Genomic DNA, 72,089 nt, shown 5'->3' with positions numbered 1-72,089 from the left:
ATTTTGTTTCTACCAAAGATTAGTTTTTGTCTATTTTAGAATTTCATATAATTGAATTATAAAATATATACTCTTTTGTATCAGGATTCTTTCACTCAGTATAATGGTTTTGAGATTTAACTATGTCCTTGCTTCTATCAGGAGTTTGTTACTTTTTCATTACTTAGTAGCATTTCATTATATGAATATATCCTCTAATACCTTTATAATGATATATATATGCCATTAAATACCATTAATTAAATACAGTTAACTACACTATTAAAATAATAGTACTATATATTATGTACTATGTATATGGGACTATATATATAATATAATATTATTATTTGAACGGTTACCCTGAACATTTAAAAAAGTTAATATATTTATCTTGAGATAATTATAGATTCACATGTAGTTCTAAGAAATAATATGGGGAAAAGATACATTTACCTTTTACCTAGTTTCCCCAACGGTAACATCTTGCAAACTTATATTACATTGCAGTGATGCAACAACCAGCATGTTTACACTAATAGAGTCAAGATACACAACCTCTCCATCATCACAAGGATCCCTCATATTACATCTTTACAGTCACATCCACTTCTCCTTTGCCCCTCTCTCTTCCTCAATCCCTGGCAACCGTTAATTTGTTCTCTAATTTCTATAATTTTGCCATTGAAGGATGTTCTATAACTGCAATCATGCAGCAAGTCACCTTTTGAAATTGGATGTTTTCACGAAGCATAATTATCTGAAGATTTCTACAGGTTGCTGTGTCAGTGACTCACTCATTTATTTTTATTGCTGATCAGTGGTCTACAGCATAAGTGTACCACCATTTGTTTAACCATTCACCTGTTAAAGGAGATTAGGAGATTAGGGTTGTTTCCAGTTTTTTCCAGAAATTACAAATAAAGCTGCTATAAACATTCCCGTACAGGTTTTTGTGTGAACATAGTTTTTTATTTCTGTTATTTATCCTAGAACCCTCAAACCCAAGACTCGAGATTAACTTATTGAACCAGCTTAGGTCACATGCCTTCCTTAGAACCAGTCGCTGGGGGAAGAGTACAGGGAGATAAATGTAGGTGTGAATTGGCTTAAACTAGGTTGGGAGCTTCACCTCGTGCCAGGAGACTGGAGTCACCTCCCCTGGAATCACAGGAAACCCCAAACAGAAACATGGATTGTCAGGCAGGCTGGAACCTGGAGAATTTACCAAGGTAATAGCCCTCAGTGAGAATGCTATGCAGGGAGAAGTTCTGGCTCCTGGTGAGGATCCACCTTCAACTTAAACCTTACCTCCAAGCTTCTGCACATGAATTTTGAGACCACATGGCCTCCATTCCGCCTTTGTTCCTCTCCTCCCGCTCTCCATGACTACATCCCTCAGCGCACACTAAATGGTCCCAGTCCTCAGTTCCTGGTCCATAATTTGTGTTCAGTGGTCCCTCAGGGTGAACCTGCTTCCCTGTCTCCTCCTGCTTCCCTCCCCATACACTTTATTCTTTTTCACTCTGCATGATTCCATCTTCTGCAGGGGCAGATTATTCTAGAGAGCCGGCAGTCTCTTCCTCGTGAACATCAAAGTAAACTTCCCTTTTTGTAATTTTAGAATTTTGGAGAAAGAAGTGAGAAGGAATGGGGAAGACCAGACCACCACCACTGGCAACTCTACCAAGTGCCTTGGTGCTATGGAGTAGGTCCAGTCTTCTTAGAGGTGACAGCTCAAACTTACCTTACTTCAACTTAGTCTCCATTCCTCCTGCCTCCCACCAACTGGGTCCCTTCATAGCAGCAGCTAATATTTACAATGGCTTACTGCCCATCATGCACTCTTCTGGATGTTTCCCTTATATTACTCATTTAATTCTCACAACACCTTATGAGTCCATTTTAAAGATCAAGAAACTGAGGCTCTGAGAAATTCAGTGACTGCTCAAGGCCACATAGCTAAGAAGCATCAGGGTCAGCATTCAAATTCAGGCAACGTGAATCCAGGTTCCGTGTTCTTAACCATTATGCTGACTTCTCCATCATTCAGAATCATCACAGCTCATCGCTTGCACTCAGTTTTGGGGGAGCTAACCAATACCTTCCCTCAGCAATATAATACATTATAAAAGAAGGCAACAAAGGACCACAGTCACAGGCCACTTACTGTGTGTTGGGCTCCATGCTAAGTGTGTTACATATAAAGTTGCTCATGTTCTACAGCAATCAGTAACAGTTCAAGGTCACACAGCTAGTTAGTAGGGAAGCCTGGGCTCGAACCCAGTTCTCTTGATGCCAGATCCCATAACCGTGGCCCCTGGCCTACAGAAGGGTTGTGGTTTGGTCCCTTGGTCAGGCTTAGGTCAAGGGGAACTCAGAGTTTCTCTCTCAGGAAGCCTTTCATTGCCTATGACCCCAGGAGTTCTTAGCACCAAGGCAGGGGTACTGGGGGCTCAGTATTTCCCAAAGCTGACACACCAAATGGCTGGTTTCTTTGAAGTCCAGTGTGTAAATGGCACCACTAAACTGCAAGACCAGCTCAATTCTGATCTGTGTAACAGAAGACCATGATAACCTGGCTTTACAGGAGAAAGAAAACATCCACATTGCAGGCAGTATGAAACCAGACGTCATATATCACCCGGGGGCACAAACCAATGGGGTACAAGCAAGATGCCAAATGAGGAACATTTTGGGTTTAGATATAAAATTGCCACCACAGAGCTGTAGGAATCAAAAACACCAAAATTAAGGAAGTGCTGTGTCAAACAAGATGATTAGGTGGGAATCATTCGTGAACCGTGAAGCTCCCTGGATGTTTCAGTGGTGGGGGTCGCTGGGTGTCGCACAGCCTAACCCTTCTGATTGTGACCTCTTGACTCTTCTCACCCCAACACCTCCTCACTGTTCCTCCCCAGTCTTCCCCATCTCAGAAGTGGCCCCACCATCTACCCAGGTCCATTCAAAAACAATGTATTCTTTAGATTTTCCTCTTTCCCCTCACTGCTTTCTGTATCCAATACATGAGCAAAAAGGTCAATTCTGCCTGCAAAATCTATCTTGGATCTACCTACCTCATCTCCCCTCCATCCAGACAGCTCTCCTCTCTCCCTGGATGGCAGGAATATGCATCGCACTTTTTTCCTCACTTCCCATCTGGTCCCCTCCAAGCTCTTCTCCACGCTGCAGCTGGGATTGTAATTTTAACACTTAAATTTGATCTATCACCCTCATCCCATGCTTAACATGCTTTGTAATGTATTTCAAATAAAATGTACCCTCCCTACCAGGACAGAGAGAGCCCCATATGATCTGGCCTCTGTCCATGCCTCCAACCCAATCGGGGACCCCCTCCCCACCCCCCCACCCCTCAGTCATGCCCAGCTCTCGCCCTTGGGGCTCTCAACTCCACTCTCTTTCGTCCTTCAGTCTCAGTTCAAATACCACCCCTTCAGAGACGCCCTCCCCAACCACCATCTTGCTAGATAAAACACAGGGCACCCAGTCAAATCTGAATATCAGATAAATAACAAAGATAACATATTTCCTAGTATAAGTCAATCCCAAACATTGCATAGGACTTAATTATGCCAAAAGTGTATTTATTTATCATTTATTTGAAATTTCGATTTAACCGGGAATCCTGTATTTTTATTTGCTAATCTGGCAACTCTCCCAACAATCCAAGGAGTTCCCTCAAGTTCTTCTCAACTGTAGCTCCGCATTCGTTTCCTCCATTTGCTCGCCACAATTTTACATTGTGTGTTGTATGTTTGCCTCTTAATGTCTGTGTCTCCCCTCACAGTTAAGCTCCTTAAGGGCAGGACCGATGTTGCTTTTATTCATCAGTTTATACTCAATAATTAGCACAGTGCCTAGCATATAATAGAAGCTCAGTAAATATTCAATGAATGAATGAATAAACCGGTATTATTTTAGCTGAAGAGTTGGTAACCTCCTTTTCTTTAAACTTCTTCCCAGGTAAAGAGGCACGTTTTCACCCCATTGAAAATACACGTCACAGACCAAAGCAGTGGAGTATGTAATCATAATCCATTTAGCACAGTGATTACACTTTAATGTGACTAAATTCAGCTGATGGCGCATTGCAGAGACTGCTAGGTGTTGAGTAAAGTTAATGCGACTTTGACACCTTTCCAATGGTGAAACCACTGGGAAGAATAAAATAGGAGGGAGAGAGGATACAGAGGTGCACAAGGGGAAGCCCACAAGAGCTAGAAGTTCAGGCCAGAAGTTCAGAAGGAAAGAAAAGTAAAGACTGATGCCAGTAAGACAGAAAACACAGAGAAATCACAGGCAAGGGCTCGGATCCGGAAGCAGCTTAAAACACTGGAGCCAAAGCAAAGATTACAGAGAAACTTTGGAAAAGCAAAAGGTCGTAAGAAAAGCAAAAGTCAAATAAATATTAAAACCTGCACTGAAGTCCTTCCTGATAAACGTCATCTGTCACATCCAGAGGAAGGGTCAGCAAACAAGGATTGGCAAGACCATCTAGAAGATCATCTAGGAGAAGAGGTTTGTTTTCAGAATTTGATTTGCTTGCTTATTTTTTTTAAGATTTTATTTATTTATTTGACAGAGAGAGACACAGCAAGAGAGGGAACACAAGCAGGGGGAGTGGGAGAGGGAGAAGCAGGCTTCCCACGGAGCAGGGAGCCCGATGTGGGGCTCGATCCCAGGACCCGGGGACCATGACCTTAGCTGAAGGCAGACGCTTAACGACGGAGCCACCCAGGCGCCCCTGCTTGCTTATTTTTAAAAGGGACGTGAGTGCAGATGCGCAGTTTGCCAGGAATGGTTAGTGGGTGCCTGTTTGCATACACACAAATAAAAATAAAGAAAACTCGCTAAATCCCTGACCTATTTTACTATAGCTTTGAGGACTGGGCAAAAGCTATGCTGTCGTTGAATAAGGATGGCGTAGAATGTATGCATCAGATGCTTGGAGATTAGTTGTTGAAATGTTCTTCTTCTCTGATGGATGTGGGCTTGTTTCTGTGCTCCAGAGATGGAGTCCCGGGACCCCCCCCGAAAGGGGTCTAGCTCATAGGCATTTACAACACACATTACAGGGGTGCCTGGATGGCTCAGTCCGTTAAGCTTCTGCCTTTGGCTCAGGTTATGATCTTGGGTCCTGGGATCGAGCCCCGAATTAGGCTCCCAGCTCAGCGAGGAGTGCGCTTCTCCCTCTCCCTCTGCTTCTCCCCCTGCTCAGGCCTTCTCTCTCTGTCTCAAATGAATAAATAAAACCTTAAAAAAAAAAAAAAGAATAACCTTGAGTAACAAATGCAGTTACCAGGGCAACCTAGGGCTCAAAGGTGGGGTGTGATCTCCTTTTCTCTGAATGGCTACCTTTTTGAGTCTCCACCAATCATTATGAATCTCCCTTAAGCATACCCAAAGCATTGAATGAAAAGATCTGTCAAGCTGTCATCTGCCCTGAGACCTTTGCACATGCTGTTCCCTCTGCCCCTCCCCCATCACAGACTGAGTCTTCCTGTCTTTAGGACTCCACGTAGAGGTCACCACCTCAGGGAAGCCCTTCTAGACCCCTGGCGTGAAGTAGATTCCCTGACTTTCCTGACTCACAGAGGTCCATTCTTCTTCTCAAGCTTAAAACTTGTAATCATGTACCACGTTGTCTGTGTGCTCAAAGTCAACCCCCAAATCCCCTGACCTGGAAACCCCATGAGATCAATGACTGCGTCCTGATCCTCACCAGCAGAGTCTCAGAGTCCAGCAGTATGCCTGGTGCACACGGTGGGCCTAGTGCACATTATCATATTTATTGATTTTTTTTTTAATCTTAAGAAATAAAAATAGAACATCAGAGATTGCTATAGTCCTGTTGCCCCCCACATTTTCCCCAGCCCTGCTCTCCTTTGTCCGTCTCAAAAGGCTGTGCCTTATACATTCATAAAAAATACACTGGATTGTTTTGCATATTCTTTTCAGTAATCATAAATATTCCTTTCAATGGTCATAAATGCCACCATACTATACATGCCATTCTGCAACATGTTTTAGCACTGAGTGTTACAGTTTTGAGATGTATTCAATTGACCATTGCCCGAGAAAAAAAAAAGTGAAACAATGCAGCCTGGAAATTGTCCTAAACTTTCATTTTTTTAATTCACATGCCCCATCTCAACAGAGATTATTTCTAATTTCCGGTTTCCTTAATTCCCCTCTCCCACTTCTGCACTTGGCTCGAGTGATCTCATTCAGTCCCACAACTTCACATGCCGCACCCCCAGTGATGACACCCAGCTGGTTATCCTCCAACCTTGACCTCTCCCTGGAAGTCCACATTGGCATCACGCTGGTGCTTTGATTCCCTCACCTGACTGTCCAACAGTCATCTGAAGCTTCTCATGCTGGAAAGGGAGATTAGTGAATTTCCCCCCAAGCCTGATTCTGCCCTGGGCTCCCCAATTTCAGCAAAAGACCCAAACCTGCTCAGTCACTTTAACCAACATTTTAGGAGTTACCCCTGTCCCTCCCTTTCCTTCACTTGGTCTGGGGTAATAAACCCCCGAGAGGATGTGGTAGGAGAGCGAGGGAGGGCAGCTGACATCTGTCGGGCAGCCCCCCGTCACAGCCCAGGTGGGAGGTAGAACAGAAGTGGTCCGGTTTAGCATATAACGCAAAGGCAAGTGACCCTCACCCTCTGTCAGGGATGGGGTGGGTGAGGACAGGGGTTGATGGGGACGTGGCATGCTTGTTCGGATGGGGCACCTTCCAGGCTCATCTGGGGATTGATACCATCAACCCAAACTTGCTGGATCTTCTAAGAGGAGCTGAAGACCTGCATTTTAAATGTTGGCAACTAATCAAAACCATTTTTATAGACTGCAAGAGTCAAATGAGACAAAACATCTCTATGTACTGATCTGGCCCAAGTGTCACCACCTTGCAATCCTGTGTGTGTGTATATGTATGTGTGTGCGTGTGTGTGTGCATGTGCGTGCGTGCACATGCGTGTGCATGTGTGCGCATGTGCATGTTTGTGTGTGTTCTATATTTGGGAGAGGGACAGTACTTGAAATGCAGGGATATGGGTTCATCATATTCAGTTCATAGTACGCTATTATTCCATATACTACCTTTCCATCCATAGACCCCTTTTCTGTATTTTTAATTATAATATTTATTCTTCACGCCCTACTCCCATCACCCACCTCCACCACATGCAACTGACTAGTGTCTTTTGTTTTTGTGTGTGTTCTTGTGAAATGCACACTGTTTTCTGTATGCCAAGTATTGTCGATTTACATAAACAGTGCTGTCATATAGATCTCATTCTGTATCTTGCTTTTTTTTGGTCAGGACTATGTTTTATCCAGTCAATCGTCTTGCTGTGTAGATATCTATTCTGTTACTTGGAATTACTGCACAGCATCTATGATATGCGCCACCATGTTTTACCTGACCACACTCCCCAGTCACTTCCAGGATCCCCTGTGGAAAATAAAACTGCAATGAAACCATCCTCTACCTGTCCTGTAGGAACCTGGATGAGCATCTGCTTAAGATCTGCCTTAAAAGGCAGAATTGCTGAATGATAAGGTATGCAGGCTTACCTGCCCAGCACTGCCAGCAGTGTGGGAATATGCTTGCACCCCTGTGTCCCCACCAACTTCTTTCTTCCCAGCCTAAATGGAAAGTGATACCAAGTGATACCTCATTTGCTCTATGGTTCCGAAGAGTCCTTCTAGAATTAACACAGCTCTTTTTTTTGGAAAGCTCGAAAGACTTTAAAAACTCTTTGTGTTCATCCTCAGACTGGAAGGTAGGTGATTCTCCCCACTTGACGTTGATTCAATTATGCACCAAAAAACTTATACCTCATAAATTCTAACTCCCACCTACTAGCGAGGGAGAGATGAGGACTGCTTTTCTTATCATCGTCTCTCTCCATTGATTCGGGTCCGTATGCTAATCACTAGCAAATACTTCTTGGGTAGGAACCATAACACCTACTTCTGACTAGAATGTTTTGTCAATTAAAAAAAAAAAAGAATGTTACTTAAATAGAAATCCAAAGCCTAGGCTATAAAGTGAACTTTTTCAAATAACTTCTAGAAGAAGTCACAGTCCCCATGTGAGATGAAATATACTCTGGACACAGAGAAGCTGCTCTACTTTAAGAACAGAATAATATGACGATCTGGTCCAGAGTCTTGACTGATGTTGCCTTGTCATTACAGAAATTATTTTCTTCCTTTTCTTATGGCATAATGTAATCCAATACTTAGGTGCTTAAAAAATGTTTCCCCTAAAGCGGCAGGAGTGATTATCATGAATGATAAGTACATTTGTCAGCATTAACACACCAAAGTAGCTTCCATCGGTCTACTCCGAGACATACCCCAAGGCTGGCAAGGTGCTGTGGGCACCCGGCTCTCAAGAGGGGCTGTTGGGTGTGCGCCGTCTTTTGTTTTCCATTCTGACATCGCAAGAATATTATAAGTAATTTAATGTTTGCTAAAATATTGAAAATCCTTTTAATTGAATAAATTTACTGAAAAGCTTCATAGATTTAAATGGTCTTACGAGTCATTTACTAGAAAAGATTGATTCCCTTAAGAGGATCCAGCTGTAACTTGCCTTGAGCATTGTACAAATTCTTTAGGGGGAACGGATGGCTTTTTTTCTTGTCAGTCCAGTTGAAAATGATACTCAATAGTTCTATTTACCAGTGGGGAAAACTTGTTTAAACACATTCAGAATGCTGCTCCTGTTTTTCTTGACTCTAATCCTTCTGTTTCCCTTGTTAAGAAGGTTTAAATATAAACACAATCAAATTTGTTCTGTGTGAGCTGTTAAAACCCAACAGTAATACAAAGAGGACCAAAATAGCTCTGCCCTAATTCATAATTGGCAACATAATGCTATTTATTTATAGGACAGAATGATAACACCTGAAGAGATCAAAAGAAGAGTGAGGGAGAGCACTGTCCACAATTAAAAGTAATAAAATTGAATTTCGTAATTCTAGACTGCAGGTTGCTCAGGACAGGGACCAAGTCTTAGCCTTCTTTATACACTCAGTTCCTGGGAATGAGCCTGGCTCCTTGTAGATAAGCGTCGATTGACTTATTGGAGTTGCAGGGGCCACAGTAAATCACACCCCTTTCTTCCTAACCTGAGACAGAGGAGGAATGGGATAACCGGAGACAAAAATATACATATTGTTAAAGATAAAATTAAAGGCATCATGCATCCAGAACGGGTTTCTTAATCCTCCATTCTGAAGTTGATAAAATTGGCCACTTAATCACAGTCAGCTCTGGCCAACTGAAGGTTCCCCTGCAGATGGGGGTGGGGGGCACCCATGAGCTCCCAATTTGACTGAGGTGCCCCAGAATGCACGCTTCCTGGGGACAGCCTGCCACAGAGTCAAAGATGCTCCGCCCCCTCCCCACGCCCACCCATCAGGTAAGCCACGCCCCCTCCTGGCACCGAGAACCTGGAAGTGATTCAAATGCTTTTTCTTTCTGGAAGCAGAGCGGGGACTGCTGCCCCTCTATGGAGTCATACAGCCTTGGCAGTGAATGTGTAGTAAAATGGGAGGGGGAGCGGGGGTCAAATGGTAGGTTTTATTATTCTATATAGGCTCCGCTATGGCTAGAATTCTCGACTTGACTCACGCTGGTAACCGGGGTATAACTATTGGCAAATACAGGTATCTCCCCCTTTTCCAAACTTCACATTTTGCCCCTTTGCTTTTCTGAAAGACTTACATGAGTACCTGTTTTCGCTCACCGAAGTGGGATTTTTCACTTTTGCGGAAAGAAAGGGTGGCGGGGGAGTAAAATAGCATCGAGCGCCGTTTGCTGGAGCCCGGCGGAGGCTGCGCGCCCCGAGGAGAGGCTCGGCAGTGGCGCCGCCCAGCTCCTTCCCCCGGAGCGACCCTGGGCATCTCAGCGCCCAGCCGCCCCGCTCGGAACTGTCTGTGAGCACCTGTGCTTTGTCTCGATTTGTTTTGTGCCTCCGTTAGCAAGATGTGTCCTAAGGTATCAGAAAAGCCTAGGCTGGGTCATTTTGGGGTCTGGAAATGCTCACATTTTTTTTTTCTTCATATAAATTAATGGTAATTGTTTCTTCACTTTACGCCTTTTCAGCTTATGAAAGGTTTCGAGGAACACTCTACTTTTGGATACCGGGGGAAACCTGCGTTCCTCCAAGTAACTTTAAAATTCATGCCATTGCTTAGATCCACATTTTATATCTGCCTTCCATTGAGATTAAATTATGTTGTTGTCAAAGGAATTGCTTGATCATACTTTTATTTCTACGTTTGTATTTTCCCTCTGTTCTCTGACATGATTTGGTGTACTCTTTTTGTAACTTGTTGCTGGGGAAACTCACTAATTCTAAGCTTGGGCAACTATTTGAATCAGGGCACTGTTCTTTAATGACCCTAATTGGCTGGAAAGAAAAATCCTTGTTATAGTGCTTTCTATTCTGTTTTGGGTTTTAGAATTTCCGGATGTGTGACAAATATTAAACAAACGATCACTTTGATTTGGGGTTTCAGGCTCAGATCAAAGTTACCATCATCAAACACTTGGGGTGAGGTGATGAAACCAGGCACGGCTGGGTGGTGTAGAATGCAGACGCGCAGGCGCGGGCATCCAGTCATGTTTGCCGAGAGGCTCCTCTGGGACTCAGATCAATGAGGAAGATACCCCGGTGTTGATCCACTGCCCTGCCTGCCCCATGCTCCGGTCTTCACTTGTCTCCCGCTTCGTTTTATATCGCCCTCACCCTGGGGTCTGATCAGGTTTGGCTGCTCAAAACGGAGCTATCAGAATTATGAAATACACAAAGGCATTTTCTAGACACTATCGGGGAAGAAGGTAAAACCCCAGACCACCCTATTTCACGGTCATGGGGCTTTAGGGCTGGAGGAGGCCGTACAGGTCATCAAATCTACTAGCCCTTTGCCCCACTTTCTCGATTTACAAAAAGGGGGAACAGACGCAAACAAGTTTGGTAACTTGAACAAAATTACAAAGCTCATCGCTGACTCGGTCAGGGTCACTACTCACTTTTTCAGATCCTCCAACTATCTTTTATTAGTCTCTGTTTCTCAAATGTTGGAAACTTGGAGGAAGAATAACCCAAGAGTCAAGAGAAGGCAGTGTCAATGCCACCTGGCCACCTGTACTTTGTGTCTAGTGCTGATTTGTTGAAGTATTTAAGGATAAATCTACGTTGTAGATAGCATGTTCTAGCCCGAAGCCTGACTGTCCCTTGGTTCCCACAATTTTCCAGTTTTCATTTCTCTTCTTGGTAGATTTTTATACTATAGTCACTATACTAATAGTCCAACCCATTGGACAGATCACAGCTCAGATCTGGGAAATCCAGGTAAGAATTTATCCATGACTTGCTTCCTTGCTTGGGTGGACCCAGTACGAAAATCATTAAATTGGCCTCAACTGTTTGGATTTATTTGCTTTTGGTGTTATTTGGGAGGTCTTGGGGATTCCAGGAGAATGATAGGAAAGGTTTCAAAGTGTGAAAGTTAAAAGGTCAAACAAGGGTGAGAAGGGGCGGGAGGGCCCCCAGGAAGGAAGAAGCAATGGCACCTTTCTTGCCACACAGGCTACTGACAAGTGGGAACACAAACCCAGACAGGCCCTCTCTAGAGAAAACAGATGCTGATGACTGAGAACATCTCTCGGGGCACCCATGTTGGGAACCAGAGCCTGGAGAGGCATGGGGCACTCTCACCTGGGCCTTCCTGGTTTTGGAAAAGGCCAACAGCAATTTACATCACAGCTATGTACAGGACAGCTGGGGATGCCACTGCCCCAGCGAAAGGGAAGGGAGGGCAGGAAAGGCCAATGATGCTGACAAGAAATTCATGACAGCCCCAGAGGGGAGAAAAGAAAAAAAAATCACCCACCCAAGGAGGCCCAGGAAGGAAGACGTTGCCAGGTGGCATCACTTCAGTTTAATTAGACAAAGGCTTAAGGGGTGGGGTGAGGTCTGAAAGCAGAGACACCTGGGAGCAAGACAGAAGGGGGTGGTCAGGGCAAAGGTTGAGAAAAACAAGCCACCTGGGACCCTGACGGAAACATTCCCCCCGGGAGAAGGTGTAAGGAAGCGGGTCAAGGAGGCTGGTGGGAATGGAGGCCGTGCAGGGGGGCAGGTGGTGCCCGTGAGCTGGCCTGCTGTTAGTCAAAAGAGGGCAAATAGACCGGGAAGAAAGGACAACGTTCATAGGGACCTTACCAAGAGAATGTCCTCCCCTCGGAGGAATCGGGGTAACTGTCAAAGCAGGAGGGGTGGCAGAAAGTGAAGGAGTCTAACCTAAAAAGTCTTTCTTCTTTTTTATTTTATTTTTATTACGATTTGCTACTACTAAAATTAAATACTATGATCACTGTTTAATACCACTTAATACTACTAAAATTTTCATTTTATTCCTATATAACTACCATAATTTTATTTTTGCTGTATTTGTTTATTAACAGTATGATTTTATGAGTCAAATCAGATCTTTTTTTCTTTCCATGTTTTCATTTGAAAATTGCAAACTTTCTCAAAAGAGTTGAAAGAAGTATACGCTCTCCACCCATCTACCCTTCATCTCCATTTACAAATTGTTGCCGTTTGCTACATTTGCTTTAGCTTTCCGGCTGTGTACTTTTTCTGAGCCATTTTAAAATAAGTTGCAAACACCAAAATGCTTCCGTCCTAAACACTTTAGTAGGCCCCTCACATAATAAGAAGGCCATTCTATTACAACCACATACCTGAGAAAATTAACAGTAACTTTACTTAATAAGAGTTCATATTCAGTTTTCTCAATTGTCTCCCAAATATCTTTTTTTTTTGCCTTTTTTGTTTCTAATCCAGATCCAATATTTGAGCAATACATTTGGTCGTGTCTCACTAAACGATTTTAATTTGGAGCAACGCTTTTTCATTTATTGTTTTTCATGACATTGAAGATTTCGCAGACAACTGATTAGTATGTACTACTTCTGGATTTATCTGATTTATTTCTCATAATTAGATTAAAATTAAATATCTTTGGCAAGAATACTGCATAGGAGGTAACTTTTTTCTAGAAGGAAAGCATCCCCTCACCTAGAGGACAGAAAAGATTCTCATCAGAGTGACATTAAGCCTGATCATTTCTTTACAGTTTACTTTGCTGTCATGGTTTCTCCCATAAAAGATTTACAATAAATGTCTTGGTCCCAGACCAGATCCTTAAATAGTTATTAAGCACCCAGTCATGTACTGAGCTCTGAATTTGGTTCTAAGATTCCGTGGGGGGGGAAAAAAAGCAGCACTCTGGTAAAGAAACTGAGTTCAAGAATTTCATTGTACAACTCATGTTGTAAAAAGAAATTCCTGGACTAATTGCTGCCGGAAATTTATCCTGAGAAACACATAATGGGCAGCACCCTCCCTGTGGTTCTCCAGCCGAGGCAGCATCAATCCTCATGAAGAGCCTGGGTCACAGGGATTCTGTGCTCTAAGGAGAAGGGCCCCCTGTATTCTGGATGCCAGATGTGACAGTGGGGAAGCTGACAGTTTTGAAAATGAAGGAGCCTGACTCCTATTCTTGGCCAGATGGTGAACCCCTCACCTCAGCAAGGCAGTGGCTTACCTGAGGTTCTCTGTGTATTATTTTCCAAATACAGACCCCCCCCAAATTAAATAAAGAGTGGCTCAAGTCTTTTGTCAGATAATAGTCAAATATTCCTGAAAAGGATAAAAAGATGTATCTTATTCAATTCTGAAAATGGCACATGGGTATGATGAAAAATTAAAACAGACCAAAAGGGTTTATGAAACATTAATCTGTCTCCTATGCACATACCCCAGTCCTATGTTTCATAAATAACCACCATCTCATATATTCTTCCAGGAATATTCCTGCAAATACACATACCCATACCATACATAGTTTCATAAGAAAATTATTGGAGCTCTTTATACTTTTCTATTGGCTTTTCCTTCTCTCTCTACAATGTACCTTGGATATTTTGCTATATCAGCTTATATACAGATTTCCTGCTTTTTAATTGCTGCATAGTACTCCATTAGATACCAAAAGTGTTTGGCTAGTGGCCCATTTCCAGTTTTTTGTTTTCATCAACAATGCTGCAGTCAGCATCCTGGCAAGCACGTGTTTGTATATGTTTGAGAATATTTGTAAGATAAATTCCTAGAAAAAAATCACTGGCTTAGTAAAGGGATGCACTGAAGATATTAACGGATCTTGTCAAATTGCCCTCCGAGGAGCCTGTCTCCAGTTACACTGTGAATGACCTGAGTACCCACATCCCCTTCTCCTGGCCAGCCGGTGTGTTAATATGGCCAAGCATCTGCTAGGTGAAACCCAGCATCTCCTTTGTTTGTTTTTTCTATTTTGTAGATGTTTATTAGGATATTTGGGTTTTTTCCTGCCTGTCTGTTTTCTGAATATTTTCCTAATGGTTTACCTTTCTCTTACAGGTGTGTGTGTGGCGGTACTTGGTATAATAGAGAAGTTAGACCTTATCACGTGTGGGGCAGTCTTTCGCCATTTTACCATTTGCCTTTTGACTTTGTTTATGGTACTTTGTTGTTCAAATGTTTTAAAAGGTTTATGTAGTCAAATATATCTATGTTTTCCTTTATAGAATTTAGGTTTTGTGACGAACAGAAAGGCCTTTTCAGCTCTGACATTATTAAGAAACAAAACAAAAACAAAGTTTCCCATGTTTTTTTGGTGCTTCTTGTATTGTATGTTTAAGTTTTTAAACCATATATAATTTATTTTGGTATAAAGAGTGAGGTTTGGATTTGAATTTGTATTTTTTCCAGATGGCATTCAGTTGCCATAAGTCTATTTATTGATTGGCCCATCTTTTTCCCATTGCTTTGATGTTTGGTTTTCATCTTTTGAAGGTAATTATTCTCAATAAAAAGGCTAAATCAGACATCATTATATGCTGGATATGAAAATTTTTCAGTTAGTTTATTCAGTTTAGAAGCTACTGAAAACAATTCCTTTTATATATAACTCTTAATCCATTTGGCAGTTTGATACTTATTTTCCCCCAAACCAAAGAAGTCATGTGTCATAAATGTTGATGAAGTTTTCTTTTTTTTCTTTTTTTTTTTAGAGAGCGAGCGAGCAAGCATGGGGGTGCGGGGAGGGACAGAGAGAGAAGGAGAGAGAATCTTAAGCAGGCTCCTCGCCCAGTGTGGAGCCTCATGCGGGACTCAATCTCACGACCCTGAGATCATGACCTGAGCCAAATCAAGATCTGGACGCTTAACCAACTGAGCCACCTAGGCTCCCATTAATGAAGTTTTCTTAAATAAAATATCCTTTCTTCATCTTTCATTTCTAAATGATATGGCTGCAATTCTAAGTGGAGAATGAGGAGTTTTCTGCAATGCAGAAAAGGATAACAATTGAGACGCCTGGGTGGCTCAGTCAGTTAAGGATCTGACTCTTGGTTTTGGCTCGGGTCGTGATCTCAGGGTGATGGGATCGAGCCCCACATGGTGCTCTGTGCTCAGTGGGGAGTCTACTTGTGGATTGTCTCTCTCCCTCTGCCCCTCCCACGCCCTTCTCTGCTCTCCCTCTCTCTTGCTCTCAAACAAATAAATCTTAAAAAAAAAAAAGGAAAAGGCTAACAATAGTCCATTTACATCATTACCTCTAACCATTCAAGAATTGTCTCTATACTGGAGACAATTCAGTGTTTTCTTTTTTCTTCAATCTTGTTTGGAAACACCTCCCAGGTTTCAACTATATTTTGTCAAAATTAAACTCGTGAATTAACTAAGAGAGTCACGGGGGAATTGCATGTAAGGTCATCATTACTACTTTGTGATACTGGATACATCTATCATTAGCTATTGTCCAGTCTCAGTATCACAAGATGACATAAATGTCTACCCTCATAAGAAAAGAACACTTAACTGTTCCTCCAACTTGAGTAGACCTTAAAAGACTCAAAAATGCCTCTTAAAAAATGGGGTGGGGAAGAGGGAGCATGAACTTCCTGAGCCCTTGGTAGACATCACTGATTGATTATGGCACGCTTTCTGTTTGTCCATCTTGTTCAACTGTGTATCATTTGTGTTTAGGATAGCACTTTGCACATAGCAGGTATTTAATTTGTTGAGTGGAAGGAAGGATGGGTGATTGTGGGGTCCAATCGATGGATGGGTGGGAGACTTTGCCAACGTCTACAACATAGTGCTAACTGTTTATTTATCAGTTAACACTGGAGGTGAAATCTATTTACCTTGCTGCACTGAGGTTTTATTCTTGACTCATTTTTCCTGACTATTCAATGAAAGATAGGTGCATTAAATAAAGCACTTCAGTCAGAAAAGCCCACCTTGCTTAGTGTGCTCATCAAGATGATATATTTTTGCATCATAATGTAACTAAATAAACTGTTTTTATATCTAGAATTTCCACAAGACGCCTAAGCAAAAGTGGATCAATGTACTCCCCATTTCAAATAGGGACCACTCAAGTTTTCTTTCTTATTAATTACAAATATAAGCCATATTAGAATGGGAGCTCCTCCCTTCATCAAGGACAATGAAAAGTGTTTTCATAATAACCATGGTTGTAATATTTTAAAGTGCAGATAAAATCTCAGCATGCTGCCATCCAAACCACATACAACAAAAAAGTAAAACCTTACATCATATTTCAAAGAACCAGCTACGAAACTCCTCCCTCCCCTCCTTTCTCTAACGTGCATCTAGTGAGGACCTGGAACGTGACGTGTGATCTGTAAGTGGTAGGGAAGAAAAGGTGAGCAGCTATTTTGTTCTGTTCAGTTTGCGTACAGATGAGCAGGGCACGCAGACAAGTAAACAAATATCTACAGTGGGACATGGCGAGCCCTCACTAAAATATTGAATGAAGAAGCTGATTAAGCATGCTTATTAAATTTTGATAGGCTGCCTATAATTTGAGATGAATTTATTTCTGCACACTCCCAGTTTCCCCTAAGCAATGTTTTGGTAGCAATCATTTCTCCTCCAGACCCAACTCCTACTACCTATCAAAAACCCTTATTTTCATTCATTTCAAAGGGGGCTCCCTTATAAGATAAAATTACTCTTTATAATAGCTATTCGTAATAACTATGTGGATCTTGGTAAAAATAATTTGATCACCCATTCAACGAATATTTATTTGATATATACCGGGCACTGTGCTAGCTGTCAATACTGGGGTTCCAATGACTAGAGGCTCAACTCTTCGCCGGGAATTCTTTATTAAAAAAAATAACTATTAGACTCAAAGACAAGGACAAATAAAAGTGTAGGTTGGGGGTTTGCTGGAGGTCAGCAGAGATCAGATGCGGCAATTTGTGTGGAGTGAAACCAGCAGGACCAGAAGAAATGTATTCATATGATATAAATGTATTCATGACAGCTCATTCCACAAAAGATCTGAGGGGACTGGCCAAGATACGTACAATTCAAAAATGATGAAACAAGCGAGTCAGGACAAAGAAATAAGGATATAAAAATAATAAAGATAGGAGTAAGTTTACCATTTAAAAATGCATACTGAAATTCATGTAGTTACTAGGAAATGCCGAACACTAATGATTGCCAAACTGAAGGGTAACTTTGGGGAAGTCTGTTCAACTCGACGATTCACTACAGAAATAGGAGGAACTCAGTGCAGAGAAAACAGAGAGGCATTTATAAAGTGCTTGGCCCATTTGTGGGAATCAGCAGACAAGAGAATCCCAAACTATTTTAGGTGGATAATAATAAATACCTAGGGAATCTATAATAATGTTGAAAGAGTAAGGGTCAGACAAAAGTTGAAGTAATATACTCATATACTAAAATAGTGAGATATTTGCAATAGCAAATCAGAAATTAAGGTGTGGTCCATGGCTGTGGTCTTAGTCTAGCTTACGAAAGAGATGTGCTTTGGGAGTTTGAGGAACACCCATGAGGGAGGTCACTCCTGTCGTTGTGAGGCCAATAAGTAACAGGCACTAAAAATAGGTTGGAGTCTGGTTTAGACCACAAAACACAAGAGTTGAAAGCAGTCAGAGAAGGTACCGCTGGAGGGTGAATCCCAGGATGAAGACTTATGATCAGCTAGACATTCCCTAGGTCTGGTGGGAGCTAAGTTTTGTCTCATGTGTATACCATTCTGGCACATTCTTAGAGGAGGCATCATGATAGGTGTCTTGGCCCTAGCTCCTCAAGTGGTGTGACCCCGAAGTCACAATAAGCCTCCCAGGAATGGGCAAGTCTCCTCGGAATCACTCCTGGCTCAAATGAAAGGTGGTTGGTATAAGATTCAGGTGTCTCCACGCAGCTGAGTGACTTAGGACACCTCTGTTTCCAATCTTTCACAGAAGGTCCCTTGCTCTGGAGGACCCGTGCTGGGTGCCAACCTGCCCTCTGCCCCCAACCTTCACCATCCAGAGAAAAGAAATAAACAAATAGCCTCAACCTGCAACAGGATTAAAGGATCCTGCATGACCTAGGATGTCACCTTGCCAGCTCAGGGTTCCCAAGACCATCCAATTAAAACCGATGCTCCCTGCAAACCCTTCGTCCAGGCCTGACCCCCAGACCCCCAAGCTGTCCAGTCCCAGCCTCTCTCCTGGCCTGCTGCACAAAGCAGTGCACTTACCCTGGGTCCCGTGCGGTCTTTCTGCAAGTACTCCTCACACCTAATGAAGAGCTCATATAAGCACAATTCCAATTAGTATGATTTCCAATGTTTTCATTTACAATCTATTCACTTAAAGTCAAAATGACATCTTAATGCCAGTCAGCAGAGCAATTTGCCCAGAATAAGAAGTGAGCTGCATTTTTGGAAAGACTTACTGCTAGATTTCAGTCCACATTTTTTTTTTAATTAAAATACATGGATTGTCTTCACAAACTCTTCCTGAATATTTCATGTGTTTTGCGCTTTACTTGCTGTACATATCTTCACAGCATGCGTATTATTCAAATATTCCCAACAGATGGTCTCAAGTGCTACATATTATATAGCATTAAGTGAATAGCTTGGTAAACAAATGAGTCAAGGATTAAAATATTTTACAGCTTATAAATCATGAAAGATGTTCAATAACAGTACATTAATAAAAAAAATCTTTAAATGTAAACATAAAAACATTAAATGCCGCTATTGGATCAGTCAACTATGACAAATGAATTTTTTCGTAAAACAGGTGGTCGTCCTGTACGGTCTCAGATTAGAACCTAAATTAATCCGCGGCTGGCAACTAGCTTACCTGCAGGCCTGGCCTCGACCTTGGTCTCCTTCACCCACCTTCCATGGCTTTCCCTGCCATCTTCCCCTCATTAACACCTCCTCCATAACCAGGAAAGGAAAGGAAATACGTAAGCCAATTCTGGTAGTCTTTGGACTAACTTGAGCAGAATTTTGCTGAAAGAAGTTCAAATTACAAGTTCAAGTTGAGGATTCTGACCTGGCTGTGACTTTAATGCCCCGAGCTCTCCACAATCGGCTAAGCAGGTGTTTGGCACAGGCATCTCCACAGAGAAAACAAACCAAAACAAAACAAAACAAAAAAACCCAACCCAACAACTTTTGCCAGTGTTCAGATGGCTTGGAATCCATTTTATGCAGTTAATGTTCTAGCCGTTATTCCACTGAGGAATAAAAAGCAATAAAATGCTCTCCTGCTAGATGCTCTCTCTCCCACCACCCTTATTTTTGATGATGTTACTTAAACCTAATGCATAATGGCCTTTCCTAACTAGTTGACATTTCTAGTAATGATGCGGGATCTTGCAAGACTTTTAAATTTCATTCTAGATTTCCCTGGAAATGAGAACTCAACCCAGTTTTGATTGTGAAAATAATTTAAGCTTTCGGGACTATTTTTTTAAAACATTTTATTTATTTGAGAGAGTGAGAAACATGAGAAGGTAGAGGGTCAGAGGGAGAAGCAGGCTCCCCACTGAGCCGAGCGCCCGAGGTGGGACTTGATCCCAGGACCCTGGGATCATGACCTGAGCCAAAGGCAGTCACTTAACCAACTGAGCCACCCAGGCGCCCAAGCTTTTGGAACTATTTGACAAAATTATTATAACCAGCAAAGTTACAAGGTGCCTGTTAAATAGAGTCTCTCACCTACAGTCATAAACTGGCTGCATTTGTCCTATTAAGGTTCGTTACCCGATTGCACACACAGAGTCAGGCTTTATTCTACTACATTCCATATGCGGCTGTGTTCTGTTTCTTCTCTATACTAGTATCTTTGACTTCAGATAAAGGCCTCTGTGAGGCGGAGAAGGATGCTGCCCTCCTTAACCAAACGTGGAATAGCCACATCACAACAAAAGGAAGACACTCTAGCATGTCTGCATGGAGGCCCATAGTCTCAATCAGAATCCCAAATCTTACTGCACAAACCAAAACATCCGTATCAATAAATCCATAGTATTTATTAAGTACCTACTTTGCATAATGCATTGTGATTATCTTACGAACATTCTATGACGTTTCATCATACTTGAAGACTAAGTTTCTTTAAAATACAAAATGCTTATTTCACCAAAAAAACAAAAACAAACCCAAAAAACAAACAAAAAAACCCCTCCCAGATTCATAAATTCAGGACTGGCAAGGAAAGTTATATTAACTTAAAAAAATAAAAAAGGATTCTCTATTAATAAGCTACCCAAAGAAAGGGCAGGGGCTCTATCTCAATAGTTCTCAAATTTGAAAGTGCATTTGGAATACCTGGAGGGCTTATTGAAAGGGCATTCTGGGTCTACTCCCACAGGTTCTGATTTAGTCGGTCTGGATAAGGGCCTGAGAATGTGCATTTTAACAAATTCCCAGGTGATAGTGACATTGCTGCTTTAGGGACAATACTGTAAGAACCAGTGACCTACACTATTCACCTTTCCTCACCTGGCTGGAGTCAAATATGGTAGATTTTTTAATTTTATTTTTTTATTATGGTAGGATTTTAAATGGCTAATGTACAGAATCAGGCAAACTACGGAATTGACAGCCATTATATTTTCATTGAAATACGTATTCTATATCCTAAAAACACATGAAAACACATCAACTCAATACAAAGTACTGCTAGAAACTGTCATAGACCTTATGACCTTAACACAGCACATTAGGTGCCTAACTGATCTTTGGGACACTGAGCTTTGTTTGTTTTTCTGGGGGGTTTTGGTTGATTTTTTTTTTTTTTAATAATTTTTAATGCCATAAAGTTTTGTTGTTTTTTAAAGATTTTATTTATTTATTTGACAGAGAGAGAGAGAGAGACTGAGAACACAAGTAGGGGGAATGGCAGGCGGAGGGAGAGGGAGAAGCAGGCTCCCAGCCAAGCAGAAATCCTGACGTGGGGCTCAATTCCAGAACCCTGGGATCATGACCTGAGCTGAAGGCAGATGCCTAACCGACTGAGCCACACAGTGTGCCCCATGTTTTTGGGTTTTTAAAAGATTTTTAAAACTTATTTATTTGAGAGAGAGAGCACGAATTGGGAGAGGGGCAGAGGGAGAAGCAGACTCCCTGCTGAGCAGGGTGCCTGACATGGAGCCAGATCCCAGGACCCTTGAGACCAGGAGCTGAGCCGAAGGCAGACGCTTAACTGACTGAGCCACCCAGTTGCCCTGTATTTTGGGGGGGATGCTAAGAGTTTTAACACAATTTTTGCCAAAAGCAAGACCATCATAAACAAGATACTGAAAAATCGTAATTACCACAAGAAGGGTATGTAAGAGATCCCAAGCTAACATTCTAAAATTCTTTAAACACTAGTGTGGTGGCCCTCCGACCGTAACTTGGATTTATCTGTACAGTTTTCCTTGTTCAAAGCAACTGCACGTCAGGCTCAGGGACAGGCTAATCGGGGAAAGTCTTTGTTCCTTATTGTAATAAGAAAATTTAATGCGACCCACCCTCTTAACAACTTTTTAAGTGTACAAAACAGTGTTAGCGACAGACACAAGTTTGCACAGTAGAGCTCTAGTCGAGCAGAACTGGAATTGTGTACCCATTGAATGGTGACTCCTTCTCAACCCCTGCAAGAGTTTTGAGCTGGGGTTCTTACATCTCACACACACCCCACATGCCTCTCGGCCAACCCAGTTTTTGATTAAACACAAAATCACTTGTTGAGGGAAGTAAAACACCCAGAGTCTGAACTGCTCTGACAACCAGATGGTACATTAGAAATAGTGACTCAGGATGTCGCACACTGGTGGCCCTCAGCTTTGTTGAAAAAACGAATTCGTTGCAAACATTTGGAAATTGTATTTCATATAGAAATCTGTATTTTCATTTTCTCTAGGAAGATCAGGTTTAGCAACCCTGGCCTCAGCTTCACTTCCATGTGGCCACATGAGCCCGAGCTTAACAGCTGCTGTCCCCTTTTAGAGGAAGAATTGGGCTCTCCAGATGGCCCCGGCCTCCCCATAATTGCTACTCTGCTAAGCCTGGTCTGCCTGGTTACCCATCATACTTACCTGGCTCTGTTCACTCCGGAGTTTGCAATCCCTGCACAAAGGCTGTTGCACAAATAAGGAAGTTGGCTGGGACGTGCAAAGGACCTGCAAACTTGGTCTCCTACACTCCCCTCTCCCTTGCCAGAGCCTAACAGGATGCAAGAAACGTTCTACTGGTGAAATCTTTACTGTTCTAAATCATCAGGAAAAAATAAATCGTTTGCAAACTTTGGTGCTGTTAGTAACAAACTGGACCACAACGTCCATTTGACCACAACACACTATCATTGAAAACCTCTGATAGAGAAATTTGATTCTGTGCCTCCCAGCATCAATTCTGGCTTTTGGGTATGCCTACCAAATGATGAAACAGTTGAACATTTAACAAATTTTAGGGTGTGAGGAGTAAAATAATAGAATCAAGCATTTCTAGTTCATGTAATTATAGGTTTCTAAAAATGCTGCTTCTAAGTAAAAATGTGAAAGCGTGACATTTGTGTTATCATGTAAAATTATTTGGGGGAAAAATGTAGAATGCGAGGCATCCACGTCACAAGGCCATTACCTTGAAAACCTGAACAGAAACATTTCTGAGACAGGCATTGCATTACAACAAATCCTTTGGGGAAAATGGCCACTTTAATAATATGTCCCTATTCTCAAATTACCCCAAATATCTTTGTCTCAGTAGACTAAGGAAACTTAAACCTGGGGCTAGGCAGAAAGGGGAACAATCTAGAGATATAGTGGGGGAAGTGCAGGGATGCGTTAAACGGGCCCCTAAAACTGATGGCAATTCAAAACAGGAAGACGTTCTGGCCTGCAGAGAAATCCCTTGCTCCAAATGTGTGTGATTTATGCCCCCAAAACTACTACATATGGATCACATCTCCCAGTCTGGAGGAATACAGCTGCCTGAGAGACTGCCATCCATATACACAGCCACACTGCCATGCGACTAGGCCCTTGCATGCCTGCCTCCTGCAGCCAGCAGAGGATGGACAGGCGCGCCCTTGGGCTGCTGGGCGGAGACAGCGGGAGGGTCACTTCTGCATGAGCTGGACAATCAGAAGTGGTAAGCAATGCTATGGGTTTGCCAACTCTATTCTTGAGTTTCACAAATAGATTTTTCATTCGTCATCTTACATTTCCTCTGAACCCCTAAATGGTCCTTACCTTACAGGGTTGTTGCAAGGGATAAATGAAATAATGCATAAATGGAAAGCATTCGGGCTTGGCCTTAGCCTCCATCTAGATACTCAAATGTCATTTTCTACCCAAACCATAAGCTCCAGCCCTCTGAGGGAGGGCCTTCACACCTCTGTTGAAGAATGTCCAGTCTCGGGGGCTTGGAAACCACTCTCTGAACGACTGTTCAAAACTACTTTCCCCCAGTGAAGTGAGTTTGTAGGCCTTACAATACACTTGCCGTAATACACCAAATAAGAGGCATCCTGACTATTTTTCAAAGACAAGCAGGACTCATGTAGAAATGCATGCACTGTACAGTTTTACCTGCAATAAGAAATTACGACAACTGAATCAAGATTGAACACTTTAATCAACTATAATAAATCGATAATTATATATTATATAAAAATTCTGATTCATGCATCAGATTACATAAATTATACAACTGTCACATTCTGCAATGCTTACAGACTTTTGGGTTTGTACCTGCAAAAATGTATACAAGTTACCAGAGCATTTTACTTAACGGGATGTAATACTCTTCAGTTATAAATAATGCTTATATCTTTCAAGTACCTACTAAATATATACACTTCTAGATCTGCAGCATTTTTTTTGTACCTCAAAATACAAACCACCTGGAAGTTTCAAAGATTAATAGGTCCAATGTATCATTTTTTACAGACCTCAATTCCATTGTAAGAGTGGAAATTTTCGACACAAGAAAATAAATGAAATAAAACGTCTAGTTTAATGCTTGAAAGCTTCTACACTTATTAAATACATCAGAAAACCCTTCATATGCAGATTAATTAGTTAAGGTGCTACCTATTGCATATTAAATACTTCCAATGATTGCATCTGGATTATTAAAGTTATAAATCTGTGAAAATGGGGGCTTTCGATGTGTGCTGACAGACCCTTACATCTCCATGAACCAGCGGCGCTGCGGTCCTTTACCTCTTACTTCAAAGAGATCGAGTGAATGAGCATGCTTTATACTTCACTTACACACACACACACACACACACACACACACACACACACACACAGACACCTACCATATCTATAAGACATATGAGTACACGGACATCAAAAAGTTTCAGCTTGAATTTCAAATCCAAAGTAGGTCGCTTCTCCTCAAAAGCTACAGAGGAAAATAACAGCTCTAGTGTGACAATTGCTAGATACATTAAAGACAGCAGTTTTTTGTTTTTGTTTTAAGACTCTCCTTGCTAAAGAATAAGCCCCCTTATGGGGGCAGGAGGTGGGGGAGGGCGGTGAGAGGGTGGAGAAGTAGGTGAAGGAAGGATGTGAAGAAAGCAAGTCTGTCACTAATGAGCTGAATTTTACTTAGGTTTCCATTCATGAAATCCTTTTAAATACAAGGCAACATTTTCACAGCTGGAAAATTACTACAAAATCTTCATTTACTGCCAAAAGCAATAGATGTAGTTATGCATAATCTATGGATAATACTACATTCATGGGAGGGTGGCAAAACTAGATTCAATGCACAATACAGCAGCAAAAAGCAATACTTGAACGTTTTTCATGAATGGGTGACACGTCACTTTATATACAATTCTAAGCTATAACCCTGGGATTCGGTAAATGCAATTTGAAGCTTAAGTGGTAGGACAGTAGGTTCAATACTTTCAAAGCCGAATTTTAGAAATGGAAGGGGAACCGGATGGAAAACAATACTGTTTTGAAAATAACAGCAGAAATACTTTAGTCAGTAACAGAAGTATGTTAGCTTAAGATAGGTTTAGGATAAATATTGATGCTGTGATTTAAAAAAATTCTCTTATGGTGGGAACGTTCTTCAGCATGCATTGTTTAAGCCTAAAAGTAAAATCTGTCTGTAAGTCTACTGTGCTGTGCATTACTGAATGAGTGCATGTCTTTTATTTCTATGTCTAAACTACTAACAAAATATACCCTTAGAATACTTAGAAGTTACATTTTGGAGAAATTAAACGAAGGTGATCTTTTTTGGCCTTTTTTTCCCTACAATGCTAGAAACTAAAACTACTCTGTTCACACTTCTGCCCAAACACAGGAAACACTGACGTTTGCTCGGAAATTCATTTTTACTTTTTGATTTTAGATTTTAGTGTTTTATGTTGACCAAATTATGAAAACTTATAATAAGTCTGACTCTAGGTCCCGAACAGAAGTTCATAAACATTGGGACAGAGCATTTTCAGGCAGTGACAAGTGCAGATTCCTTTTTCAGCACAATTCTTGTCTCGGGTTGAAAGATAAAAATATTGATTCAGTTATAACCGAATCATTCACATCTGATAAGGCTAATCCTTAACAGTTCCATCCTGGCAGAGAACCTCTCCTTAGAAATGAATTTCCTCATAAAAAGAATAGTAGTATTGGAACAATACTTTTTAATGAATTCTATTTACATAAAACAAATCCCCAATACAAAACTGACATCTTGGTTCATTTTATAAGGAACAAATTTGGCCAAGGCATATTAAAATACCTGCAGATAATCCGTAATACTGAAAACTCATGGATTTTAGTACTTTAAGAAGTATAAGAAGAGCTTCAGTTATACTAACAGAAAAAAGTGCTGAGAATTTTATAATATCTAATAAAACGCTAACTAAAAATGTCACCGTGTTAAAAAAATAATAATTACTAAGACCTCAAATGAGAAAATAGAATTCTAAACCAGATTTTGAGGTTTAGAACAGAAATTTATAAATGGGAAAAAAAAGTTGGTAAAAGCTATTTTTCCTTCTCCATTTCTTCATTAAATTATTTAATTTTTTGTATTTAGGAAAAGTTCCCAGAATTTCAAAACATATATATGCTCTCATAGGAAAACTAAGGTAACTCAGAAAATACAAATGAGCAATTTTAGCTCACAAATAAACAGTTGGCCAAGTATTATCTGATTCAGAATATTAAAATGAGCAAAACTATTCTATCTGCTTTGTACTGAATTTTCAATAAAGTCTTTGTGGAGATAAACATTAGACAAAAATGCAGTTCATTTTTAAATGAACTTTTAAACTCCCATTAAAAGCCTGGAGAATATAGATCTCCATTTACAGGTAAATTTTTTCTTTTAAAACCAGAAACACAGATTCAGTGTTTCATGTTAAGTATTTCAGATTTTTAAGGGAAAAAATAAGCAGATGACTAGTAATATTTTCATACCATTGTTTTCCACTTTACATTTCAGGATTATTTTGTACAAATCTATAAAGATAATTCACGGAAGTAATCGATGTTTTCGGGGAGCAGACTTAAAAGAGCTGACATATAATTTTGCAATAAACCCAATTCTTAAGGGTGGATGGAGAACAGTGTTTAGGGTGCCATGCTAGTGAAGGGCTGTTCCAACAACTCACTCCTCCTTCAGTGACTCTTATTTTGGTTCAAGACCCCAAATGCAACCATCTGTTCTATTATTTACGTAACTTGAAACCAAGACGAATTCTTCATTCCTAGAATTTGCCCATTGCTTTGGGTTATCAGGCATCTGACAATCACCTATTTTTTTCCCCCTCGGAATGATTTTCAGATCTGACTTCCTAATACTTTCTTCGCTAGTGATTTAAAGGCATTCAGAATCTCAACAGAGCAGACTACATTAGCTTCTCTCCTACTTAAAAACGTAAATGTTAAGATAAAAAATTAACTCAAGAAATTCGTACTCTCGTGACGCTAGTAAATTTTCCTAAAATATGTCACGCTTTAAAAAAAAGAAAAAAACCTTGGAATCAGTCCTTTTAGAAAAAGAGCAAACATCTGATGCTGGAATAATATATAGGAGCAGCTCATTGTGAAACCAAGATTCGCAAAGTCAAGAGTGATCTGAAGCAGCTTCCCTCTAAGTGTACTGGTAGCAATGATGATTTGTTTTGCATCAACAGAGCACACATAGATTTTCAAATTAAGAAATTGGTATCCTAATTTTAGAGGCAATCAGTTGTTTTTAAATGTTCTAGAAACACATGTATATATGAGGTATATGCATGTATTTTATATACAAAGATACATGAACATATATTCATGTACATATATATGCATATAAAATATGAACTTTTTTTTAGTGTTTATAATGAACAGTATTCCTGCAGCTAAGTATGTCTACAAATTGACTTCTGAGAAACCAGCCAGAGCATCGATTCTGCTTTATGAGATCCATTCCTGAGGAACAGTACGTCATGTACTTCGCAGCTATCCCTAGGCCTGTGGCAGGTTGGTAGGCCAGCACCAGCACCTAAGTGAATCCTAAGGAACTGCTTATTCATTGAGAATCTGGCCCGTTTTCACGTGAAATGTTTCAATTATTGAGCTCACTTCAAAGGTCACTCTTGATGGTCCCTGTTAATATTTACAGGTAAAATAATTTTTCGCAAGGAAACAGTATATAATGACGCCTGATAATGCAGTTTCTTGCAGTACCAAGATTTTCTTCATTCTTTTTCTCTTTCTTCTTTCCTTTTTGCCCTTAATCATAAATGCGGCACAACTGGCTTATTAACTGTTGGCAAATTTGCCAGCCTTCCTGGACGGTTCGTACGGCACTCTGAGGATACTGGGTGTCTCCTCCATGACCCTCACGAGGAGGTTGTCGATGTAGTCCTCGAGTTCCCGGATGTGGGTATCTTTCCTCCTCAGGAGCTCTTTGTGCTTCACCAGCTCCTGGAGGACCTCCTCGTAGGTCAGACCACGATACCCTGCAGTGGCATCAAAAGGGTTGCTGTCCTAGAACAGAAGAAAGATGGGTCACTTTAGGAGACAACATGGCGGGCAAATTCAGAATTATTTTGAACTTCAACTTTTGATTTTTCAAACCCCGATCAGGTTTTTTCTGTGTCTGTGGCTAGAACCAACACGACCGTTCACACCGCGGCTAGCCAGTCCTGAGGCAAGAACTAGGGCAGATGCACCAAAGCCTTGATTGTGATTCTACATCCTTCTAGAACCGTTTTTTACTTTGTGGACAATGTCCTAATATACGAAATTGACCATATAATTTAGGACTAAAAGATAAAATGTTCTATAACAGATATAACTAAAATAGATTAAAACTGAAGATCTCTAAGAGTTACTTGGGACAACTCTAAGAAGTTACTGAAAACTATACATTTGGACAATGGCTTAGTCCTCATGGAACTGCTCCCAGTGAACTGTGGTTTAATGTTATGACTTTGGCTTTCTATTGAGGATGGTTTCAAGAAGCAGCACTATCCCATGTGCTTCTTCACTTTGCTATGAACTGTTCAGGGCCTCCAGAATTAAACCAATGAGCAGCCTTGGAAGAAGCCCCATGGGGGTAACTTCTGTTTTAATTTAGAGGCAAAAGAAGCTTCTTCCCCCCTGAGGAACCAGTCTATTTCTTCCTCCTCCTAGTGCTAATCCCTATATAACTTATTTCCCTTTTTGCCCTGGTTATTAGGAAACTCGGAGTTCAACTACAATCATGTGAAGGAACACTCAGGATTAGTTTATCTGCATTCTCCTCTTTCACTTACTATTTTACTAACTTTATTCTATTGGTATTCTTTTTTACACAAAAATAATATAAACAAAACAGAAAAAGACACTGATTTAATTCATTTTTATTACAAAGCACTCTAATAAAAGAAAAATATTTGTCAGAAATTTCATCAAAACGGCACTAGAACATCATCTACAGTGTATAATATTTAGATTGATTATATAAACTATAACATCCAAATATAAAGGAGCAACCTTTATGCCTTTTTATACATAGTTCTATCCTTAAAACTCAACAGCTTAGAACTGGTTTTTATCACTTTCTTTCAAAACATTTCCATTCGGCTGTAAGGAAAAATACACCGAGGAAACCAGTCCTGCTCTCAAGGACTAACTGTCCCTAATCTATTCCATGGAGGATGGAGAACAGGGACTGGCGGGTGAGTGCAAAAAGGCCTTTTTTCTCTCTTGTATTCATTGGATTAAATTTGTCTTTATTCGTTTTCAGGATCTACTTTAATCTGGTGTATGTCTAGCTCACCACAAAAGCCCAAGTGTAACTTTTTATTCCCTCGTCCCCAAGGTACCTTGACTTTGCCAATCAGAGAAACACCTGAAGTACAGTTACCAGTTCGATGCTTCGGTTACCAAAGTCACTCCCTTCTCAAGGAAAAAGGGAAAAATTCAGGATTGAAAACTGCTCCAACCTCATGGAATCGCTCATGTTTTATAGAGAAGATACAGCTCATGCTAGGCCTTCAGAGACTCTGCCAAGCAGAAATGCATAACAGACATCCCAAGCAGTGGGCTCTGCTTGTTTAAAGGAGGAAAGCAGACTGAAGGCACAGTGGGCTCGACAGCAGGTGATCAGGGGAGAACGGGTGCCGGAAAACGAGGTTCAGGGCAGGGCATGGAGAGACTGAGATGGGAGGTTCCAACAGACCGTCGAGGACGCTGGATTATTGCAATGGGAGACAGGAAGCCACTGAAGGTTTCTCAACAGGGGCAGGATATGATTGAAGCGAAGTTCTAGGAAAATTAAAATGGCAGCAGTGGGTAAGATCATTTGGAGGGGGTGAGATTCTCTGTAAAGCTACTGAAATGTTAAAGTTAGTAAGAGCCTCCACTACATAAACAGAATGAATAGAGAGGATGCCAATGGAAAGTGAGCTTAAATTCTGTAAGACTGTATTTAAAACAACTTATTTTAGCAATAGAAACTGGGACCAGATACAACTTCAGCAGTTGTATTACCTTTGTCCCTAAAAAACATTTAAGAATATTGCTTTACCACACAACCCTGGAGACAAGTGTGGTTTACTTTTTCTTCTCTCTCTCAATCTTCTGTAATTATAAGAGTACACACACACACTCATGTATTTACTAATTTATTTAATTGGTCATGAGCAGTTTAAGATATAAAACTTAAAATTTCCTAACCACAATCTCATTAAACATTTATTATATTAAGCAGATTTCTACAGAAAAGATAAGACACAGTATTGAGGCAAGTTTATTTTTTAAATTTATTAAAAATAAGCTAAACTTTCTTACTGTAACCCAAGTAATTCTGCATAGATTTGAGACAGATACCAGCCTAGGCCTCACTTCCCTTATCTGATAAATGAGATGTTCTCCACGGTTCCTTTCAACTCTAAAATTTCCTGGTCTACAAAGTAATTTTTTTTCCTGAACTGCATTTTAGAAAAGTAATAACATCCAACTAATGTGATTTCATTTATCTAATAAAGCATATTCTGAAAAATAGGCATTCTTGTGCGAATTGCAGGGGTTAATGAAATTGAACTAAATGGGTTTCACTACTGACTAGTTGAGGCTGTTTTATATGTTTTCTTGGTTTAACATAATAACAGCATCTGAGTCTCTCTAATCTTAATCAAGTTACACATATATGAACTGATTTCTCCAAACTATTTAAGTGATGATATACAGTTAGAAAATCATTTATATTGTTATATTTAACCACACCAGTACTACCAGATATGTGATTGAAACTTTTTTTTTAAACATTTCTCTAAAAACAATGAGGATCAAAGACATGTTGAAAAATTCTTATTCTGACATACGTAGTTTACATTAATGCCATGATACGAATCAATCTAATGATTTAATCTCTCAAAATAATTCATCATCATCCCAGGATAATGTTCAATGCTTTAAAGCCATAATCTAGAGTAGAAAAGCCATTATTTGGCTTATTTTTCCCCTCACAACCATCTAATACTTATGTACAGACAGATTTCCTGAAAATACATTTCTGACCTTTTCAATACATTTTCCATTTGTCCTTTTATGTGAAAATTTTCCCCCAAATTTCTGCATCAAGTTTCTAGGCAGGAAAACATCTTAGAAACACATGTACTATAAACTATATTCTGGAAAAGAATATAAAATAATTAAAAACAGTTTTGTGCTTAGTTCCAGATTTTATCCCATATTTGAAAAGCATTTAACCCCTCTAATTTTAGGCCTGAGATTCTTAAACTGACTGATATACTGAATACATATGTATAGATCCACGTCTCCTTCTGTTGTTGATATAGCTCCCAATAAAATAATAAAGATTAATATCAATCCATACAATAGGAAATTAAATAATTTTCTGGTCACAAAAAGTATTTTGCTTGAAGAGGAAAACTCTCAGGCAAATACAAGATCAATTATTTTTCCAAAAGATACTTCTAATACTGTTCTCGGAAAAACTTCTAAAACCGAGAAACCTCCAAACTGGTAGAGATGCCCCCCTAACCTACAGTGGGATTCGAAAGTACTTAGTATTTACTCCCCTGGCTCCACACAGATAGCACATGTGTTTTTAAGATGTCTTCTTATATTGAAATTTAATGTAAATTTGTCTTCTCTCTTCCCCTTTTACAACCGATCCTTTGTCATTCTGACCCAACCTCTGTTAAAAATTTCCATATGCAGATATCAGAAAATAGGGAGTGGGTGAGAGATCAGCAGAATTATCACAATAAGTTTTCCAATTGCAATTTTAAATAACAGAGTTGTACAAAAGACTTTGGAGAATTACTAGTGATCTATTTTTACTTCACACATAGCCTAGACTTTTAAACGAGGAAATGTATATTTTTTGCAATATTTAAATTTCAACAAAAGCAAATTATCAGGACTCAAAATAACTGGAGATTTAAAGAAAGGTTGTCCTGGTAACCAAATATTGGTGGGGCACTAACTGACATCCAAGGCAGCTAGAGGAGAGAGAGAGAGAGAAGATGAAGGCTTGGCATTCTCTGATCATCTCATTATTGTTCTAATGAGGAACTTTGCTCTGGGAATATCATCTCAGCTACTTTCACATCTTTTGTCCTACTGCCTTCATCTCCCTTTCAGTTCTTAATTAGGCCTTAAAGAGCTCGCACTGCCCTTTCAACTGGCTACTCCTCCTGTTTAAACACTGAGCTTTCACAGACAGGTGTTGGCAATAGCATGTAAGACACACAAACTTAATTACAAAATACTATGTCCAGAAGGGGAAAGAAATAACTTGGTGGATGGCTATTATCGGAGAACTTAATGTAAATTACTTCAAACATCTTATAATCTTCAACATAAAAATTGTTCAAATACTTTTCCTCAATAACGCTCGGTAGAAGGATGAGCTTTCTCCTCTTAATTGTATCCTGCAGTAAATTAACAACACCTAGTAATCCTTTCGCTGCCATTTAGAATAGTTAGTATTCCAGAGAAAAATAATCACACATCAAGGATTCTTTTATCACCTTTAAATCCTTTAACTAAAACAATTTTCACATTTTATTTCTTTAAAGAATTCTAAGGATGCTTTTATGGCAATAAATTACAAGATTGGGAAAAGTACATGTACAAGCACAGAGAAATTGTAATTAAGGTTACTTAATAAACAATGGCTGCACATTAGATCGATTTTTTGATGTTGCATTTTGTTTGAGATTAAGTAACCGCCTGATAGAATTCATTTTATTATCTGATCAAAGGCTGACTTCATATATTCTGACATTTCTCACCAGACTGCCATATTCTAAAGACTTGAGTATTTATGAAACATCAAAACTTATAAATCATTTACATAAAACAGCAAAAATGCAGCACAAAGTCCTCTGCTTCTATAATGTTTTCTACCGTTCTAAGTACAAATAACTACATTTAGAATGGTTTACACACCACACCACACTGTCTTCTAGGCATATCACATCACAGAAAATTGTGGTATGTTATTGCTTTAAAAAATTCTTATTATACATCTGGATCACACACATTAAGGACAGATGGTTCAAACAGCAACCACCAGTCTCTTGGAATAAAGGCTCTATTTCTGTTATTCAGTGAGGATTCAGTTTTCTACCAAGAACATGCGCCCATACTTTTGTAAAGTAACTTACTCTCTAGGTTTGATGCATTTAGAATTGACTGAGGTGCAGTAGAACTCGGAACAGAGAGTCAAACCTGGACTTCAAATAATAATAAAATGAAGTTAAGATATCTGAATAGTCCTTGCAAAATCTGTGAGTTAATTCAGCTGGTAGCTTCCAAGCCTGTTAATATATTTGGTTTTGTTCTAAGAAGGTAAGTGTCCTAAAGGTTCTTTCAAAGCCTCTCCCTGTTAGCTAGATCTCTTGCCAGGATGCTGTTCCTATTGTTCAATGTTAATAAGGCAATTTTATTCTTTCTTCGATTTTTGCCACAACAACAAAAAATGTTCATTTTTCTCCCCGTGCTCTTATTTCCTAACTATAACGTTGACCCTGACATACAGCTTTCACATTAATTTTAAAACAGTCTGTAACCAAAATATGTCGATTCTAAATTGGCTTCAATTAGAACTATCATATTTGCTTGAATTTCTATAGATCATAAAGTCACACCCTACCGTATATTAAAGACAAAGATGGATTTTTGCTTTTCTTCTTTCTCCCCAGATTACCACATTAAACTATAATCCAAAGGTAACTGAGGGATTCAGGATGAAGGTCTTTTTAAAAATATATGCCAGCCCGAAGGCCGGCTTGTGGCTTCTTTTCCCGTAATGCACTAACGCCTCTGCAACTTACCGGGATTTTCCTGAGGTCCTCATTACTTGTTGGATTCATATGAAAACTAAGAAACAAAAGACAAACACAAATGTTAAAAGTATATCGCACAGTCCGCATGGTTGAGGGAACATAAAAACAGAACCTTTCTAACCAACACGGCAATAACAATTTCTGAAGTCCTAAATGACATGGATGAATGAAACTTAACCCAGGATGCAGGAGAAAAACAATACTGACTCAACATTCCCAAGCATCTACAATTTTAAACTTTAAAAGAAAACCTTTCAGTTATTATCAGAACTGAAGAACTGTACCTCTAAATGTATAGTTTCTAAAAATCTTTAAACATAAGCGATTTTACCCAGCAAGATAGTTTATACAGCTGAATTTTATCACTTATTCATGTTATATACACACTCACCTGAGGGCCTTCTGATATAAACTGTGGAGAATTCAATAAATTTTAGTTGGAAAGACTGTAGAATGCCAGAGTTAAAGCAATCCTTTAAAAAGATTATGTAGGTATTAGAAAAATTAATTTTTAAACATTATCCTATCAATGAGAATGAGTTCAGAGTTGTATGAACTATTTCTGTCATTAATGTGATTTCTAAGTGGTCTTCAAAATTTAAATACCCAAATGGACCAAAACAAAATGGATTTCTTCCATGCAGAGAGTAAGAGAACATCACAGCTGAATGCTATAATCATTTTCTTCTTTGAAACATGTCCATTAGGAAGGGACTACAACCAAAAAGTGGCTAAACTTCAAAGTCATCTGATGAGTAAATATTTCATCATTGCTATTCAAGTTTAACTTTTACCCAGCACTTAAGAGTATTGGACATTAGAGCCTCTACAAAGCATTACTGTCCTAGGAATCTTTTTATACCCGCCCCCCAAAACAATACTTAGCTGTAAAATAGACATTTTTTTCTTTATCTGTGTTTTATCAGCCAAATAATTGGAATCCTTTGAAGAAATTCACTTTTACAACTTTTGATGGCACGCACAAAAAGTCTGAACACTGGCTATAATGTCTGGACAATCTCTATTCCTACAGGCACATGTCCCAAGCTATAAACCCATGGGGCACACTTGCGTTTCTTGCATGAGAGAAGGCCTCACACGTCCAACATTTCATTTGTTATGACTAAGATTCGTAGTACGAGCTTCCAGAACTGATGACTGACCTTTTCTAGCTAGAACTCCTGTGGATAAACTGAGTATATTTCAGTAGAGCTGGGTGACATGGCAGAGAAGATTAAAACATATTTTAAATACCCACAAATGAACACCCCAGCAACAGGCTGATGCAGCTGACCCATATTCTCATTCACTGTCTTTACGGTGTTCTGTATGGTTCCAGACTAGCATCAGTGTACCAGCAAAGCCTTAAGAGCCTGAGCAAAGAGTGGCTTAAAAGAAATTAACAAAAATAAAATCCAACAAGCCACACGTAGGCCTGGAGTGTCATGGGAGGGGCTGCTAAACACAGGTGGTCCCCGTCCTCCCCAATTTCCAGTCCAAGGCAGTCAACATCAGGTTAGTCCTGGAGGGCTAACCTCTCCTGGCCATCTCCTCACGGCACACTGTTTTCTAATAGGTCAAGAAACACATTCTGTTGCATGGCTTTCCATCCAACGGAAATACTCTCACGCACAACATGATTTCCATTCAGGTCTGTGGTACACACCGCGGTTAGAGGAGAGAAGTGACTGATGGCCCTGGGGCCAAGGGGTGTGAATTCAAATCCCGATTCTGCCCTAATCTTGCTGGGTGACCCTGAGCAAGTCACTTAACTTTGTGTCATCTGTAAAAGGGGGGTGGCAATAGTCCCCGCATAGGAGACTACTGTTAAGATGAAATGAGTTAACAACATGTAAAACACTCAGCACACCCATACAATCTAGCAATTGCACCACTGGGTATTTACCCCAAAGATACAAATGTAGGGATCTAAACGGTACATGCACCCCGATGTTTATAGCAGCAATGTCCACAGTAGCCAAACGGTGGAAAGAGCCAAGATGTCCATCCACAGATGAATGGATAAAGAAGGTGTGGTATATATACACAATGGAATATTATGTAGCCATCAAATGAATGAGATCTCGCCATTTGCAATGATGTGGATGGAACTGGAGGGTATTATGCTGAGTGAAATAAGTCAATCAGAGAAAGACATGTATCATATGACCTCACTGATATGAGGAATTCTTAATCTCAGGAAACAAACTGAGGGTTGCTGGAGTGGGGGTGGGGTGGGAGGGATGGGGTGGCTGGGTGATAGACATTGGGTAGGGTATGTGCTATGGTGAGAGCTGTGAATTGTACAAGACTGTTGAGTCACAGATCTGTACCTCTGAAACAAATAATGCAATATATGTTAAGAAAAAAAAAAAGAAGAAGATAGCAGGAGGGGATGAATGAAGGGGGGAAATTGGAAGGGGAGACCGACTATGAGAGACGATGGACTCTGAAAAACAAACTGAGGGTTCTAGAGGGGAGGGGGTGGGGAGATGGGTTAGCCTGGTGATGGGTATTTTTTTTTTTTTAAAGATTTTATTTATTTGAGAGAGAGAGAGAGAGAGAAACAGTATGAGAGGGGAGAAGGTCAGAGGGAGAAGCAGGCTCCCCACTGAGCCGGGAGCCTGATGTGGGACTCGATCCCAGGACTCCGGGATCATGACCTGAGCCGAAGGCAGTCGCTTAACCAACTGAGCCACCCAGGCGCCCTGGTGATGGGTATTAAAGAGGGCATATTCTGTGTGGAGCACTGGGTGTTATACACAAACAATGAATCATGGAACACTACATCAAAAACTAATGATGTAATGTATGGTGATTAACATAACAATAAAAAAATTTAAAGAGAAAAAAACACTCAGCACAGTGACTAACAGAACATGCTCAGTGAATTATTTTATTGAATAAACATTTACATGGCACTTAGACTGTGCCAGATACTCCTCTAAGCACTTCACCAAAATTAACCCATTTAATCTTTATAACCCATAAGGGAGGTGTGATTTTTCATTTTCAGGATAAGGGAACGAGTCACAGAAAGGTTCGGTAACTTGAGTGTGGCCAGTCAGTAAGAGCGGGAGGTGGGGAGGTGTCTGGTTCTAGCCCCTGCCCTCCTAACTCTGACACACAGCCTAGCCCTGCTCTCTGCACACAGATCTGCTGAGGGAGTACCGGCCACACTGCTGAAGCCCCGAACAGACAGGAGTCACGGATTCCTCAGAACACAAACACCCCATCCTTTTGAGCAGGCACATGGCAGAGCTGCACCTGTGGAGGGAGGGGAGCGCACTCAAGAGTCTCACTTTTAGACCCCATGGAAAACAAAATGTCCCATCGCAGCAGTTAGCTAAGGAAGGCCCATGTCAAGGAAAAGGGAGGATTTAAAATTACATGAAGGATAGGTTTGGCAGAGAGAAAGGGCTCTGAAGATAGACGCGTGGCCTGCGGCTGCGAGACACGGCGCCACTGCAGTACACGGAAGAGACTAGAACACAAGGCCCGTGGGGAGGAAGCAGCCCTTGAAGGCTCTTGATGCAAAAGATGGGGCTCTTAGGACCTGATCCCTTAGAGCAGTAGGCAAGTTTTTGACAATTTTAATCTTCTTTCATAAATGCTATTTAGACAACTCATGTCCGGTAGCATAATCCATACCATTACAATTGACAATAATGACAACTGTATGAATATCGTGAACAACAGTATGACTGTACAAATAACATTCTCTGTCTCAGGAAGAAAGTACTGACCTGAGAAACAGAAATGCTGGCATTAGATTTATTGTAATACAGATTTTTCGAAAACAAACATTGAGGACACAGATTTTACCAAAATCACAAAACTACCAATATGTAATATCCAGTAGCTTTAGCCTATGAAACTAAAGTGAGACTCAGGGACAGCCCGGAAAATGTCTGAGAATTCTTAAGAATGCTGAAATGACAAAGGTCACCCCCCGGCTGGGGAAAGGGTGTCGTGCACAGCCGGCCCTGCTACCCCCATTATGACTGGCAGCCATGCGCAGCACAGAGCTGAGCGAGAGGGCTCTCGCGCGGGGCATTGTCTGCAGTATAAAGGCACAGCCCCTCCCTTGGGGTCGGCTTTATTTTCACACACTGACGTGTCAAACACATGACACACTCAGTCATTCATGGCTGCCTTTTTTGATCTGTCCTTAAGGGGGGAAAAAGAGTTAACTGAACTGGATTGAATTAGCCTGGCGAAAAATAAAATGTCTCTATTTATCAAAGTGTGGCACCAATTTGTGTTATCTTTCTCTCTGGAATGCTGTCCTCCTGTCAGACAAGATATCGAATAATGCAGTCTGACTGCTCAACTGAGTTGTTGACAGGTTAAGGGAAATGGTGTTTTTAATCAGGTGTAAGGATGAACTTAGACATGCTCCTACTGAAAAAGTCTATACAAATTTCAACTTCATGATTAATTAAGGAACTTTAGTTTTAGAAATCACAACTGAAGGAGTTTGGCGGTGACAAAGAACTTTAAAGCAAATTTTAAGCTGATGAAAATATTTTAAATTTGTATTTTCAAAAATATTTTAAGCTAAGAAAGTGTGTTACCTGAACGTTCTAAAGTTTTTGTCAATTGTTTCACCTCATATTTCCCAAATTTTAAAGAATTTTTCCCAAGTAAACTCTAATTTACAAGTTTAAATGAATACTACCAAACGTATTTCAAGAAATCATTAGTATCTCTTCTATAACATCACTTATTAGTTATTTTGAAGTTAAAATAAATATTGAGTAAGGAAATAATTGGTGAGAACTTGAAACTGTCCTAAAATAGCTGCTCTGCACTAGCCCTCCACAAACAGAAAGGCCAACCAACCTTTATGAAGTGATAAAATTAACCACTGCATGAGTCACTAAGGCATTTGGCTGCATTCATTTTCTTCTTTGTCCTTCCTTTTCTCTAAATACATTCTTTTAGAGCAAGAATATCTAAGACTAGAGAGTATTGAGAGTGAAAATGTATAAAGTCCTTGTCAAGAAAAAAAAAACAAAAACCCCACAGAAGAACAAAGATCTATTAAAACCGATTAACTGTCTTGTTAGCGTAAGACAATGCAAACTGTGTAAATTCCTGGCTCTAGGACTTCAAATCTTTCAGTGAGAAGTCACGTAACAACACTTGAAGCTCTTCTGAAGGCATTTAAAAACAAGTATTATTACCTCTTCCATGTTATCTCTTTCCAAGCCCCATTATTGCTGAAATTATAAAGCTAAATACATTTTTGGCCTATACCGTGATCCATTTTGTATTTAATAAGGGAATTCAAGTTATTTGCAAAATCCAGGAGGTGACCCACCTGGCTGGAAGGGGGCAAAGAAGGAAGGAGGGGTGCACCAGAGGAGTAACTTATTGTGTATGGGAAATAAGTATAACTTTAAACTATCACAGAATAACTTCTAAGATCGTTTGCAAAGGACACTAACCTATTACTCTTCTTGTTTAACTGTCTCGAGAGTAGGCACTAGAGACCCAAGGCTTCACTCTGGTGACAAATGTAGTTGGGAGAGGAGTATAAACTAAGAACTCTAACGTAACAGAAAACTTTTAATGAATCTGAAAAGAGGAAAAGAAAAAATACCCCACTGACAGTGAAGCAAGGGCAAAGAATGACAGTAAGCCTTACAACAGCTGATATTTTATTGACTTTAACTGTGCTACCAGGCACACTTCAGAGCACTTTACATGTTAGCTCACTTAATCCTTGTACTGTGCTGTTTTTATTTCCGTTTCCAGCAGCAGAAAGAGGCACAGAGAAGTTAAGAAGCTTACTCAAGGTAACACAGTTATCAAGTGGTAGAGTCAGGATGCAAAGAAAGGCAACCAAACTCCACAGTCCAAGCTCCTTAGTCAGGAACTTCTTCTCCTCACACTTTCTAAACCCTTCAGTCCTGCTGTGAGCTCAGAGAGGGTTCCCTTCAGGGAGTGCAGGATAATTACCTGAGGGGTCTCCCAATCAGAAGTGACTAAGAAAAGTCCAAGTTAATCTTTTTTTTTTTAAGATTTTATTTATTTATTTGAGAGAGAGAGAATGAGAGACAGAGAGCACAAGAGGGAAGAGGGTCAGAGGGAGAAGCAGACTCCCTGCCGAGCAGGGAGCCCGATGTGGGACTCGATCCCGGGACTCCAGGATCATGACCTGAGCCGAAGGCAGTCGCTTAACCAACTGAGCCACCCAGGCACCCAAAGTCCAAGTTAATCTTAAAAGAGGTAGAACACAGGCTGCAAAGCAATAGGTTTCCAAAGAACTGTGCCCACCCTTTTCTGTTGGCCCCTCCTGCTCCATATTCTGCCCCTCCCTGCGCCCCAGCAGGCTGACGTCAGCAGAGTGTGTCCTCTGGGCCGCCTTGCCCAGTGGCTTCCAGTTACTCTCTGGCCCTGGGAGGCACCTGCAAGAGAGTGGGGACAGAAAAGGGGTGGCAGGGGGCAGGGCATGTATCCCCCGCTACAGCCCCATCTCACTGCTGCCTCAGGCCCTCCCTGCTGGGCTACAGTTTTAAGCAGGAGCTTCTCTATAAACGGCCACAGATGAGCTACAGCTGTCCCTTCTAGCCACTGCAGGCTCCTGGGGCTATACTTTCCCTCCTCGGTGTCCTTAACCCCAGGCACCCCTCTGTAAATGGTCTCTCACTAAACGTTCTTCAATTATCTGTTTAGAGCATGTCAGTTGTTTCCTGCTGGGACTCTACACCTGATACAAGATTATACAATAAATGCCATAAACTATTAACTTCATAATATAAAGCAGTTAAGGACAGAGGTCTGTCCTCTTTATCTATCAAAACGAAAGAAGAGAGAGCCAAAGAAAAAACAATATCCCACAATTATTCATATGAATTATCTATACTTCCCTTCTTCCTTCAATTTCTGGCTTTTGCTCTATAATTACTTATTTTAACACTCTTTTCTGTCTTCCCAGAATATACAACGTCTTCTACTTTGTAAATGATAATTCACATTTACATGCTGGCCACAAAAAAGTTCCTGGCCTTCATTTAACAACACTTTTCACATTCACAGAGCTAGACTTTATGTTCAAAATTATTTTCAATTTAGAATTACATTATTAAAGACTGACTGCTCTTGCAGTTTTGAGATGGCGTAATTGCTTAAAGTGACTTGAATTTGAATACCACCTCATATTTATATACTACCTTACAATTTAGAACACATTTTCCCAAGCAGAATTTCTCTAGACAAGTTTCCAAAGGAAGAGTGATCAAGGTGGCAGTACTGCTACTCACATTCAGATCCATTCAATCAAAATCCCATTTGATCAATTTCGTCTTCTGATTCCCCCACTCGCTCCCTCTGACGGACCTGCTTTGTGGACCCACTACCATCCCAATTGTTCCCCCACCCATTGTGCTTACTCACCTCTCCCCCCAGGGCATGCAGACAGCTTGTTACCCCCTCCTACAGGGCCCATCTTTATTTTGCCAATTTCTAATCCCTCCTGAGAACCCCTGCTGACTTTGTTACTCACTCACCTTCTGTAATTTGCAACACATTCCCCACCACCAACACTCACTGCTGCTTTTATAAAGGTCACCAACAGCCTCATTCTCTTTAACCTCTCAGCTCCATCTGATAACAATGACTGTGTCATTCTTTTTGAGACTCTCTTCTGTGATACCTGGTAGCCGAGATGTTCTCCTATGTTTCCAATTATACCCTTTCCTTGTCATCTTCATCTTCTCACCCCTATGAGAGACACACTGGATATTTCTTTTTTTTTCTCCCAAAGATTTTATTTATTTGAGAGAGAGAATGAGATAGAGAGAGCACGAGATGGGGGAGGGTCAGAGGGAGAAGTCACACTCCCTGCTGAGCAGGGAGCCCGATGCGGGACTCGATCCCGGGACTCCAGGATCATGACCTGAGCCGAAGGCAGTCGCTTAACCAACTGAGCCACCCAGGCGCCTGACAATGGATATTTCTTAAGGTTCTGCTTTCAGACCTCTTTGTACTCTACCTTGGTGATTTCATATTCTCCCCCCACTTCCCCTGCCACAGTGATATGGCCTGGTGACTGCTCAATCTTTTATCTTCCACTATGGTTGCATTATCCTTTGAATACCACCTTTACGAATGTCTGTTTGAAGTCTGAGACTGGATATCCTCCCCATACCTGAAAGTTAACATGTCCCAAACCAATCACCATCTTGACTTTTGTATCAGTTCAGTCTGATTTTCCAATTTCTGGCATAACCAAGTCTCCTGGTCATCCAAGGAGAAGCCTCGGGGATGCACTGGACTCTGGCCTTCAGCTTGGAAGATTCTGCCTCATCAGTAAGCTGCAGATTCTCCCCATTCAGCTCCTGGACATGGCTCTCTCATGTTTTCTTGCTACTCATGGTCACTGCTACCTTTCTGATCACAAGACCACATCACCCCCAGCCCAGACTACTGCCAACAGCCTCTTACCAGTCTCTACCAGTCCTTCCTTGTCCAATCCAGCCTAAGCAACATGGCTGGGTAAGATACTCTGAAGCTCAAGTCTAACCTTGTTAACTCATCTGTCAAAAAACTTCTGGCCTTCAACTTCCTCCTGAATAACAAATTTCTTAGCCTGGTTTTCAAAGCCTGTTGGATTTGACTCAAATTATCTTTCTAAACTTACTGCCCAACACCTAGTACCCAGGTACAACCTACTTGCTCTAAATTGCATATTTTTAATGAACAAATAAGAGATGCCACCTATTTGAAAAAATCAGGATTGAAAGAAGGTTAAGAGAAATGAATATGACATTGTTATGACAAAGTGCTATTCAAATGTAAGGTAAGTAAACCTAGACACAGACCTTATATCCTTCATAAAAATTAACTCAAGACTGACCACAGGCTCAAATGTAAAACATAAAACTGTGAAACTCCTAGAAGATAACATAGGAGGAAATCCAGATGACCTTGGGAATGGCAATGACTTCATAGATACAAAACCAAAGGCATGATCTATGAAAAAACAAACTGATAAGCTGAACTTCATTAAAAATTTCTGCTCTGTGAAAGGCATTAAGAGAATGAAAAGACAAGCCACAGACTGGGAGACAATATTTGCAAAAGACATCTGATAAAAGACCGTTATCCAAAATATACAAAGAACTCTTAAAACTCAACAATAAGAAAACAAGGAACCCCATGGAAAAATGGGCCCAAATCTCAACAGACAACTTCACAGAAGTGATACAGATGACAATAAATATATGAAGAGATGCTCCACATCATATGTCATCAGGGAAATGCAAACTAAAACAATAATGAGATACCATTACACATCTATTAAAACGGCCAAAATCCAGAACACTGACACCACCAAATGCCAATGAAGATGTGGAACACCAGAACTGTCATTCACTACTGGAAATGGAAAATGGTACGGCCACTTTGGAAGACAGTTTGTGGTTTCTTACAAAACTAAACCTACTCTTTTTTTTTTTAAGATTTATTTATTTGAGAGAGAGAGATAGAGAGAGAGAGTGCACGCAGGGGGAGGGGCAGAGGGGAAGGGAAAGAGCCTTAAGCAGGCTCCGTGTTGAGTGAGGAGCCCGACATGGGGCTCAATCTCATGACCCTGAGATTGAGCCCGACATGGGGCTCAATCTCATGACCCTGAGATCACAACCTGAGCCAAAACCAAGAGTCGGATGCTTAACTGACTGCGTCACCCAGGCTCCCCACTAAACACACTCTTACAATACAATCCACACACAATGACAACTGCACTCCATGGTACTACCCAAAGGTGTTGAAAATTATGTCCACACAAAAACCTGCACACAGAAGATTTATTCATAACTGCCAAAACTCGGTAGCAACCAGGACGTTCTTCAGTAGGTGAATGGATAAACTGTAGTACATACAAACAATGGAGTATTATTCAGTGCTAAAGAAGAAATGAGCTATGGGGCTCCTGGGTGGCTCAGTCGTTAAGCGTCTGCCTTCGGCTCAGGTCATGATCCCAGGGTCCTGGGATCGAGCCCCACATGGGGCTCCCTGCTCCGCGGGAAGCCTGCTTCTCCCTCTCCCACTCCCCATGCTTGTGTTCCCTTTCTCGCTGTGTCTCTTTCTGTGAAATAAATAAATAAAAAAATCTTTAAAAAAAAAAAAAAAGAAGAAGAAATGAGCTATAAAGACATGGAGGAACTTTAGATACATATTACTAAGTGAAAGAAGCCAATCTGAAAAAGCAGGCTACGGACTGTAGGATTCCAACTATATGACATTCTGGAAAAGGCAGAAACTATGGCCACAGTAAAAAGATCAGTGGTTTTCAGGGTTTGGGGGAAGGGAGTGATCAACAGGCAGAGCACCCGGGACTTTTAGGGCAGTGAAAATACTCTGTATGATACTGTACAGGTGGACACATGTCATTATACATTTGTCCAAACCCACAGAATGTACAACACCAAGAGTGAACCCTAATGTAAACTATGGACTTTGTATAATTATGATGTGTCCTTGTAAGTCCATCAACTGTAACAAATGCACAACCCTAGCGGGAGTGCTGATAATGGCAGAGGCTATGCATGTGTGCGGGTGGGACACTTACAGGAACTCTCTGTACTTTCTGCTCAGTTTTGCTGTGATGTAAAACTGCTCTAAAAATAAATTTTGTTTAAAGTTTGCCTTTTGTGCATCTATCTTACTTCCTGGATTCCCCATCCCTTCTGCTACAAATTACTTGAAGAAAGGAATGATATTTCATTAATCTTTTCAGTCCTGGCATCTTGACCCAGTACCTAGAGTGCGGCAGATGCTTAATAAATATATACTGAATAAATCAATAGCCAGTGCTTAACAAAAATTTCTAAGAACTGGGCTAATAGTTGACTGAGCAAATCGACAGTAGGTCAATATAAGTTTTAACAAGATATCAAGTCCTCAAAGAGCAGAGGAAATCGTTTTTGCTGAGTAACAAAGATTAATTATATCTAGACCTGACAGTATATTAATGGAATGTTTTTCAGTTCTTTTTAAGATAGGAAGAATTATTCTGATACTTAAAACTGCCAGTATGAATTGAAATAAGTTTCAAATTGGTGACCTGCAATAAAATCAATTCAACTAGCCAGTGTATCCAACCAGGTCTACCACAGTTTAGGTATTTGACCACAATACAGATTAATTTTGAGATTTTTCTGGTAAACCCTGAAAACATTTATTCCACAAAAGCTCAATGTTAAAGGAGCTTAAAGAAATGCCCTATAATGATCCTCTTTATAAAAACCCTAAAAAATAAAGTGTCCAAAGAGAGATCCCACTAACAAACACAACCTGTAACGTATTTCAGTTTTATTACATGTGCAAAAGGGCTTAAGAAACAAGGTACAACTCAATATTGCTCCTTCCTCCTTTTTAGGAAAAGCAAAAAAAAAAAAAAAAAAAAGCACAAATCAATGACATTATAGATTAAAATACTACATTATCTCTCCTGGGACTGGGCACACACACTGAATATCTGAATGGCAAAACAAAACCTAATACATAAATGTCTATGGGGATTAACTGTAATTTACTTATTAATATTCTCACAGGATGTCTTTCATGAGATCTTATAGGCAAGACAATTAAAAATTGTGGTCAATGACACCAGAGATCATGAACAGCAAATTCAGAGCAAGCTGCTTTTCAATCATGAATATCAATGAATATGTCACTGAAAAAGTCCTAAAACTTGACGATTTAAAGAGATCTATGAAGTTAAGGCATATTTCATCAAGAATATCATATTCAATCTAGTTTAACTTACCATTTTCTCCTGGTGAAGAAATGAAATAATTATTTTAAATACATTCCCAAATTTCCAAACATAAGCCCTATGGCTTGTGTAATCAAGGCCAACCCAAGCACCTGATAAGCCTTTCCTGTGAGAGGCTGAGGGCTGAGGACAACCTGGGCACAGGAACTCCTCCATGAGGGGTGGGCAAGGCAAGCTGGCTCTGGGTCCCTTTGGCCAAGGCAAAGAAGGCCAGACAGCCCACAACATCCTGGGCCAAGAGCATCCCAAGCTGGCTCTGTACCTGGGACAAAGCCAATTTCTGGAGAGAAAGCCACGGTGCCCTCTGGTCACCAGGAAGGCCTCAGATGTTCAAGAACAGCCTGCAATGAGGCCCCTGGCCAGAAAGCATCTGCTTCCCCAGCCAGTCATCTCTGTTGGGCCTTCAGGGAGGGGCTTCCAAGGCAGCCAGACTTACTGGGGACCCTCCATTAGGTGATACAAACCCCAGACTCCTGTGCATACTCCTTGGAAGCAGAGCTGCTGGGGTGACTGGGAGATTTCTGGCCACTACACCCTCGGCTGAGAAGCCCAGCCTTAAAAACCAAGTCTTGGTGATCAAGAGCTGGTTTCCCAGAGCTAAGAAATTATAAAATTTTGCTGGAAAAGAATTTGTTGTTTTGTATAAAAATACACTCCCTAGCCCCTCGAAAAGTGGATGAATATAATGATTTTATTGGAAATTGTATATTATACTGTATCCCTCAGCCAGCTTTTTCTGAATGGTTCTCTTATAAAAAAAAGAAAGAAAAAAAAAACTAAGAACATTTTAAACACAGGCATCCGCTGATTTTTTAGAGTGTACCTTGTCATATTTGCAAATTTCTGCTGCCACAATAACTTCCCCATTGTCCTGTTCCTACAAGCTACATAAATAAATTACTTTTCACTCTAAACAGCTTTTATTCTGAATCTAAAAATCACACTTAGAAATGAGGTCTCACTGGCATCTTTTGATTTTGTGTCTCTTCCTATTCAGGCCCATATTATATATGCATTACCTAGATCACTGTTCTCTGGGTGTCCCCAAAATTGGTGTTCCATCACATCACTCCTAGGCCAAAATATCTTTATACTTATTACAGAATTAGGTGCAAATTCTTCATTCTGGTATGCTACATTCCCATTAACAAGGTCCAATCTCCACTACTGCCTTCGACCTTAACAATTCCAGGTAGTGGGTCCCTGATAGCCACTTAAAACACTCATTTTTAATGCATTGCCTGGTCTCATTTTAACCTTCATTCATAAAAGCACTTTCCTCTCTCCATAGATCCATCCTTTGAGACTCTGCCAATTCTACCTTTTCCATGACACCTAGACTGCGTGACCTTACTCATTTAATCTGTCATTTTTAGCTCTCTGAGCATTTACTAACTGCATCACCAATTAGGACAATTAATTACATATTTTGTATCTACCTGCCTGGGATCTAAAGACAGAGACATCGCCTGATGCATCTCTGTTTCACAATAGTAACAATTCTTATACAAGACAGGAGAGCAATGTCCATACCTTATTATCAAGTTCTAAAACATCTTTTTGTAGAATGTCACCCCAATATATACTGTCTCCTGGTAGTCTAAAGATAATAGGCACAAAAAGTGACATTTTAAGACCCTGCCCATCCCTATTATTCCATAAAATAAAGTGATGGCAATACAAAAATATCTTACATTTAACTTTTGTTTATATTTTCTCTTAAGGAATATCTTTTAAAAACAGAATGACAGAATATTAAAAATGCAATTAATATTATTTCAGGCATATTAAAGAACCTTGAGTCCAGAGACTCCTCAAGCAGAATCTTATTTTCTTAGTGAAAACCAGAGAGAAAAGAAGGCACCCTCCTTAACAAAGAAATGAAAGGAAGAGCCCACCTTCAAATCTCGGTTAGAAGGGATACCCTGGTGCCTGTGTTGAATTTCCTAAGGCAGAGACCCTTTTCGCAGAGGACTCTGGAATGTTCTGAAGAGTTTTCCGTAAAGTAGCATTTATCGTTCTTATAATGATAGTTTGAACTGTCATCTTTAACAATTTAATCTAAGGTCAGACATGTGAGTTTAGAAAATTTTCATCATGATTTAAGGAAAAGCCAAAACTTAGCTGTCTGCCCTGCACTGCCCTTATTAGAACTACGCAAGAATTTCTGAACACAGGATTTGATAGCAATATTGATTATAATACCTTTGCCTTGTAGAGCAATAAAACAAATTTTCTACTTAATACCGGGAATATTTTACTTAATCTCAATGTGGTTCAGTTTACTGAAGATTATTATTGAACATACTTCTTGAAAGAAACTAGAAAAACTATCAAGTTTATTGTTTTCTGCCAAATGTATATATCCTCTACTAGTCAGTGAGAAACATGAGTTCCTAAATTCTACTTTAAGTTGAGAATACATCAGTACTTGGAAATAATTTCAGTTAACTTATTTAAAGCAATTATTACATATGCTGTAGACACTGTGCAATAAGGCCATAGTGAGAGCTACCATTTCCCGGTTCACCCTGTGGTAAACCATGCTCCACACTTTATCCCATTTTACAGTTGAGAAAAATGAGGCTTAGAAAGGTTAAATAAGTTCATACAGCAGCTAGTTATTCAAAAGACTCAAATCCAGACCCGAGTCCAAAATTTGAACTCTTAATACCTATCCTATACTTCCTTTACAATATTCTACTATTACTATATTTATATTTTCATGTTATATTATAACACCTTTGACTGGAAGAAGGTAATCAAATATATATATTCTGAATCAAGTATTAAATTATGTTCAGTATGATTTCCACTTTTCATTTATTTGGGGCATTTAATTTCTTTGAAAATGAAAAAATCCGTATGAAACAAAATATACTGTATACCTCTAGTCAACAAAATATGTGATTAACCTGAACACCCCCATTCCCACTCCAGGATCCATAACAAAGAGGTCATTATACCTAATGCAGACCCGCTGCAGGGCACTCACTAATTGGCTCCTTGGTAGCCTAAAGTAGCAAACATACTTCCTCAGGAACCTACCAGGCATGGAGTATAGCTCCATGACTCCAACTAAAAAAGAAATGGTAGAATTACCAAGTAGTGAGTAAAGAGCTAATGATACAAGAGTATACAGTCATTATTTATAAAATATTCCTTCAAAATGCATCTCTCAATTTTTGAAAAATAAGGTTTCTTGCTATTTACTGAAATAACTGTCTATCCACTCATTCCCCAATTATAAAATCATCTCTGATGGTCAAGAACAAGCTCAAAGGCCTCTTCCTTGAAGAAGCATTTTCCAATTTCTAGCAAGGTGTTCCTTTACCTTTTCTACAGTAAACTCTGTTCAACACAGTTCATTCTGCCTGGAATATGGGTCACTGCTTACACATTCCTCTCCCTATGTGGCTACTGGGACTTTATCCTCTATGAATTCTATCTTCAAGCCACCCACCCCCAGCCCTGGTAGAGCTTCACATACATGTCTGTTAAAACAATTTTTAAAAACTGGCAATTTGAATTAAGCATTACTATAGACAGAACTGAGTCATGTAATTGCTATTTAAGTGGTATTAGCACTTTTGTCAGAAAGATTTCTAAGGTTAAAATAAATACATAAGGGGCGCCTGGGTGGCTCAGTCGTTAAGCGTCTGCCTTTGGCTCAGGTCATGATCCCAGGGTCCTGGGGTCAAGTCCCACATCGGGCTCCCTGCTCGGTGGGAAGCCTGCTTCTCCCTCTCCCACTCCCCCTGCTTGTGTTCCCTCTCTCTCTGTGTCTCTGTCAAATAAATAAATAAAATCTTTAAAAAATAAATACATAAATACATAAAATACATATATTTTTTACCCGATGTATGATACATTATATTTAATATATGATACATATTTATATATCACATTTTAATATTTATATTACAATTATATTATATATTAATACTATATTTAACACATCAAAGAGCAATAATTTATCCTTAAAATATAAGTTCAAGGAGACAAATGTCAAATGTCTGGATCCCAATATTCTTAGAAACTAGCTAAATGTGTAAAAGGAAAATCATTTCATAATCAAATTAGTTGCTTTATTTTCTATCACCAGCAGCCATTTAGAACACCCCTGCCACAGGTACCACTACTACCATTTATTAAAATACAGAAACAGTACATGTGTTTCAAAAGTCAAAGCTTTATTGTTATGGCCAAAAGTAAACCGCAGGTGATGGAGTCATAGTGGCCGAAAAGGAAGTGTTCTAAACATAGAATAGGGGCCTGGAAAAGTAGAGTTCACAGAAGTAGGGCTAAATATAAAAGAAACAGAAGTTATTCTCTTGTGAGAAAATAACAAAAGGGGTCCAACAGGAACAAGATTTGGTAAAGCCAAAACTGCTGGAGAGAAATACATGTAGTAATTACAATTCTAAGGTGAACACACTTTAAATGTATTAAATCCATAAGCAATTACAGAAATTTGCACTGTTGTGTTCAAAGAAGCCAAGTGTGTTTCAGGATTCAAAAACAAACTCTCAAGAACTGTAATTAGTGTACTGATTCTAACTCTTTGTCTTCAACAACTCAAAACACATAATTTCTATCTCGAAAACAAAATTCTAAAATAAACAAGACAGCATCTTATAAAAAAAACAAAAAACTCAAACCTCTCCATCAAGACTAAAATGCCAACTCTGACAACAGACCTGACGTTGTTAATATAGATCTTCCTTGACTCACAATGGGGTTACATCTCAATAAACCCATTGTAAATTGAAAATACATGCATTTAATACCCCTAATCTACCAAACATCATTGCTTAGCCTAGCTGATCTTAAATGTGCTCAGAACACTTATATCAGGCTACAATTGGGGAAAATCACCTAATTCAAAGCCTATTTTATAATAAAGTGGTGAATATCTCATGTAGTTTCCTGAATACTGTGCTGAAAGTGAAAAACAAGATGGCTGGATGAGTAGAGAATGGTTGTAAGTTGTCTGCCCTAGCGATCGCGTGGCTGACTGCAAACTGCGGTTGCTGCTGCCCAGCCTCACCAGGGAGAATCCTAGGGCATATCCCAGGCCTGGCAAAAGATCAAAATTCAGAATTCTGCAGTATGGTTTCTACTGAATGCATATCACTTTACCATCATCGTAAAGTTGAAAATTCATAAGCTGAACCATAAGTTGGGGACCGTCTGTACAGTTTTTACAATGCTGTGTTTCATCAAATTTAAGACATTAAGGACACATCGTTGGAATAATCCTCATTGCTTCTTCTCCTTTACCAATCCCCTACCATCCCAACCTCCACATACAAAAGGAATGTATCTCCAAGATGTTCCCTTCTTTTCCATCCTCACTACCAAGTAACCTCCATCAACTCTCACCTTCACAACCATGTTAACTTTCTAATTAGTTTTCCTGCCCCAAGTCCTCCCCCTTCCCATTCCTGTCCCTACCAGACTCCCCCACATCACAGGGCTATACCTAAGATGTTACTCTGATCATATCACAACCTAACTTAAAAATCTTCATGGCTCCCCACTGCCTCTACAATGTCCAATCCTTAGCATGGAATGGAGACCTGATATTTACGTGCCCATTTCTATGAACTCTAAGATCAGGAATTTATATATTAATAAACCTCTGATTTTCTTGTATAGTAAATATCCCAAAAATAATGCAAATGGAAGTGTCATTTGATTATCAGATCTGAAATTCAGAAAAAATCATCTGGAAGGACTGGAGTTGTCACACGGAAGAGGCAGTGGAATGAATCAGGAGACCTGCAAGGGCCTTTTTATTTTTAATCTTCAAAGTATAACCTGTTTATAATAAAGGTCTGCTGACTGTGGGAGTTTTCTGTACCAAAACTTGATTCAGACCCCAACAATTTCAAATTTATGCAGGAAATAACTATGCCAAATGTCTGAAATTGGGAATATCAAGTCTCAAACTAGAAAGTACCGTAACAACATGAGTGGCGCTGTGCATATCACGTAAAAACTACACTGGTGAAGAACAGCCTCCTCTCTGGCCAGATCCTGACAGCTTTAAAGGAGATAAGGAAAGTAAGGTCAATCTGGAATAGACAATTTTACCCAACAGGCCACTGGTGAAAAAGAAACAGAACAAGAAATGTCTAAAATAGTTTAGAATCATAAAATTTATATCTTTCCAATGTACTGTTCTCAAAATATACATGTTCATTAATGGCAATTAACAATGATTATTAATCTACATGTAACAAGCTTGTTGGTTTGACAAAGAAATAATCCTCACAAATTCTACCTTAAAAGTTAAAATTTACATATTGATTTGCACTGGGGTCACTGGAATATAATCTTAATACTTCCCTATCAGAAACCTCAGAAGGACTTACATACTATTATCTTGTATTTGATCATATCATAACAACCTGTTCTCTTTAACTACTGGACTCGTTGTGTTATCCTGTGTCCAGTGCCTAAGAGCTCGTTAATTACCTAAACTATATCTCCATAGGTCTTGTTAATTACCCGTCTCCTGTCTCAGAGGACCTTGTTAATAACTTGTACAGTCTCTCTAAAGAGGTCCTAACAACACATTAAAATTAAAGATGCTTTTCTTTTAGCACCTGTCAAGTGCTGTAAATTGAGAAATTTTCACATCAGTTTATTAGCCTACAGTAGTTTTTGTGGATTTTTTTTGGCTGGTTTTCTTCTCTCACAAAATCTCTCTGTATCTCAATCTCTCAACTCAAAATAATAATAACGACGACTTAGCAAAGTTTTGTCTTTTTTTGTTACAGAGCTTTTTTTGTTTTCAATTTTGAAGTCTATAAATATCAATTTGCATTAGTGAGTTAGCAAAAGGATGGCATGGTTGGTATCTGCAAATTAACCCACTGGGAGATGTACCAATTAATGAGAGCTATTATAATGAGTATTAGGATGACAAAGGGTAAAAAAGTTTCAAGTAGTATCCGGGGAGTTTAACATAAAAGTTCTAGTTAGTGTTAAGGGAACTAATCATATTGCATATTTCATGTTCCTAGTCACGAATGTTTCATTGGATACATTCTGCAAATCCCTGGACACTAATGGATTAATGGCTCTAAAAATCATCTCAAAAGTTTTTGTTTTCTGTCTTGTAAACGAGGCCACAAATTTTCAGCTGTGTAAAAGATTTATGGCCTGTCATGAATGAGGGCAAAATTATCTTTAATATTAGACAAATATGAACAAAAAATAAATATCGCTATTAAAATAAACCTTATACATGTTACAGTTTATTATGCCAGAGACTGGGCTTTAAACTCATATGGGGGGAAAAAAGATCCATATGGAGTATTATAAAAATGAAGGTTTTAAAACTATGAATAGGATCATTTCTTTCGGAACATTTGTTTACTCTAACTTTTTAGAATCAAAATGTAGGCCTACAGTAAACAGTCTATCTTTTTTTTCATGGACATGTTATATAACTTCATAATAATGACTACATGCTTATAAGCCTATGGTGATTTGTAAAAATTAGAAACATATTTAAATATACATTCTAGGTAACCAATTTTTTTGTAGCTTCTAAGAAAGGTATGATACAACCATAGACAGGAATTGATGAGTTAAGGAAAGAAAGGACGAAGGGAAAAAGGGATGTAGGTCAACCTGATCCGAAAAGTAAAAGGCATATTGTCATGCAAAATTATAAAATATTAGTGATAGACAGGAGTTCTTAATCTTAGACACTATTTCCTAAAAAATAACTGTTTCACCAGCTAAGCAACACGTAGGTTTTTCCACAGTAAATACTGTAAATGGAAATATATGCTCTAATAGAATCAATAACACCAGGAATGATATTATAAGACATACCATTAAGTTAACATAGAACAACTAGGAGTTTGCTACATGATATTCACAATGACAATAAGGCAGAAAATAATGAAGGGAAAGCATGTTCTTTTTATGAGTCACATATAGAAGAATATTCCCAAATCAACATTCTCCGGTAAAAATACTTCCCATAAGTTCTTGCTCTCCAATGAGCTTCCTTTCTAAAATCAAACATCAGCTCTTCATACAGAGTATGCTTACACACACATACACACACACACTTTTTTTTTTTTTTACATTTCAGAATAAGACATACACAACAAACTTTCTCCTTGTGTTAATGAATTCTCTTAACTGGGGGCAGTCCTTCAATCCTACAGTTTCCCATAGAGCCTCAGAAGAACACACATCACAGAGTTTCTGTTCAAGTTATGATAGGTAGCATATAAACACAAGCGTATTTCCTAAGTGTTGTTCATCACTACTGATGTCTAGGTTTTACCTGAATTCTGAGAAACAATTCATCTACAGATGCCATAAATATTAAATACTCACACATTTCTGCCTGATCCTCAATGCCTACCATAATTTAGATGTTTCTTAGCTATTCAGCGAAATCTTATATTCCTCTCCACATGCCTGTTTTAGTCTGGCTGACCTCCCTCCTGTGTCCTCCACCTTACTTAGGGCCCTGTGAGCAAAGCGAATGTGACTAAGTCATCTATTCAACTATGAGTTTACCAACAGAACTGCAGATTTCTATTCATCAATTAGTAATTACTGAAGTCTTATGAAATACATGATATAAGTTAGATCAGTACTTTTTAAACCTGACAGAGAATCAGTGGGAAGTTTTAAAAATGCTGATTTTCATTTCAGGGCCCATTCACACTAAAGATTCTATCTAATTCAGGACCCAACAAATTGTAGTTGAAAAGAAATCCCCAGGAGGCGCTGATGATCAGCACTGAGGACATGCGCTCATCTAGATGCTGTGGGGCACCCACAAGAGAAGATTCAGCATAGCTATTAAGAAGCTTAGAGAACTTAGTAAGGAAGACTAAGACCCAGACACAATAGATATCCTAGAGCAGTTATGTTCTGTATCAGCAGAAAGCCAAAGGGAAATGCCATGTTATTATTGAGAAAGAATTAAAGAGTTTTTAGCCTCAATCAAGGATAGGCTGAGCACACTCAGATGAGTTAAGTGCATTCCAGGACTGAGCTAAGTAATGGGCATAGCAAGGCTTACGAGGGTCTCGGAGGAGAGAGGTTAAGGAAATTAACTTACCTAGAACAGGGCGATAAGGAATAGTAAAAGAAAAGTTGGACCATCAAGAAAAGCCTGAAATACAGTAAGTCTTGAAAGTTAGAAGAGTTTGGATTTGGTGTTACAAATCAGTGGTTCTTAAACTTTTTTGAACTGGGCTTTTCAAACAGACCAAAGTTACCATGGCTCCTGTACCCTAAATACTAAGTAATAATAATGCTAAGTGTTGTGATAAATAAATGCAAAAACCGCAGTTCACTTAATAGTCTCAGAATGTCTCATTCAGATAAGGTTTATTCAGTTATGCTTGGTTAGGTGGCCTTCCACATTCAGCGACCCAGGCTGCCCTGTCTTACGGCTCTGCCCTTTTCCAAAGATCCCCATTCAGCCAGCCTGGGGCTCAGCAAGTGATTTCAGTAAACTCTGCAGGCCACACAATCTCTGTTACATTGACTCAACTTTACCGCTGCAGCACAAAAGTAGCCACAAACCAGTGGCGAGGCTGTGGGCAGCTGAAAAATTATTTACAAAAACAGGCAGCAAGCCAGATCTGGGCCCCCAACCTTGTTTGCCAAACCCTGGCCTAAGGTACTGAGGAAGAGAGGCAATACAGATGACTGCATAGGGCATTTTCATGGACCAGACCTGCGGTAGACATCTCTTCCACTAACTCTTCAATAAGCCAGAACTTCGTCACCTGTCCCCACCTAGCTAAGGGTCTAGCTGTGTCTGTTTTAAAAAAAAAAGGACATCCTGTGTGCTGAACACACCCACCATTTCCACTTTCCACTGGAACCTAGCCTAGTGTTAAAGACATGGCTATGAACAAATGATTAAAAATGGCATAACAAACACTCAGGGTTTTTTTTGTTTTGTTTTTTGGAAAATTATGTAACTGCTGATGCAACCAAGCATTACTTTACAAATTGTGGGGTTAACCACACAACACATTAGTTGATACTGATGACACCAAATTACCTGTGATTTATAATTAAAAAGCAAGAGCAGCCACAATTTGAAAACACAAACAATACCAATCATAAACTGATGAAACATTTTCCTGAAAATGGCAAGAATTCCAACTACACTTTCCAGCGCATGTGCAGTACGAGTCGTGCAGCATGCCAAGTGTTAGACAGTATCCACACTTCTCAGACCTGGCACAGACCACAAACACAATGAGGTGCCCTCACCACACCCAACTCAGTCTCTTCTGGGTCCATCGCTGAACCAGATTTCTTCCCTGGCTGCACTGCGGTTGGGACATGACGGACTCTGGCCAAGGGGAGAGCTGTAGAGGTGATGCACACCACGGCCAGGCCGGCACAGAAAGACGTGCCACACGTGACCCTCGGCTCTCTGGCCCCGCTGTATGACCCTGCAGGCCATGTGGTAAATGGTAGCACCACAAGAAGAAAGGAGCCTGGTTCCTGAATAACGGTGTGGAGCTGAATGACCACTTGGAGCAAAACACCCACTTCCCTCCTCCCCGTCATCTTGAATCAGGCGGTGACAACAACGAGTAACACGCTTTGACTGTGATAAGCCACCGCGATCTGGGGTTGTTTATGACAGCTGATAACCTACTTAACACGGAGTTCTTAACTCCAGAAATGTGCTATGTAGGGTCTGAGTATTAAATTTCAAGAGCCCTTTGACACTCACTTAGGTTTTGACTAATGCTGAGTTTTACGTAAAAATGTACATATTTGCCTTTGTGAATCTGTTTTCAGTGTACCAGATCTTCAGCCCACACTGGGCGGCAAGAGGAGCCTAAAGGAATAAAAGCACATTTTAGGAAATCGGTCTGCTATTCCGTGTTCATGGATTCAAAAATGATTTTTTCTAACATCTACTATCTACTAAGCATTAGACTGGAGATTATGGGTGGAAAGACGAACGAAATGCAGATGCTGCCCTCAAGCTGTTCATGGTGGTGGGAGGTCTACTGGTGAACAATGGGATGCCCACAATAAGACTTAGGTAAGAAAAGGCTAAGGCTGCCCCACAAGGATCAACTACCTCTCCTTCTAAGAGCAAGCAAGGCTTCAGAGGGGCAGGTAAGCAGAAAGAAGCTGCAAATTAGTAAGTGCAAGGCAGCAAAGGGTTTCAAAGAACCCTGTTCTCCGTTCATCTCTCCTGTCGGTTTTATGCAAGACTATTATAGGACCTATTAAAAGAATGGAAGCAAAAGGTGGTACTTTGGGGGGTTTACAAGGTGATTTCTTCAGGTGGATTTTACTTTCTCTTTACTAAGAAATAAAAACTCTGACTTCTAAGAAAGCGTTCCTTAGTACTTTCAAGTTTTTCAGAATAAAGAAAATTCTCCAGGTTTAATCACACCCTATCCCCTTTGCAGGGCAACAGCACGGTTCCCCTGCACCTGCGATCCCCGGTGAGCCAGCTCACTCACAAAGAACATGATGTGGATCCACAGCCACAGAGCTTACCCTTCACTCTGCTCAGTATTTTCACAGACGCCAGCCACAAGAGTCCAGGAGACTCTAAATAGATCCCTTTAGCACTAATGGAAAAAATAATCTGCAGCACATGTCCTCGTGGTAGGAGTCTGTAGCTTCCAAAGTGCATCGGATTGAGATGTGAGCGTGAGAAATCTAAAATGTCTCCCATAACTGAGGGCTGATGTCGGCAGGAGAAACAGGAACACTGGCCACATGAAGATGAAACTACCTCGACTGTATCCTCCCAAATTCCACTCGAGATCAAGCTGCTTTCCAGAACTTTCAACTGTACTCTCTTCCTAGATCTACTTATAGTCAATCCTTCTTTTTTACACTATAAATTAGAGCAACCCTTTAACTGCAAATGTATTTACCACAAACACGGTTTGCGACACACAGAGGAAGAGGAACTTCCCAGGAACCTACAAATGTTGTTGGCCTCATACCTGGCGTCCCAAAGAACACGAAGAAGAGGAAGACTTAAAATGTAAAAATCCTGTTTTTTTACACACTTGCAAGCATTTTATGCATTTATCAAGAAATAGCTCTAATTTTGACAGAAACAGCATTTGTCCTGAAGTCACCCAAACAAAGCCTAAGTCTGGCAAAATGCCCCACTCACTTTAAAAACCCGTGGCAATCCATGTAAACAGCCCAAGTATAGGGCAATTAAAGATTTGAGGATACTTATTTTTCCCCATGCTGCCATAAGTTAAAAACATTTTCTTACCACTTCCCATTTTTCTTGCTTTTCTTTGAATCTAAAATTATATAAAGTACCCAATCTCTAAGTTACCTCAGACAGTTGTTTTTCATTTTCTTCAAAAAAAAGTTTAGCAAAAGGGAGAAAAAGCAAATATATTTCTATTTACCTCTGTAATTTAGGACTTAAGACAATATGTGGAATACGCCATGTGAAATACCAAAATGAAATATGTGAGTAGCACAACGAGACTATGGACTCTTTGAAAAAACATTAATGCCACACGATAAAAATATATTTTTTGGAGTATAGTTTATAAAGAAAACTGAGCTATACTTTTTAAAGCCACAGCAAACATTTGCTGCTAAAAGAAAATGAAAGAAATACACGTTTCCCTTGAAAATGTTAAATGCATACCTGACCACATCAGGAGAAGATCAGAAGACAGGTGGGAGAGTATGGTCTAAAAGGGTGCTTGTTAATGTTACACTTTTTGTTTATGGTGGGCCAAAACAAAGCACTTTTTGAATAAAATACGACATGACCGTATATAAAACATAGTAGTAACAGCCACCATTCATGGGTTCCCTTATTTAGGCCCTGGCTTCATGCCATGTACTTGATTTATAATTTATCATCACCCAATGCTACCAAGCAGGTATTCTTTTCCTTGTTTAAAGGAAGATGGACACAATGAGGTTTACAGAAGTCACAGAGCTACTGAGCCAGGATTCCCACTCAGGCTGGTATTCTGTATGTTACTGCCTGGAGGAAAATCTACATTCCATGGCAAACACTCTACCCTGCTATTCCATAAGTGCTTAGGATTCCAATAAATTCATCTTATTCTTTAAGTTTTCTTTGATCAGCTATTCCACCGTTCACTTCTGCAAAACCTATAATCTCATTTAAAGGTATATAGTTCCAATTTGTACTAAGGAAGAAGAAAAGTACCATTATACATGTAACTGAGAACTCAAGATTTTGAAAATCTATTATCATGACAGTGATTATTCCTATGACCATTAAGTCATCATATAGAAAACTCTGATATATTTATAGTACCCACAAGGGTCACAAAATTCCAGTAAACATTCACAAATAAAAGCTGCTTCTAAACAGACATTTGATAACGGTAGTTAACACCTACGATGAAAACCATTAATACTTAACCTAAGCCAGTATTTCTTAAAGAACAGCCCATGGGCTGCTACTGGTCCACGAATCCTCTCCAGAGAGCCCGTGAACTAATCCCTGGAAAATAATATCTAGAAACATAACATATCACCTAATTTCTGGCCTGAATTAACACCCAGTGGTGATTGACTCTCACCATGTCTCATCAAAAGCTATGTCGTTCTCTTCCTAAGTTTCAGTGAGTTTCTTGCTCAGGGAAGTAGAAAGAGTCTAGGATAGGGATTAATAATCTTTTATCCTTCTAAGATAAAAAGTTCAATTCCAAAAAGATGTATGCAATGTTGCCTGGCTCCATAATTAATTATAAAAATAAGATAAGAATTTTGTTCAAGTCAAATAAAAGGAATTTAAAACATTCAAGTATTTAAAAGGGATATTTGATACTTTCAAGTACAATATTTTTCAAAATAGCACAATTTCCCCCAATGTTAGGCTTACCTTGAAGATGGCATTATATTTGAAGCCCTGAATTTTGCTGTAAACGGATTAGTTGACTCATAATCAAAATAGTCCTGACGATTTTCACTAAATGCATTAGGTGATTTCAAGTCACAAGGGCTATCAGATCCCCCATTGTTAAGTTTATCAGATCTTCGGCTATCTTTTTTTCCAGTCACTCTTTCAAACAGGCTAACTTTCTCCCTTTTCTCTCTTTTATTTTCTTTTCTTACTTCAACTGATTTTGAAAATAAATTCATGCTGCTGTCCCATGATTCACTGCTTTCCTCAAATGGATTTTTCTTCCTTGGCAGTGTTGCAAATTTTTGGGGTAATGAAGCAGTCACATTTGTAAATGGGTCATTTTGTCTTCCAAAAGACGATTCACCTTCATCCACACTGCTGTCAGGTTGGTTCATTTTAGAAGTATCAAAGCTTAATGTTCTTCTGTGTGGAGATTTGAGACTTCCTGCAAACAATTTTGTAGTTAGCACATAATCAGTGACACATTACATCACACTACTTGACACATTCTGTGTGCATACTGCTGCTTTTAGAATGAGAGCAATTAGCTATTTAAAGATATTAACCTTTAAAATAATCAAGGAAAACAATCTTAAAATGGTAAAGTATAGCACAAGAAGGTAGGCTAATGATAATTAGCATATTGCTAGACAATCAGTAATTTACTCAGCTCAGAAAAAAAAAAATCACATAAACAAACTATAATGTCAAAACTAGAGGTTCTGGTGGGCATAAAGGTGCTTAAATTCTTAAAGACTTTTGTCATCATTAGCATTAAATATACTTTGCTACTTCTGAACATACAAGGTTTTTTTTCTAGGAACTTTCTGATTAAATGGAACAATTATTTATGCTTCAGGCTTTCAAGACCAAAGAAACAGCAGTAAAAAAAGATGCCAGGCCATGAAAAGCAACTGGGACTCATTTTTGTTATCATTTAATATAAACACAATGCTGAATACAGACAAGTTCTGCCTTTAATAAACTTCCAATTTTGAGCATACTCAGCACTCAATAAAGAGTTGACGACTAAACTTAGAAACTACCAAGAAATTGCCATTTTTATTTTCTAACTTTATAAGTTAGACTTTAAAAATTACAACGGTAGCTTGGATCACTAAGGATACAATTAGAAAGTGTCACTTACCACTCTCCGGAACCGCTCCAAAGGAATCTATCTGCCGTCCAAGAAGATGCGTTTGACCAATGGTGCCAGACTTCAGTTTCTCAGAAGATATGTGGGTCCCAGTTAAGTCAGACATTGAATGTGCTGAAGAGAGTCGCTGAGGACCCAAAAGGAAAGGCTTTTTTGGTTTGGATTTCATCTGTATTTCACCACTTGAAAATTCAGTATTGGCATCGGGTATGTGAGAACTTGGAATGATTGCAGAAGACGTATCAGAAAATGTCCCATCATTTTTTCTACCTTTCATCTTATCTTTTAATTTTGCAAAAGGAGATCTTGTTTTGTCCTTCATTGATAAGTCAAACATACTTGCTGTCATATTGTTCCTCATGAATTGAATATTGACCTTTATCTCACCCCTGTTTTTGGCTCTTTTTCCTTGTTTGGATTCTAATCTAAACCACCTTAAAGAGAAGGAAAAAACTGGGTTGTAACACGTAATGAAGAGAGGATACGAGCTTGTTATATATAAATAGCTTTTCAGGTAAAGCTATCATACACATCAAGGCAATCTAAGCACGACAGCTATTCTGTGTCCATCTAACATAAGCGTTGCTAGTGGCCTAAGAACATTTGTTAATGTTAAAAGACACTGAGGTAAAGGCTATGAAAGAATTCATCAGTTCACTACTCTTAAGCATTATACAATAATGACCCCATTTTCAATAAAATATTTAGCCCGTTTTTCTTCGGTAAAAACTACTGAAAGAATTTCGTTTAACATCAGAGACCATTGCATTATAGTTTGCTCACTGTGAAAATTACCTAAGATGTAATTTAGATTCATATCAAGTGGGTCAAAGCCTTCTCCTGAATAAAATATGAAAAATGAGTAAAATGTAGGACGTGAAAAATAGTCATAAATCCTGTAAAGTTTTTGAAAAAAGCAAGCTTAAATGCTTCCTGTTAGAATCTATTAGCTTCATTTACTATTGCTACTATAACAATACCAAAGAAAAATTATTTAAATCGGAGCCAAATCTTATGCTTTGTAGTCAGTTCGCTGAATTGCAATGCCCATTGTCAAATGTTACAGCAGTCCCCCTTATCCACGGCTTCAGTTACCAGCGGTTAACCGAGTTCTGGAAGCGGACGATCCTCCGTCTGACATATCCTCAGAAGGTCAGTAGTAGCCTAATGCTATGTCACAAAGCCTATGTCATTCACCCCGCTTCATCTCAACAGGGAGGCATTTTATCATCTCACATCAGCACAAGGAGAGTGAGTACAGGACAATAAGAGAGAGAGACCACATTCGCATTGCTTTTATTACAGTATATAACTGTTCTATTGTACTACTGATCTCTTACTGTGCCTAATTTATAAACTTGATCATAGGTATGTACATATAGAGAAAAACATAGTAGATCTAGGATCGGGTACTAGCCACAATTCCAGGCACCCACTGGGGGTCTTGGAACGTATCCCCGTGGATATGAGGGGGCTACTATATACGAAGCCAAGTCTGTTTTGGTTTTGTTCACAGTATTTTTATCCACAAGAAAGTCTCTGGTGGTCAGTGGTACAAGTGGTTATTCTACAGGGAAAACAGCCAAAAAAAAAAAAAAAATTTTGCAAAATCAAGCCTAGAAGAGTTTCTACAGTGTTTTCACATTATTTAACAGTGAAGCATAACCGGCAGACAGGTTATTACTTAAATACAGCTCTAACCAAGTGTAACAAATTTTCCTAGCTACAAAGGAACTCTGATCTAATTTTACATTAGTACTTTCTCTCCTTGTTACCAGGAAGATATGCCAGAAGAAGCTTATGTTTACTATCCATCAGGTGGAAGACTAGTTCACGGGTCTTTTCCAGGCCAGGAGAGAAAATTGGCACACAGCATCCATACCAGTTCCATCTCAGCAAGTAACAGACAAGAGAAATGTTTTCTTCATTAATTTGAAGAAATTCAATCAATTAAGATCTAGTTGCATCAAAGCAAGCAGTTTTTTTAAAAAAGATAAAATATTTTATAATAGGAAGCATTACCCCAAGACCTTAAATTGAGAAACGCCCTTGAAGCAAATATTGAAATTTGAAGACACAGGGGCTAGAAATAAGAAATGACAGCAATAAACTCTGTGGAATACAGAACCTTGAACAAGACAGAATTTAATACTCGAAAAGCAAGGTTATACACCCAGTTATTAATTCCCAGTTCTGGAAAATAAAGCCATTTTCAAGGGGGGGGAGAAATGCTTCTAATGGATAGTACACGGGAAATACTCTGTAACATCTAGGCTTTACACAAAATAAGTGAATATACTTTGCAAGAAGTGTACCAAAAACAAAAAACCGAAGCATGTCCTCTTCCATGTATACAACAAATCAAAGCAAATCTGAGGAAAAAAATAAACCAATAACCCAATAGTTGGTAGGAGGTGAGAGTAATCAAAACTCACTGAATTTCAGGAATAAGACCAAATCATTCATTTACTTTTAACATCCATTTTTCATAGATGAGGGAATTGAGGCACAAAGGCTAAGTAACTTCCCAATGTCAGATTAAAGTCAATAAGGAAAATATCCAAGTTGATGAACAACATCTGCATGAAAATAGAAGTTCTTTACTATTTGATGAACCACATATGTTAATAAGGTTAAAGGCAGGGCGGGCCATATTACAGGACGCTGTGTTCCATCAGGAGGCAGTGACAACCACGGAGGAAGGCAATGCAGGTTTTCTCCTGCTAAAGGGTAAGCTCCTTGAAGGCAGTTTGCCTTGTACTCGATAAATGTTTATTGAATATTTTTTTCTAAAACTATACTCTTAACACAACCAAGCTACAACTCTGTGTGTGTGTTGTGTTGTTTTGTTTTACGGTAGGGAACACTACTCAGGTAAGCTTTAAAGAATCAAGCAAGTCAGTATTTGAATACAAATTCTAAATGCAGTGTATTTTCCATCCTCTCCCCACCCTTCAAGAAAAAAAAAAACTGCAAAGAACTTTTAACAAATATATAAAACTTAGGCATGACAAACTACTTTAGCTGCTTTGTTTTGAAAGTGGTATGATGGGGAAGTCTTAATGAGACCTTCAAGAATCATTCCAGAGATAGCACTTATTTTCCCAGGCTTCAGAAAGATAAAATGAAGACACAGCATTTGGGGCTTAGTGGATTAATGCTGATTTTTTTTCACCTCTGGAGTGCTGTTTTTAAACTGTATATGGCCTCTGTTCAATTTTTAGTGGGCACAGGTCCATGTTCAAAAATCACCACACATGTGGGAACTATTCCCAAGCAATTGGTGCTGTGTGGTCAGAAACAGGACAAGATTGGCAGGAAGGGTGCCAGAGGCCAGGACACAGGTGCACTGCAGAGACTCACACAAAAGTCCTAAAATCTGCATGTGTTTGAGTCATACCTAACTCTAGGGACTCTGATTGTTATTACTTTTCATGAGCATTAAAAAAAAAAAAAAAAAAATCAACATTACCCATTCCTGTTGTAAAAAAATCAATAGATATTACATAACAGCATGAACGATTTTACCATTCTATTATTAAACATTGTATTATTTCCTTAAATCTCATGCCAGAACCAACCCAGACACCCATAAAAGTGGGAGATACAGAAGTTCTCTTTCCATGCCCCACTCAAAATGTTCTGGCTCAGGCCCTTTCCCTCTCCTTAAAAGAAAAAAAAAAAAGAAAGAAAGAAAGAAAGGCATTTAATCTCAAATTATAAAAATAAGTAAGTTTTAGCCATCACATTTCTTTGCGTATCATGACACAATTGGAAGACAAGCTGTAAATACTTGTCTTCAGTGTCAAGAGTATAAAGTGTCACACCCAGCAGTTTCATGGGACTTCTAAATCAGCTGGTAGCCTTCATCACTCATACCGGTTTTCTAAAAAGCACTTGGGAATATGCCGACAAGGCTCAGCACTGTGCAGAATATTAAATATCTTTCTTGCAATACACCGGTGGCTCAAGTTCATCTCGTACTGTGCCACATGCACAGCTGTGTTGGAAAAGGAAGCTATTAAATATATTAAAAAACTAGAAATATTACCAATAAAGCTATCTCATCAAATATGTGGTCCTCATTTATCCACAACGAAAATGGGATTTAATAACATCTGAAAATCACTTTGCATGCAATAACATCACAAGCCCTGTTGAGAACATTTAAAAGTATTTTCCCCCTGAAAGTTCAAATGAATTTTATATAGTAGTCAACAGAGAATTTCTGTAGGGAGACCACGATAGGAGAGTGTTGCTTACGGCCAAATATACTGTCATTCGGATGCTGCCAAAGATAAGGAGTAAAACAAGAAGGAATTTTAAAACCTCATTTCATCCTCTGAATCTCTGGATTCACAGTTGGGCCTACTTTCACTCAGAAAATTTAGATTTCAGAGAAGGCCTGGAATAGGTCATTCATTAACATAAAAAGTACCAAAAAACGCAGCATAAAATTTGCAGTTACAATATACCTAAAAGTTTACATTCAAAACACTTTAAATATTATAGAGTGTCATCCAAAATTGGTGATTTGAAGCAAATTATTTGGTGATTATCCATTTTTCAGTTTCAATTTGATGAAGAACTCCTCAGAGGAAACAATGCCATTTTGTAGGTAACCGTTGTCAAAAATCATCCATATATATTCAACTTCACATTTTTTGAAAATTTTTTTTCTTAAAATATTATCTCCTAATTAAATATTTACCATTTTTTCCTCTTGCATTCCTAGTACTTATCTCTCTACCCTTTTACCCTTCACGTATTAAATCTTACATGAAGTCCCAATTTAAAAAAATGTAATAAAAATAAAAACACTAATCAAGAGAAGACTGCAGGAAGATGTACAGAAAATAAGACACTTGTTCTAAAATATAAGAAATTAACACAAACTTCAAGGAAGTTACCATTATCAAAAGTTTTTAAAAGGGCAAATAAATTTCAGTTATGACTCTGAAAGAAACACCAAAGCTGCTTTGGAAACTTGAAGTCCTCTTATAAATTCAACCTATATTTTTCTCTCATTAATTCCGTTAATTTTAAGGTTCTCTCAGATCAGAATAACTACAGGTTTAAGGAAGTGTGAGTATATCTATCTCTAAAAACATATTATTTTTCAACTTAAGACATAATATCCAAGTGCTAATTTATATTATCCTTTTTTAAATGAGACTATATCTATCCTAAGCTTGAAAGTCGTAGGTTAAAGGTCATGTTTGCAGGGAAGATGTCATTAAATCACTTCATCACAAGAACTGAATCACTGTCTCCAATCTGAGAGCATTTAACATAGTCTAAACACGCTGGCTTTACAAAACTAATTCTGAAGTAATACACTAACTCCAACACATTGTAAATTCACACAAAAATGTTAGCGTGTATTCAAGGTTAGGAATGTTTGTAAACACTTTAAAATTTTTTTTCTTTTAACAGCTTTAGACTCCATCAAGATGTACTGACCCCGAAAGATGGTTGAGCTAAAATAAAGGCCAACTTGTGTTTGTAAATCTCCAATGGAATACGGAGCTCTAAATTTGGTAATTTATCTTTTGACAGCTTCAGAGTTCAATATAAGACGTTATATTGGTAGATTTAATTTTCTGATGTTCCATTTCCTGGCAAATTGTAATGTTTAATGGCCATAACAATTTGAACATGTTATGTGATCCAGTCCTCTTATAAGTAGTGAAGCAATGTCAGTTTACTTAAAATTCAGTGCAAAATATTCAATTAAGATGTTTACCTTAAAAATGAGAGAGTAATGGATCATTAATGCCTCCATTTAAAAAATACTTCTTCACAAGGGCTATTTTTACTTCAGATCCGTGCAGATATGGTGCTTAAAACTAGGTCATATTTCAGTCCAAAAACCAATGCCCCAGCTATACAAATAATTTCCAAGAACAGAATATCCATAAAGAAGATATAGTCAATCTCCCCCAAATTCAAAATAAATTACATAACTTACTCTGTTTTCCTTCTTTGTTTGTCCTCAAAGATGTCATTGAGATTGATTGCCACCTGCCCTAAAAACTTATCCAGACCCACCAGGGACCTGTGCATAACTATGAGGAAAAGAATGTATTTCTCTGGATTCCCCTGCACTAGCAATCCAGGTAGCTCAAAAGAGGCCTCTTCCTTCCAGACTGGCTCAAGGGTTTTCTCGGCTACAGAGGTGGAGTACTTTTCCTTGCCCAACTGAATTATAGTGTATGTGTCATTGGTGCCACTTTTGCCTTTTGGCCTAAGATCTTTGGCTTGGAGCACGGTGACCTGCACGTGGGTCGGAAACCACTTCTGGGCTTGCTCGGACAGCATCTTTCTGTCCTTTTTCTCTGCACCGAGTTCTCAAGCGCAGGCACTGCCCCTCCCGGAGGGAGAGCCTAATTCCTTAATCACTGCATCCTAAGGGCACTTTAACGGCGACAGGCAACCTCACAGCGGCCCAACTTCCCCAGGGCTCGCTGCCAAGCGCCTCGCTGGGGCAGCCCGGAGGCACGGCTGTTCTGGGGGTGCCCTCTCCGCTGCAGAAGCCCAGGGGCCCACCATCCCCTGGCCGCGCCGCCCAGGCCTCCGCGCGGACCCCCACGCCGGGCGTCCGCACCTTCACGCGCCGCCGGCCGCGGGGACGGACCCTGGGCGGCGGCGAGCGGCTCCCGGGCCTGCTGGCAGTTGAGGCCTGGCCGCCAGGGCCCCGCGAGGCGCTGCGGGGGTGGCAGGGCGCCCCCCGCCCGACCTACTAGAGCTCGCCCGCCGAAACTCGCAGCCCCCGGTCCCACGCCTGCCTCCTCGCGGCCGGGCCGCCCCCGCCTCCTCCACGTCTCCCGCCCGCCCGCGCAGGTCGGCTGGCCCGGCCCGGCTCCTCCTTCCGACCCCGGTAATACGAACCGCCAGCGGCTCGCGCGGCCTGGCTCCCTCTCGCAAACCTCTCCCTCTCCCTCCTCCTCCTCCCCCTCCTCCCCCTCGCCTCGGCTCCTCCTCTCGGGCGGGGGCAGGGGCGGGTCGCCTGGCCGTGTTGCGGGACGGGGGGCAGGGGACGCGGCCGCCCCAGCGCCGGCGGGCCGCGGGCTGCAGGACGGCGGGTACGGGACTCGGCCTCGCCCGGCCGGCTGCTCCTAACACCCGGCGGGCGGCGGCGGCGGCGGCACTTCCGGGTTGGCCTTCTCCATGTTGAGCTCGGGAACGCGACGGGGCGGGGCCGGGCGGGGCCGCGGGGTCAGGGGTCAGCACCTCCCTGGTTGCCGTGGCGACCGGGGGCGCGCAGCGCGAGCTCCCCGCCCAGTGCTGGGCGCTCCTCCCTGGTTTCGCGCTCGCTGCTGGGGCCTGGAAGGGCGCCGGGCCCCGGGGACGTGGGGGCCTGCACAGGCCAGCAGGGAGGCTCCAGGGGGAGCGGCGGAGTGCTCCTGAGAGGTGGCTTCCGAGGCCCGGGCCTGCCCGATCTAGGGAGAGACCCGATTTCAATCCTTGGAAACTAACACAGTTTGGGTGTACCTTGATGCCTGGCGCCTGGCACAGAGCGGGCGTTAGATAAGTGGTGGCGGGATGCGTCAGTCCTCTTCATTGACCGAAAACACACTTTTCCCCAACCCTTTACCCACTCCTCTAATTCACTGGAAAGACATCCCCCACTCCCAATGTTAGAAGAGAGGAAAGCAGATAAAAGATTCCCAAACCAACACAGGAATTTAAAAAGATCTGGAGAGACACTGGCTAGAGTCAAAAGACCTGGTTCCTGAACCCCATGTCGGCCACCATCAGTCTGTGTGACCTTGGACAAGTCATTTCCCCTCCCTGACCCTCAGTCTCTCCAGGGGCAAGAAGACTGTGTCTAGGACACCCTCTGGGCACTCCCATTCTCGTAAGACTATCCAACTTCCGAAGCCAAACCCAGAGATGATTCTCATTCACCAAGGGCTACAGACTGTTGCCTTACCTGCACTTAAGGGCACAACCTGATGGACACCAGTGCTGTTGGAAAGGAGGAAGCTTTTTAAGAGAAGGAAATGGAGATCTGTTAATACTGAGCTTTTTCTGGACTAGCCAGATCTACTGCGGAAAGTATGGGTAGCCTTGCTGGGATGTTCTGCCTCTGCTGGAAATTCAGTATGTAGCCTGTGATGGGCACTTAGCTTCTTGAGGCAAGGAACTGAGATTCTGGGAGCCTCCATCTCTTTGTCCATACATTGTAGATAAAATGGCTATTGGATTATAGATAGCTTTTTATTTTATTTTACTGTGACTAAAATAGTTTGGAGGAGTATTCTGAGATAATGTACATTTCCTAGCATAGTGTGGCACTGGGTATCCTTTTGCCCCTCTATTTCTCAATTATAAGAGACATTTATATACTACTTTTATTGTATTTATTTTGGTTCATGTCTTACCTTCCCAAGGAAATTCTAAATTCTTTGGACTGCCTTGTGTATCATGGATCATCCCTTCACAGTGCCTAGCATTCAGTAGGTACTTGGATTATTGAATGACTTAATGCCTCTTCTCCCTTTATAGGACAAATTTTGAGAGTAAAACAGTTTGATAGATGTACATATACTTTTCCACCTAAAAATGACCATACGAGTAAGATAGAGTGTTTATTATTTTTAGGCAAGGTTCAAAACTTTTCCATTTGAAGACATTATGTTCTCCATGTTCCTCAGTGTCCCATGTTTACAGGATACTAGCTGCAGCCCTTAAAACTAACTAGGGCCTTTTCATTAAATATTTCTTGAATGGAGATATGCGAGGGCCCAATATATTTGTGTCAGAAGAGCAGTCATTGAAGAACCTTAGTGGGAGAGGGGATGACCTTATATATTATTTTAGTCTTGTGCAAGGAAGGTACTTTTCTAACACTAAAGGACAATGACACAAACCTCAAAGAGCACCCAAATTCTAGCACATTCTTTCAGGGACCCACTGACACTAGTGTCTAGAGATTTCCTTTCATGTATGAGAAACTCCCAGTTTTTGAGTGCTGCTTACACACAGTGGTTGGTGTGAGTTCTGCATGAAGTAGGTGCTCCAAAAAGAGACACTGGATTAATTTACCACCAGAATCTTCAGAGAAACAAACTATAGATTAATCTTAAATAATACTGAGCTAGACACCATCTAGAGTGAAAAGACCTGGTTTTAGGTCACTCTAAGGAAAGCATACTATAAAAATGTTAAAAAAAAAAAAAGCAGAATTTTCCATCTCTGAGACACAGTGTATGAAAAGACCATATGTGGAAAATAAAACAAAATCATCATCGTACTGTGAATATAGCATCTGGATCCCAGAGTGGGCAGTTGTCAACTTTAAAGAAAAATATTCTTAGGGATTTTTAAAGAGTCCACTGAATAGTCAATGGTGGAATTTCAACCAGCATCTCTAGAGAGAAATAATTTGACACCTGAAACTTACAAAAACAAAATAAACATCATGAAAACAAATTTAAGTTTAGAATTTTTACAAATTGCACTTTTAAAAGTCTTCATGTCTCTATTAAATGTTGTGATTAAACAATAGGCAATTAATTATGATAATGGATGTGTGTTTCTAAAGAGCTTAAATTGTTTGGTAAGCTTTATTAATGATTATAAACTTGTTTACAAGTATCATTTCACTCATCTCTGAAATATAGTTATCTCTAGGGTGGAAGTTGGCAGCAATAGTTCACAGCAATGCAATAACATACTCCTCCAACACAATTCAGGGAATACTCTAGAATTACTAACATCCCTTCCTATAGCACCTAAATTTCTTTTGAGTTTTCCCAAGACCTCGCTAGAGCCAAAATTGTTTAGATTTACTATCTGGCAAGATCAGAAGTTATGATCTAATGTTTGTAAGCCAGAATAAGAAAATAGCATATTTTTGCCCCAGGGAAGAAAATAAACAACAGCAACAAAAATGAGCTAAATAGAAGCCAGAATTACATTGTAAAAGTGAAGTGATTTCCTATAAGAAAGTGTTTTTCTTTTCTGATTGTTTATTAAAAGAGTAAAAAACATGTCAGTTAGGTCAAATATGTAGTTGGCTCAGAGAGAGAAATAATGGCCGTTATTTAAGATCTGGAATCAAAGTGGTTCTGCAAAATATTTATTGTCTTACAGTTTTAAAAATCCTTCTTACTAATTTTAAGATATACTGGGGCAGTAATTTTAAAGGGGAAGAAGGATTGCATACATAAAGACAACATACCAGAGTTGAAGAGAGTCACTTTTTTTTTTTTTTTAATCCTGCACATATCCTATGTCTAATGATATGTGCAGAGATGTTTGGTATTGAGAAACCAAATACCAGGGCTTGGGAAAATAACACATCTTAAAGGAGTAAAATGCTGAAATTTCTAATTTTAAACTGTTATAATGCCTGTTGCAATGAATGAGAACAATTTTACCAGAAAGTAAAAATAGTCAACACTTATTCTCCAATAGTGGAAGATTTCACCAGTTGAAAATATTTACTAAGTGCTGCACCTTTAAGTCAAGTCCCATAAGGAGACTTGTTCCAAGCACTGTGAAAGATTTTTCCCTTTGGGCATCAGCGTCTCTAAAATTGCACCTTGTGAATCGATTGTAGGACAATTATAGTGCTCTTAATGTTTAAATAACCCCCTAGGTCACTCCCATGTACATTATATAACAGATATTCATTATTTTCCAGTTGGAGGTTCAGAGACATAAGGGCAACAAGAAGCTTTCCCAAAATATCACAATCTTCAGACTTCAAATACACACACACATGCACACACACACTTCAAATATACATACAACTCAAATATATACAAACCTTATATACATATGGCAAAACTCCAGAGTTATGTTGAAGATACATAGATAGATTAATCTTCACATAACCAGTCAAAAAAAAAAAAAAGAGTGTTTGGCAAGTTGACTTGAAATTACAGTCACAATAAGCTAGTATCTGGGGCGTTTTGATGATCATTTTGTTTTCATCACTGGATTGATTGATTTATCTTCTGGGATCGAGCAGTGTATGGA

General features: G+C 39.8%; 1 protein-coding gene across 1 annotated transcript; it reads right to left on the bottom strand.

Moving 5' to 3' along the window:
- Positions 1 to 26,448: 26,448 nt before the first annotated feature.
- On the bottom strand, positions 26,449 to 67,712 carry RAB11FIP2 (RAB11 family interacting protein 2). Its single transcript, XM_028121811.2, has 5 exons — positions 67,069 to 67,712; positions 61,089 to 61,531; positions 59,918 to 60,386; positions 34,233 to 34,278; positions 26,449 to 28,425 (listed from the first exon to the last, which is right to left on the bottom strand). The coding sequence occupies exons 1-5, from the start codon at positions 67,416 to 67,418 to the stop codon at positions 28,198 to 28,200; spliced, it is 1,536 nt and encodes a 511-aa protein (XP_027977612.1). The 5' UTR covers positions 67,419 to 67,712; the 3' UTR covers positions 26,449 to 28,197.
- Positions 67,713 to 72,089: the final 4,377 nt, after the last annotated feature.

This window comes from Eumetopias jubatus, unplaced genomic scaffold, assembly GCF_037043125.1.
Source record: "Eumetopias jubatus isolate StellerSeaLion01/CBP00866 unplaced genomic scaffold, mEumJub1_p1.0 scaffold_17, whole genome shotgun sequence".
NCBI lineage: Eukaryota > Metazoa > Chordata > Mammalia > Carnivora > Otariidae > Eumetopias > Eumetopias jubatus.
The sequence above is the reverse complement of the archived record's forward strand: the minus strand, read 5'-3'. Positions and strand labels throughout refer to the sequence as shown.

Excerpts from the sequence above, each read along its gene's own strand:
- RAB11FIP2 (XM_028121811.2), bottom strand. The coding sequence starts at position 67,418 with ATGCTGTCCGAGCAAGCCCAGAAGTGGTTTCCGACCCACGTGCAGGTC. Across the intron at positions 60,387-61,088 it reads TGGAGCGGTTCCGGAGAGTG|GAAGTCTCAAATCTCCACAC; the intron begins GTAAGTGACACT and ends AATTGTTTGCAG. Across the intron at positions 34,279-59,917 it reads AATATAATGCCATCTTCAAG|TTTTCATATGAATCCAACAA; the intron begins GTAAGCCTAACA and ends TTTGTTTCTTAG.